The 72089-nt window shown below is 41.9% G+C and overlaps 2 protein-coding genes and 2 long non-coding RNA genes across 6 annotated transcripts in view; all 4 read right to left on the reverse strand.

Annotated features, from left to right (window-relative positions):
• Positions 1–5020: 5020 nt before the first annotated feature.
• LOC106580730 (uncharacterized) lies at positions 5021–6807 on the reverse strand. 2 transcript variants are annotated; one of them, XR_001322954.2, is made up of 3 exons: positions 6684–6807; positions 5638–6312; positions 5021–5504 (listed from the first exon to the last, which is right to left on the reverse strand). It is a non-coding gene; the product is annotated as an uncharacterized lncRNA (long non-coding RNA). The 2 variants fall into 2 exon arrangements; XR_001322953.2 differs by having other exon boundaries at positions 6680–6796.
• A 12804-nt stretch (positions 6808–19611) lies between these two features.
• Positions 19612–30230, reverse strand: LOC106580731 (protein YIF1B). Of its 2 annotated transcripts, none has more exons than XM_014162074.2 (8): positions 29930–30230; positions 22540–22766; positions 22323–22427; positions 22107–22185; positions 21951–22008; positions 21682–21837; positions 21419–21512; positions 19612–21289 (listed from the first exon to the last, which is right to left on the reverse strand). In XM_014162074.2, exons 1-8 carry the CDS (start codon positions 29970–29972, stop codon positions 21134–21136), a joined length of 918 nt encoding a protein of 305 aa, XP_014017549.2. In that variant the 5' UTR covers positions 29973–30230; the 3' UTR covers positions 19612–21133. The 2 variants fall into 2 exon arrangements, with proteins under 2 accessions (XP_014017549.2, XP_014017551.2); XM_014162076.2 differs by having other exon boundaries at positions 29901–30091.
• An 8148-nt stretch (positions 30231–38378) lies between these two features.
• LOC106580732 (HHIP-like protein 1) lies at positions 38379–51557 on the reverse strand. The gene is made up of 9 exons (XM_014162077.2): positions 51031–51557; positions 45928–46574; positions 45609–45752; positions 41688–42016; positions 41424–41550; positions 41078–41223; positions 40588–40669; positions 40085–40167; positions 38379–39961 (listed from the first exon to the last, which is right to left on the reverse strand). The coding sequence occupies exons 1-9, from the start codon at positions 51316–51318 to the stop codon at positions 38916–38918; spliced, it is 2892 nt and encodes a 963-aa protein (XP_014017552.2). The 5' UTR covers positions 51319–51557; the 3' UTR covers positions 38379–38915.
• Positions 51558–66183: 14626 nt separating this feature from the next.
• LOC106580733 (uncharacterized) overlaps positions 66184–72089 on the reverse strand; it is a 12585-nt gene continuing 6679 nt past the window's right edge. Inside the window, exons 2-3 of the long non-coding RNA XR_006760962.1 lie at positions 69874–72089; positions 66184–69078 (exon numbers count right to left, since the gene is read on the reverse strand). The exon at positions 69874–72089 is cut by the window's right edge and continues 432 nt beyond it. This is a non-coding gene — a long non-coding RNA (uncharacterized lncRNA). The remainder of the gene's footprint in view (positions 69079–69873) is intronic.

Below are 72089 nucleotides of genomic sequence, written 5' to 3' on the forward strand. Positions count from 1 at the left end.
ACCATTCTCTCACATTAAAGGTTAAACATCACATTACATAATTTCACAAATAGTTTCATCTTTACTCATTCATTTTAAACAAGAATTAAATGCAAACCCCATAATTGAGAAATGTACACATTCAGAGATATAGTTACAGTTGATGTCGGAAGTTTACATACACTTAGGTTGGAGTCATTAAAACTTGTTTTTCAACCACTCCACAAATGTCTTGTTAACAAACTATAGTTTTGGCAAGTCTGTTAGGACATCTACTTTGTGCATGACACAAGTCATTTGTCCAACAATTGTTAACAGACAGATTATTTCACTTATAATTCACTGTATCACAATTCCGGTGGGTCAGAAGTTTACATACACTAAGTTGACTGTGCTTTTAAACAGCTTGGAAAATTCCAGAAAATGATGTCATGGCTTTAGAAGCTTCTGATAGGCTAATTGATATAATTTGAGTCAATTGGAGGTGTACCTGTGGATGTATTTCAAGGCCTACCTTCAAACTCTGTGCATCTTTGCTTGACATCATGGGAAAATCAAAATAAATCATCCAAGACCTCAGGAAAAAAATCGTAGACCTCCACAAGTCTGGTTCATCCTTTGGAGCAATTTCCAAACGCCTGAAGGTACCACGTTCATCTGAACAAACAATAGTACGCAGGTATAAACACTATGGGACCACACAGCCGTCGTAGCGCTTTGGAAGGAGACGCATTGTCTCCTAGAGATGACTGTACTGTGGTGCGAAAAGTGCAAATCAATCCCAGAACAATAGCAAAGGACCTTGTGAAGATGCTGGAGGAAACGGGTACAAAAGTATCTATATCCACAGTAAAACGAGTCCTATATCGACATAGGCCGCTCAGCAAGGAAGAAGCCACTGCTCCAAAACCGCCATAAAAAAGCCAGACTACGGTTTGCAACTGCATATGGGGACAAAGATTGTACTTTTTGGAGAAATGTCCTCTGATCTGATGAAACTAAAATATAACTGTTTGGCCATAATGACCATCGTTATGTTTGGAGGAAAAAAGGGGACGCTTGCAAGCCGAAGAACACCATCCCAACCGTGAAGCACATGGGTGACAGCATCATGTTGTGGGGGTACTTTGCTGCAGGAGGGACTGGTGCACTTCACTAAATGGATGGCATCATGAGGTAGGACATTTATGTGGATATATTGAAGCAACATCGCATGACATCAGTCAGGAAGTTAAGCTTGGTCGTAAATGGGTCTTCCAAATGGACAATGACCCCAAGCATACTTTCAAAGTTGTGGCAAAATGGTTTACGGACAACAAAGTCAAGATATCGGAGTGGCCATTACAAAGCCCTGACCTCAATCCTATAGAAAATATATGGGCAGAACTGAAAAATTGTGTACGAGCAAGGAGGCCTACAAACCTGACTCTGTTACACCAGCTCTGTCAGGGGGAATGGGCCACAATTCACCCAACTTATTGTGGGAAGCTTGGGGAAAGCTACCTGAAACGTTTGACCCAAGTTAAACATTTTAAAGGCAATGCTACCAATTACTAATTGAGTGTATGTAAACTTCTGACCCATTGGGAATGTGATGAAAGATATAAAAGCTGACATAAATCATTCTCTCTACTATTATTCTGACATTTCACATTCTTAAAATAAAGTGGTGATCCTTACTGACCTAAGTCACGGACTTCTTACTAGGATTAAATGTCAGGAATTGTGAAAAACTGAGTTTAAATGTATTTGGCTAAGGTGTATGTAAACTTCTGACTTCAACTGTATGTGCGTTTCCTGTCCTTCATGAGGTCACAAAATGAAACACACTCAACATAACTTTCTCTTATGTGTCCACGGACCATTCTCACACTCTCAAAGGTGGACATATTTTTTAAAACACCTATTCTGGGGATTTAGGAGTTTGGCCAAGTGAAATCCCTTGTTCTCTCTCTGTATTCTCTCTTTCTGCATGGCCAGGGGGAGAGAGTCTCCGCAAGGGAATTTATGACCTGAGATAACAGAACCTGGGTGTAGGAGTTAGTGAGAGAGGTGGGAGCCATGATCTACACCCAGGAAGGGCCACATCATGACAGTGCACATGGTGGAAATTAAAGGTAAATATTAAGTATTTCATGGGAAAAAATACAGTTACTAAAATGACTGTGACTAAAACCGCCTTTGAACGGGGTATGGTAGTAGGTGCCAGGCGCACCAGTTTGTGTCAAATCAAATCGTATTTGTCACCGTGAAATGCTTACTTACAAGTGAAATGCTTACTTACAAGCCCTTAACAATGCAGTTCAAGAAATAGAGTTAATAAAATATTTACTAAATAAACTAAGGTAAAAAAAATCGATTCAATCAAAAAGTAACACAAGAAATGTACATAACAATAACGAGGCTATATACAGGGGGGTACAGGTTCATTGAGTACTGAGTCATTGTGCGGGGGTACAAGTTAATTGAGGTCATTTGTAAAGTGACTATGCATAGATAATAAATATAGTAGCAGCAGTGCAAATAGTCTGGGTGGCCATTTGATTAGTTTAGTTGTTCAGCAGTCTTATGACTTGGGGGTAGAAGCTTTTAAGGAGCCTTTTGGTCCTAGACTTGGCGCTGCGGTACCGCTTGCCGTGCGCTACCCTCTTTAGCGCCTTACGGTCAGATGCTGAGCAGTTGCCATACTAGGCGGTGTTGCAACAGGTCAGGATAGTATCGATGGTGCAGCTGTAGAACCTTTTGAGGATCTGGGGACCCATTCCAAATCTTTTCAGTCTCCTGAGGGGGAAAGGTGTTGTCGTGCCCTCTTCACAACTGTCTTGGTGTGTTTGGACCGTGATAGTTTGTTGGTGATGTGGACACCAAGGAACTTGACTGTCGATCCGCTCCACTTCAGCCCCGTCGATGTTCGGCCCTCCTTTTCCTATAGTCCACGATCAGCTCACATTGAAGAAGAGGTTGTTGTCCTGGCACCACACTGCCAGGTCTCTGACCTCCTCCCTATAGGCTGTCTCATTGCTGTCGGTGATCAGGCCTACCACTGTATCGTCAGCAAACTTAATGATGGTGTTGGAGTCGTGCTTGGCCACACAGTCATGGGTGAACAGGGAGTACAGGAGGGGACTAAGCACGCACCCTTGAGGGGCCCCAGTGTTGAGGATCAGCGTGGCGGACGTGTTGTTGCCTACCCTTACCACCTGTGGGCGCCTGTCAGGAAGTCCAGGATCCAGTTGCAGAGGGAGGTGTTAGTCCCAGGGTCCTAGGCTTAGTGATGAGATTTGAGTACACTATGGTGTTGAATGCTGAGCTGTAGTCAATGAATAGCATTCTCACGTAGGTGTTCCTTTTGTCCAGGTGGAAAAGGGCAGTGAGGAGTGCAAAAGAGATTGCGTCATCTGTGGATCTGTTGGGGCGGTATGCAAATTGGAGTGGGTCTAGGGTTTCTGGCATAAAAGTGTTGATGTGAGCCATGACCAGCCTTTCAAAGTACTTCATGGCTACCGACGTGAGTGCTACGAGGCAGTAATCATTTAGGCAGGTTACCTTCGCTATCTTGGGCACAGGGACTATGGTGGTCTGTTTGAAACATGTAGGTATTACAGACTCGGCCGGGAAGAGGTTCAAAATGTCAGTGAAGACACTTGCCAGTTGGTCCACGCATGCTTTGAGTACACGTCCTGGTATTCCGTCTGGCCCCGCAGCTTTGTGAATGTTGACCTATTTAACCTTTTCATACGTGAGTTCCAAATATCTATAACAGTCGCCCCAGCGTGAGTTTTTTTATGCACGTGATAGAATGTTCTCTCCATTCCAGAATGTGATTGTTACGCAACAGTACATTTAATCCGCACTGCAGCCTGTTTTTATTTATAGGCTGTTTCAACTTGTCAATTTCAAATTGTTTTCTAACAAGTTTTATTTTCTAAGAACAGTTTGAATTGAGGTGTGTTCCGCCTCCTCATTCGTTCACATAAAATTGAGTCCTTTTTACTTTTGCAGACAATACATTTTTTTAAACATTTCTGACCCGGACAAAATTCCCCAAGCACTTCCCAATTGTTTGTTCAGTTCAAGTCTGCAGACATTTGCGCATTTCCCGTCAGAACAGGATCTGTTCACATTTTCCATCTGTTGCCCGCATCGCAGTCATTGTTGTTTTCATTACTAATAACAACTTTGGAAATCTGTGCATTTCTATCAAAGTGCCTTATTACGTTATAATACTTTCTGTATGTCGTTTCTACTGTAGCTTACTGTGTGTATGGAGCATAATATATGTGTGTATATTCCTTATAACCACGGACATGCGATGTAACGTTACTCATGTCAAAACCTTTATGGTGTTATATTCAATCGTGCTTATGTAGCTAGCTACATAATTATTTTAGCTCTGTAAAACAATGCTAATTGCATCAGAGAAGTATTAGCTTGTGTTGTATTTTGAAGCTACCCTGGCCTTATGACTCCCAAGTGGCACAGCGGTCTACGGCACTGCATCTCAGTGCTATAGGCGTCACTACAGACACCCTGGTTCGAATCCAGGCTGTATCACAACCGGGCCATGATTTGGAGTCCCATAGGGCAGCGCACAATTGGCCTAGCGTCTTCCGAGTTTGGCTGGTGTAGGCCGCCATTGTAAATAATAATTTATTGTTAAATGACTTGCCTAGTTAAATAAAATAAAAAAGATATGACCATGGTTTGTTTTCATTTGGCCTATTAGCATAGCTCTGTTCTGCCCTGCCTTGCCCCCTTGTGGAGCTCAAAAGTTACTGTTTCTTACTGTTATAACTCAAATTTGTGATTTTGTCAATGCAATATAAAGTTTTTATTATGTTACTTCTTTGTAATATTGTTTTATTGCTATATCCTTATTGTATTCTAATTACTAATAATTCCTCTTTATTCTGTACTTTCAGAAACCACAAACCGTATTTGCCAATATCATAACTAGACATCTTTCGAGCTGCAGATTGAGGCCAGCTTTTGTATGCTACCGTACACTCCTTAACAGTTTTACTGGATGAAAACACATAGGTCAATATGTAAATCGTCAATTTTATTGCATAACCCGTATTTCATATTCATGCAGTGACTGAACAACTGCATTTCCAACCCCACCTCTAAAGACATAGTATCATGGAAGGTCACCTGTCAAGTCACCTTTCAGGTCAGTCAGTCACTAATTGCTGCAGATATGCTCAATATTGCTTGAGCATATGATACTCCCCAAAGCATGGTGAAATACATAAAAGGTGTATCACAAGCTAAACACATGTATTTTGTCAACTTCCTCTGCTTTCTTCTCCTGGTGCCAGACAGGCAGACTTTGCAGTGCCTCTGTGTGCGACTACCTTGAGCAGCAGTTTGAGGGACTTTGCAGGGAAAATGCCGTGCTGTGAGGCTTAGGGGATTGTCCGCAGCAGGATGACCCCCAGTGGATGGGCGCCGATGGGTGTGGTGCTCCTCCAGCAGCTCTCTCATGAGGTTCTCTCTGTACTTTTGGTAGGTAATTACTTTATCTATGAGGGAGTGGGGAGGATGATGGAAGGGAGAGGATAATGAGGCAGTGGGGAGGTGGGTGAAATATTGTCACTATCATTGCATAATGGAACTGTATGCGAATTGTACTTCCAATTACAGTAATCATCTCACCTGTTAGTTAGTCTGGTTTGATTTTTCTCTCTCCCGTCAGTTGGTCCACCTTCCCTGTGGCCGACATGGTTGCTCTATGGACAGTGGAGAGGACATGGACGTCTCATTTGTCATGCCACTTTACTGCCAGCTGTTGACCGTTCTCCTTGAACTCCACCTCCCCTCTCTGTATCTTCCTGCATCCGAATGCCGGCATCCCCTTCCTGTTCGACCTGACTGTGCTACAGGCCCCTGTGCTGGAAGAGTGTGGGACTGCTGTACCAATTGTCCACATACAAAGTGTGTCCTTTGCTGATGTAACCAACTTTACATAGCCCCCCAGAAGAAAGGCACATGGACACCCGCACTTCAGGTTGACTTGGTTTTTATCTGCAGTAAAAGATATCAAACAGCGATGACAGGCATTGACAGGACGGTCACAGCCACACGTTCACTGCTCTCAGAATATCTCTCTCAGACTCAATCTACATAGTGATTGTATAGTATACATGCGTTGTGTTCAGAAAATAACAAAAATACAGAAAAGCATACTTGCAGTAAAAGATGTCAAACAGTGATGACAGGCATTGACAGGACGGTCACAGCCACACGTTCACTGGTTAGGTAGCCCACAATATATATTTTAGATAGGAGCAACAGTAGTGATACATACCTTCAATGTGAAGTGATATTAATCTACAAATACAGAGCACAAGTACAACCCTTTTATATAAACCGTTTAAGGTAGTAAGAAAATACACATTCACTTAATATTTCAATAAGTCACCTGCTAGCAAATCACCTGATGGCAATAGCTAGCGTGACATTGTAGTGCAGTGACCAACGGTGCTAGTTAGCTCATCATGAACATGGCTAGCTAAGCCAGCAAAAACTTGGTTAACTTGCTGAAATAGGTCTTCAATACATTAACTGCAAATTAAATATATACATAGCCACATTCGCTATTGACTTCAGGATATATTAACCAGTTTTCCAAAAACACTATTATGTTATACAGTACAGTTTTAAACAGTTTTTATATACAGAGGAAGGAAACACGAACCTACTCTCAGAACATCTCTCTCAGACTGAGGAGCAGGCAGACCAACTTCCCAAATAGGGGAGAAGCACTCAAAACCCACTAGTTGTTCTTTCAAAGAAAATAATACAAAAATGGTAAGTCGGAAGACCTCTCCTTTTACCACCTTCCTACAATGGCAGCAAATATTTTTATGAATTCAGTACCACAAAATGAAAGGAAACTTTATTTACATCACCCCTTTTCCTGTATTGAATGGTTTCACCTACTACTCTACCGCGAACTGCAGCGTTCTTTGATATCTACATTGCGCGCTAAGGTCGATAAACTCTACATTTTCACTTTATGCTCACCCCTGCAGAATTCCATCAACCCATACAGACCTTAAAGACATTACTAGGGCCGGCACTTTAAACCTGTTAAAGAAATACCTGAATGGTAAACCTTAGCCATGGGCTATCCATAGGACTGTACAAAACATTGTACAAAGTAATAACGTGTCTTTTACACATCACCTTCACCCTTTCTGTCTAACCTAAACTGTCACTTGCACTCAACACTGAATACACATAGTCTACTTAATACTCTGTATCACTGATATCCAAGACTTTCAACAGGACATTTAGGAGTGTTGCTATGGGCTCTGAAATGTCAGGTTCTCTGACAAGCATTTTCATGGCTTCAATGAGTCTCTTTACTGGTCTAACAACCCTTCCGTACCTTGTACGTGTCACACTACCCACTAAATTATTCTTAGAGCTTTGTGAATTGACTGTATCGTGGGACTTGTCCATAACAATGTATTTTAGGGGAGATAGTCTGCTGCTTCGGGCCTGCTCACTTGGGCCAACTTCACAGACCCTGATACTATTCTGGGTGGTCGATTTGCTTGTATGAATTTGATCACTTGGGGCAAAGTCACTCACCCTTATACTGCTTTTGGAGGACGTTTCTATTTCATCAGCCAAGTGTTGCAATCTATCATCCTCAGAGTGGCAAGGGTCTCCTTTCTGGGTCTCTGTCACAATTGCTCTGAAATTCGGAATGCTCCTTGTGACCAGAGTCACTAGTTCTAGATTCCTGCTCGCTTTCAGAATCTCCCATTGACTCGGTTTCTCCATTACACTCTTGTCCTATCAACGAGGACCCGGAGGCGTCCATAGCCTCGTCCGAAGACCTCTCGTATTACCAACCTTACTACAATGGCAGCAAATATTTTTATGAATTCAGTACCACAAAATGAAAGGAAACTTTATTTATATCACCCCTTTTCCTGAAGTGAATGGTTTCACTTACTACTCTACTGCGAACTGCGGCGTTCTTTGATAATTTTCACAAAGTCTGCTTCCTCATGTTTGTATGATGGCAATTTAAATATACTCCATGTTATGAAGAGTGATCAGATGAATTGCACAAAAGCCCTGCCACAAAAGGACCAGCTGACATCATGTCAGTGATTCTCTCCTTAACACAGGTGTGAGTGTTGACGAGGACAAGGCTGGAGATCACTCTGTCATGCTGATTAAGTTCGAATAACAGACTGGAAGCTTCAAAAGGAGGGTGGTGCTTGGAATCATTGTTCTTCCTCTGTCAACCATGGTTACCTGCAAGGAAACATGTACCATCATCATTGCTTTGCACAAAAAGGGCTTCACAGGCAAGGATATTGCTGCCAGTAAGATTGCACCTAAATAAACAATTTATTGGATCATCAAGAACTTCAAGGAGAGCGGTTCAATTGTTGTGAAGAAGGCTTCAGGGCCCCCAAGAATGTCCAGCAAACGCCAGGACCGTCTCCTAAAGTTGATTCAGCTGCGGGATCGGGGAACCACCAGTATAGAGCTTGCTCAGGAATGGTAGCAGGCAGGTGTGAGTGCATCTGCACGCACAGTGAGGCAAAGACTTTTGGAGGATGGCCTGGTGTCAAGAAGGGCAGCAAAGAAGCCACTTCTCTCCAGAAAAAACATCAGGGACAGACTGATATTCTGCAAAAGGTACAGGGATTGGACTGCTGAGGACTGGGGTTAAGTCATTTTATTTTATTATACTTCAGTATTCCATAGTAACATCTGTCAAAAATATCGAAAGACACTGAAGCAGCAAACTTTGTGAAAATTAATATTTGTGTCATTCTCAAAACTTTTGGCCACGACTGTACATTGCGCGCGAGGTTGATGGAAACTCTACATTTTCACTTTGTTACACTGAGATGAGGAGCCAGCATTGTCATCACCACAGAACCGGACACCCCAAGCCCCTCATAATGTTGGATGTCAGTGGTGTACCGTGTGTAAACTATAATGTCCTGGACAAATCCTGTCTTCACATGACAAAGAACTTGACCTGTCACGTTTACTCCCTCTCCGGCCTTTAGGTCATCAGGCTGCTGATTATCCTGCACACCTGTCACCATCGTCTCGCGCACCTGCGCCTTATGACTCTCACCTGGACTCCATCACCTCCTTGATTATCTTCCCTATACCTTTCACTCCCCTTGGTTCTTTCCTCAGGTGTTATTGACTCTGTTTTCATGTCGGTGCGTTGTTTGTGTTACGTGTTTATTTATTTAAACACTCACTCCCTGAACTTGCTTCCCGACTCTCAGTTACATGACCCCAACCCTGTGCCTTTTGGAGGGAATATATTGACGGAACACCAGCCTACCTTTCCATAACATCAGGGACTTCTCAATGCATAGGTCGTTGTATGGCACAAAGACCCGACTAAATGCTGATGTCAGGCTCGTAAGAACATTTTTTATTTTATATAACGGGTCATTTAGGATGGCAGTAGCAATGTTGACGAAATGCAGGCATCGCAGCATTTGGGAAAAGAGGGTGGCAAAGAAGGGAGTTGCAAACATAGGATCTGTGCTCCAGTATTCTCTTAGGGAGTTCTTTACTATCCCCATGAGAAGGACTGTCACCAGGAAGGCATACAGTTCTCTAATTGTGGTTGTCACCCATTTAGCAAATTCCCCCCACTCCTGGCTCTCTCTTCTCCTGTAGCTCCAAGGCATAGCGATTGGTCTCCTCTACTATGTCTCCCACCAGCTCCTCTGTCAGAAACACCTTGAAGCACTCTGCCTCAGATGGGAATGGCAAGGGGCTTTGCACTACAGACTGGGACTCATCAAAGCAAACCGCAGGGCCAGGAGGGGTGAAATGGCTGGCAGCCTTCCAGCTACCACAGAACTCCTGTACTTCATCCACTGTCAGTCTGCCTCCATCACCACCAGCATCTTCAAAGGGACCTTGGACTTTGTCAGTAGACAAGATGTCTTACGATTCAGGGTTCTCAATGGCTACAAGGTTGGGGGGCAGCTCCTCACTGTCACTGTCAGAATATGATTTCTGACTTTCATACTCAGACTCATTGTCAGAATTTTTTTAAATCTCCAGAATTTTTGCATTTGTGATTTGTCTCATTTTGAAAGACATTGCTAATGATACAGCTTGGCTTACTAGCTACATACTTAAACAACAATACTGAATGGCTCCGTGTGGGAGTGAGCGGTTGATTGACTGCCGGCACGTGCCACTTGTATCAATAAATCACTATCAGAAAATGTTTTGTGTGGTAATTATTTAAATATTTACTGTTTTATTCACATGTTTTCAAGTGCCGGTGACAAATCACACATTCTTATTTTTTAATAAATTGTAATGGGCATATATTATGTGTGTAAAATACTTTTTTGAAGGCTGTACTGATTATGATGAGCCAAGCTAATTCCAGTTGTGTGTGTGTGTGAAGACATGTTTGTTGACATAAAATGCATTCTGGATTTAACGTAATCGTCTGTCGGACCAAAGATGTTATAACAAAATGAGGTGAGTAAGGGTTCGCTAATTTTATTGAGAACTTCAGGAAGTGAATGGTTGGATGTGAACGATGGTAGACAACACACCCCCTTCAACATGCATACTATAAACAGACCAAACTCATCTTGTCTTCTCTTGTCTTTAGTTTCTGTGGGAAGAAAAGCAAGGTAGTGCGCAGAAACGACCCATCGTCAGAGTGTTTTACTCAATTATTTTGATCAATGGTGAGCTCACCCGTGAAGTAATTCATATTGTAGTTTATGTCAGCCGAGAGTTATAAAAATGACCGCTTGTGTTACATCAATCATTCCTCAGTTAGCGCTAGGACAAATGTAGCCTACATTTTTCTAGTTTGGATGGTTGTGTTATGCTGTAGATACTTCTGTGAATGTCTGAACATTGCATCCAAAAATAAACTGCTCACTTTTTGGACATAACTTTGTAAGGACTGTGTTTGTGCAAAATGTTTGTGAAAAAACAGTGTGGCCAGCTCAAATGCTGATTGTTGCGTCATTCGAAACTGGCCGTTCTAGATAAGCGTTCTAATCACACCGGTTTGATCGTACGTTACAGGGACCGCTGTAGAATGATCACACCCATGTGTTGGTACGTGTGAAAAGGTTAAAGGTCTTGCACACATCGGCTACGGAGAGCGTGATCACACAGTCGTCTGGAACAGCTGGTGTGTCTCGCATGATTCAGTGTTGCTTGCCTCAAAGCGAGCATAGAAGTAAAAGCGAGCATAGAAGTAATTTAGCTCATCTGGTAGGCTCGTGTCACTTGGCAGCTCGCGGCTATGTTTCCCTTTGTAGTCCGTAATTGTTTTCAAGCCCTGCCACATCCAACGAGATTCAGAGCCGGTGTAGTAGGATTCAATATTAGTCCTGTATTGATGCTTTGCCTGTTTGATGGTTCGTCTGAGGGCATAGCGGGATTTATTATAAGCGTCCGGATAAGTGTCCCTTTCCTTGAAAGCGGAAGCTCTAGCCTTTAGCTCGGTGTGGGTGTTGCTTGTTATCCATGGCTTCTGGTTGGGAAATGTACGTATGGTCACTGTGGGGATGACGTTGTCGATGCACTTATTGATGAAGCCGGTGACTGAGGTGGTATACTCTTTAATGCCATTGGATGAATCCCGGAACATATACCAGTCTGTGCTAGCAAAACAGTCCTGTAGCGTAGCATCCACATCATCTGACCACTTCTGTATTTAGCGAGTCACTGGTACTTCCTGCTTTAGTTTTTGCTTGTAAGCAGGAATCAGGAGGATAGAATTATGAACAGATTGCCAAATGGAGGGCGAGGGACAACTTTGTAAGCGTCTCTGTGTGTGGAGTAAATGTGGTCTAGAGTTTTTTTTCCCTCTGGTTGCACGTGACACGCTGATAGAAATGAGGTAAAATGGTTTGAAGTTTGCCTGCATTAAAGTCCCCGGCCACTAGGAGTGCCGCTTCTGGATGAGCATTTGCTTGTTTGATTATAGTCTTATACAGCTCGTTGAGTGCAGTCTTAGTGCCAGCATCGGTTTGTGGTGGTATATAGACGGCATTAAGAACTGCAGTGCTGCTGTGTTTTTCACCCTCAACAGTCAATCGTGTGTATCAAGAATGGTCCATCACCCAAAGGACATCCAGCCAACATGACACAACTGTGGGAAGCATTGGAGTCAACATGGGCCAGCATTCCTGTGGATTGCTGTCGACACCTTGTAGAGTCCATGCCCCGACTAATTGAGGCTACTCTGAGGGCAAAATGGGGGGGTTGTAACTCAATGTTAGGTGTTCCTAATGTTTGGTATACTCAGTGTAAATGTTGCATTGAGACATTGTGGCTGCTTACACAAGACTAAACAATCTTGAATAATGAGTGTTCATGTACTTGTTTGAAACTCCTCTAACATGCATTTCGTGAACATCATTTCCCCACATTACATTTTCGTGATAAATGTCAAAGCCAGTGGTGTATCATAAAATGTTATGTTATTATGTTTCCCAGTCCTTACACCTGGTTTTTCTTTTCAGGGTAGGGGTTCGGGAGGAGTTTTGTGAAGAAGTCAGGCAGGTTCAAGATAGACAAGATAAAGTTGAGACTCCTTCTCTAAATCCCCTTCAAATCAACTGTCAACTCAACCAGGCCTGGAAGATTGACAACCACAGCCTCCCACCAACCGGTGTGCAGCTCAACAGTGAAGAAAGACCCCCTAGTGGCCATTGGCGGCACACATACATTCATGGTATAAGCATACTTTGAGTACCGAAGTGGCCAACCGGAGAAGGCAGTCTTTCAGTGCCTCTTCTGCTGCGATGGACAAAAATACAACTCATTAGCTGTTTACAGCATCCACTCTGACCACTATAAATTTGATTACGGCACAGCTGACATCATGTGCCCAGTCCCTCATAGATGCGAAGTCCCCAACCAAATAGCTCTTTCCATTCAAGACTTTCATACCAGTCTTGAACCTGAGGGCCTGGAACGAGTTCTTCCCCTATGAGTTCACTGTCTGCATCTCACCATTGTTTGACTTTGATAACGTCCTGCAGATGGTGCAGACCCTGGAGATGTGTCGACTGTTGGGCGTGCAGCGGGTGGCAATCTACAGGAACAGCTGTGGAGAGAGACTTCGTCGAGGTCATCGACTGGCCTGTGACCTCATACCTCAACCTGTCCAAGGGGTGGCAACGGTCCTATTCCCCGGGAGACCTGCACTACTATGGGCAGATCCCTGCACTGAACGACTGCATCTATCTCTACATGTACCAGAGCCGCTACGTGGCCTTACAGGACATTGATGAGCTCATCATGCCACTCAGCATGGACAGCTGGGGTGAACTCCTGCCACAGCTTGAGATGGCATACGGCAGTTTGAAAACAATGTGTTCCCCTCCACAGTAAAACAGAGTGACCAATCCACTTGGACAGACTGGCAAGGGATCCCAGGGGTCAATATTATGGGGCATGTATATCGGGAGCCCAACAACCCCAACAACTTTAAGATCATTGTGAACCCCCGAGCTGTGTTTAACGTCACAGTACACACTCTTCTGCAATCAAAGATGGGCAGTGTTTGTGTATACCGCAGCGTTGCCTGTCACAGGAGCAGCTCATTCTGGACCAACGCCTCTTGCACTATGTCGACAGTTTGGTACCTGCTGCATCTGAAGTCCTAAAAAATTGCAGAATTAGCTTGAGAGTTTTGCTGCTAATATAGCAAGCGGAGCATAATACACCACCGATAGAGAGGGAGGTAGTTGAGAGGCTATGTGAGGGGTTCTCGCTTATTGTAACACGAGGGACGTCATTGCATGGTGCTTAGCATCATCATCCACTGGTGTTTTGTCCAAATGACTGACAGACTGTGGACAGGCACTGGTAACATGTGGAGATATGATTCAATTCATAATTTTAACATATTGGAAATATACACTGACTGTACAAAACATTAGTAACATTCCATGACATTAGGCTCTTTCTATGACATAGACTGACCAGGTGAATCCAGGTGAAAGCTATTATCCTTTATTGATGTCACCTGCTAAATCCACTTCAATCAGTGTATATGAAGGGGTGGAGACAGGTTAAAGAAGGATTTTTAACCCTTGAGACAATTGAGACATTGATTGTGTAAGTGTGCCATTCAGAGGTTGAATGGGCAAGACAACATATTTAAGTGAATGGGGTATGGTAGTAGCTGCTAGGCGCACCGATTTGAGTGTGGGCTGTTGAGTGTAGGTTTTTCAAGCACAACAGTTTCCTGTGTGTATCAAGAATGGTCCACCTCCCAAAGGACATCCAGCCAACTTGACACAAATGTGGGAAGCATTGGAGTGAATAAGTGCAAGCATCCATGCACCAACGAATTGAGGCTGTTCTGACAGCAAAACAGGGTGTCTCTCTGAATATTAGGAAGGAGTTCCTAATGTTTTCTAGGCTCAGTGTATATAATTCATTTTGAAGTACAAATATAGATGTACCAAAGTCAGATTGCCTCCAAATATGTTGTTTGCATACTGCTTTCTGACCCTGGACATCAACATAGGAGTATTTGCAGGAAAATGGAGAGATGGTACGGCCATGTGTGGTCTACAGCTTTCTTCAGAGAGACCCTCATCAGACCCTCATAACCATGACAAATAATAATAATATGACATCCCTGGGTTTGACTCTGTTCACCATGTGGTGTGTGATTTTTACTACTCAGGAATGGTCTGTAGAGCAATTGTTTAGTAGGAGAGACTGGGCAACTGACACCTGCGGTCCAAATTTGAGCACTGACCTCTTCATCCCAATCCACGGGTCCAAAACATTTGTACTGAATGCTTTCTTTGAGTACCGGACCCATAACATGATCATCCGTCTCATCTCCACCATCACCATTGTCCCCATCTTAAACAAGGTACCAAGAGTGTCCGGCTTCCCTGTCAAGCCTTGACATAGAGGAGGTGTTGTGTTACTACGAAGACAACGTGGGTCTGGTGGAAGTAGTTCCCGATACCCATATCAAGGTGTCTTCCAGCTGGCTCGCCTCCGAGTCGCCCAGTAACCTGCACTAATATGGCCAGATTCTTGCGCTCAACGATTGTGTGTACAGTAACATGTACCAGACCAAGTATCTCCTCCTCCATGACTCAGATGAGATCATCGTTTGTGTGGACAACAACACCTGGGGGGAGCTCCTGAGCACACTGGAGGTGATATACGGAAACGAGGTCAACTTCTACTTTGAAAACAATGTTTTCCCCATCGAGGAGACTGATGAAAGCAGTATGTACAACCTGTCAGTGGGCCACCATACCCAACGTTAATTTCCTCCAGCATGTCCTGCGAGAGCCCATCCCCAAGTCCCACTACACAACAGGGAATCTGATCACCAACCCCAGGACTTTTTGAGATCTTAGTGCATGGCGTGGAGAGGCAGAATGTCCGGACTGTAGAGGTGACCCATCTCGGCAGGCTCTATCATATCCTCCGGTGGAAGAACGCCAAGCTGAAGATCAGCGATTTGGTCAGGAATGAGGGACTGTCTAAACTCTACATCTAATCATTGTTTCTCTTCAGTTGAGTTCTTCATTTAGGTGATTTAAGCAGAATCGTTGTTTAAAACGGATTCATTGCATGATATTTTGAGTGAGAAATAGTCCAAACCTCATTGTGGAACGTGACTGGTAGCAATTAGACATTTCTTAAGATACGCCATTCACCACAGAAAAATGTACCATCATAGGGTGTGCTTCTTATCAGGAAAGAAAAATAATGCTATTGTGAATAAGAAAATGCTTTAATCTAGTCATGAAGCTGCACAAGGCAGTTGTACTGGTGTCACATTTGTCAGATGCATGAGATGTTGAATGGAAAATATTCAGACACCTGCTGTGACTTACCTTACTCAATATTTTTGATGTGATGTTTTGTCTATCTTGTTGGTAATAAACAAGTTAGACAAAACTTGTACATTATGAGAAACTCCTTTCTGGTACTTACCTCAAATAATTTATCACAATTGCTAACTACTTGGTACCAAATGGTACATAGTGACACTTGTGTCAGTGAATCTCAAATATAACCAACGTGTAATTATTATGCAGTTCTTAGAAACAACTTGTTCAAATGGTGATTAGCTATCTAACTATGGTAAATACTGGGCTGTAAAATAATGGGTTATCAAAGGTTATCACATTTGTTTAACACAGCATTGAATGCAATGGATCACGGCGTATAACTGAAAAACAAAATCTCTGTTGTTACAGACATGATTCAGCAGATTCACAGTTTCTTCATATAAATAATCACCATCAAATTATTTTCCCAGGTGATGTTGTTCTAAATTATATATAACCATAATGAATAATTTAGACTGTATGAGTTTTTAGATCACATTTTCTCTTGTAAGAAAATTGCAGTGATGTTCTTTTAAGCTTGCATTTCATTATTAAGGAAACGGCAATATAAATATTATATGTACATGTAATATCATTCAGGGGCTTGGGAGAACATGCTCTTAACTGTGAATCTGGAGATACATTGTCTTGCAATACTTGGCACCACTTGTCGTTTTAGAAACCTATCGAGGACTCTGAAAGAAAAAACATGAATCAAAGCAGATGGATAAATTATCTTTGGTTGTCTACGGAGAGTTTCTGTAGACAGACATGTAGAGAATAATATTTTTCAGAGAAGTAAAACCACACTCTGTTTTTGTTCCATAATGTCACTACCTAATCAGACTACCTACAGCCATCTTTATGAGGCATAACTGATCTCATTTTACACCTTGAATTTAGTGGTTGAATAGCAAAGTAAACATAATACCAAATAATATTTTTATACGGAGATCCCCTGACATATGTAGATTAGTCTCTCTGAACATGGTCAAAAACCCATTTAGTTGTAGGAGTAGATTTGATTAGTTTCTCTCATTCATAGATTAATTTGTACACCAATTTGCAATCACAGATTATTATTAAATATAACACAATGCCAAAAAATACAATATATACGAAACAATAATACTCCAATGACAATGTTTGGGTCGCAGCAGAAAAGCGCAGCGCCTGACAAGTACAGTTGAAGTTGGAAGATTACGTACATGTAGGTTGGAGTCATTAAAACTTGTTTTTCAAACACTCCACAAATTTCTTGTTAACAAACTGTAGTTTTGGCAAGTCTGTTAGGACATATACTTTGTGCATGACACAAGTACTTTTTCCAACAATTGTTTCCAGACGGATTATTTCACTTATAATTCACTGTACCACAATTCCAGTGGGTCAGAAGTTCACATACACTAGGTTGACTGTGCCTTTAAACAGCTTGGAAAATTCCAGAAAATGATGTCATGGCTTTAGAAGCTTCTGATAGGCTAATTGACATAATTTGAGTCAATTGGAGGTGTACCTGTGGATGTATTTCAAGGCCTAACTCAGTGTGTCTTTGCTAGACATCATGGGAAAATCAAAAGAAATCAGCCAAGACCTCAGAAAATAAATTGAAGGTACCACGTTCATCTGTACAACAATAGTATGCAAGTATAAACACCATGGGACCACAAAGCTGTCATTCTGCTCAGGAAGGAGACGCGTTCTTTCTCCTAGAGATGAATAAACTTTGGCGCAAATCAATCCCAGAACAACAGCAAAGGGCCTTGTGAAGATGCTGGAGGAAACGGGTACAAAAGTATCTATATCCACAGTAACACGAGACCTATATCCACATAACTTGAAAAGCCGCTCAGCAAGGAAGAAGCCACTGCTCCAGAAACGCCATAAAAAAACAGACTACGGTTCGCAACTGCACATGGGGACAAAGATGGTACTTTTTGGAGAAATGTCCTCTGGTCTGATGAAAAAAAAATTGAACTGTTTGGCCATAATGAACATCGTTATGTTTGGAGGAAAAAAGGGGACGCTTGCAAGCCGAAGAACACCATCCCAACAGTGAAGCACGGGGGTGGCAGCATCATGTTGTGGGGGTGTTTTGCTGCAGGAGGGTCTGGTGCACTTCACAAAACAGATGGCATCATGAGGTAGGAAAATGATGTGGATATATTGAAGCAACATCTCAAGACATCAGTCAGGAAGTTAAAGCTTGGTCGCAAATGGGCAATGACCGGACAATGACCCCAAGCATACTTCCAAAGTTGTGGCAAAATGGACAAAGGACAACAAAGTCAAGGAGTGGCCATCACAAAGGCCTGACCGCAATCCTATAGAACATTTGTGAGCAGAACTGAAAAAGCGTGTGCGAGCAAGGAGGCCTACACACCTGACTCAGTTACTCCAGCTCTGTCAGGAGGAATGGGCCAAAATTCACACAACTTATTGTGGGAAGCTTGTGGAAGACTACCCGAAACATTTGACCCAAGTTAACCAATTTAAAGGGAATACACGCAATTAGTATTTGGTAGCATGTAAACTTCTGACCCACTGGGAATGTGATGAAAGAAATAAAAGCTGAAATAAATCATTCTCTCTACTATTATTCTGATATTTCACATTCTTAAAATAAAGTGGTGATCCTAACTGACCTGAGACAGGGAATGTTTACTTGGATTAAATGTCAGGAATTGTGAAAAACTGAGTTTAAATGTATTTGGCTAAGGTGTATGTGAACTTCTGACTTCAACTGTATATGGAAAGGTATAATCTGTAGGCCTAATTTTCCACCTGTACCTTTAAATCAAGCCAGAATGAACGGCGGGTAGGTGGTGAATAGTCTATTTCAGTTGCTATAGGCCTATCAGGTATGAAAATAATACATTGGTATTATAATGTAATCCTTTTCAATTTTATTATATTCTATCGTGTAATATTCTGTGAATCTTTGAGCATTTTCCAGCTATCAATGAAGTGCAGACGGCGCATAGCTTTCTGTAAGCGTGAACGAGGCCACTGTCCAATATAATCTAGGTTTCGATACAAAGGACTATTTATGCTACTTAGATTTACATTCTATTCCTTTATGAAGCCATTTGCTTTACATGCGTGCTCATTTTATTGATTGCCGCTTTTATCCAAGCATTTTCATAATTTGACCACCCGTCTTGCGATAGGTTATCATATTCAGGTTACGTTAGCGATTTATCACAGATCAATTATTTGGAGGAAACTCAACCATGTTTGTATTCACTTTTTTTCATTTGGTGTTGTTTACACCCATACTAAATGTGATTTACAATACAAGATTACAATAATATAAAGACAACATCCATGGTAAAAAACAACCCTGTCCGTAACTGTTTCGATAATGCGTTGTGCCATTCTGAGATGCACTTTGTAGCCTACTCTGGAACTCAACTTGTTTCAGTTTTTACTGTGTGCATTAAGGCCTACATATCATTTATATTTATACTGTGAAAGAATTGTATTTTGTACATACATCCAGATATTCAGCTCGTTTGTGCGGTAATGTTTATTTATATGGCTGTGGACAGGTCGAGGTTTTCGGGACTATAGCCTATTACGGCCTTAAATCGTTAGATAACAAAAGTAGGCTGTAAGGATGTGTGTAAAACTAAAATGGTGCGGTTTTCTGTCAATTTATACAGCTTGTGTCATAACGGAAGGTCCAAGTCAGGTTGCATTCATTTGCATACAGGGATGGACCATGGCATCTGTGCACAATGCGGACGCAGTGGCAGATAAAATACACATTTTATTACCATATGTAGACAACAAATCTTGATCAGATAGCAGTCCATGATGACAACCACATGTTAATGCAAGGTGTAAATCATGGCTTCTGTTATCTGAATGTGCCATGTGACAGAGTATGATGCATCTGGTTTGGAATGCCGACCCTCCGAGTGTTGGATCAAGATTGACAGGAACATCTGTCAAATACATCTGCTAATGTCAAGATAAGCAGGATTTATCATATCATCCTAACTTGGGGCAGAGAGGGAAAAGGGCTAAGGTGTTAATCTTACATAGATACAACCTAACCATAGACCATTATAGCTTATTTCCTGTTGGGAAAATTTGTTGGATCAATGAAAATCAAAGTTTGAGTGTGTGTTAGTGATATTGGACATGAGACATATTCAGCTTCATAACAGTTAAATATATATATATATTTTTTAAGTGTACTCCAGCTTCAGTTTATTTATCAGGTTGTAGAGCATAAGAGGATCCATGTTATTACGTTTCTGTATATCAATTATTCATAGAAGCAATTGAAGCATGGCAACGCAACACCATTTTAGCATGATATTTCTAGTAATTAAGCCTACATTTCAAATGGAAGTTAGTAATTATAACATCTAAACCTTTGTATATTTTTTCATGTTCCCTTTTCCAGTTTGAAACATGAATATCAATTAGTGTCATATGCTCATGCTTTTTTGTCAAGCTTATTTAAAAAAAGCATCAGCTGTAATTTAAGATTACTTAATGACTTTGTTACATGATAGAAAGCCTTTATTTGGGCTTCAGTTTGTCTCACCAAGACGTCAGACATGTACAACATTTTTTTTTCTATTTACAAACAACACATCCACAAATCTGTTTAAATACATCATCCTATGAATAAGGACATTGAGAGTGCTTATTTTGTGTTCACTGGACGGCGCAGGCAAATTATGCTAAAGCCTTTCAGTCAACGTAAGTGTGTAACGCAAGAACGCAATTAGTCATGCAAAATGGCTTCCCTGCGTAGTTGTGACACGTTACAAATTTTAGGCTGCAAATTCTGCAATGCAATTCTGCAGGACAGCCATTTTGCGTAGCTAATTGCGTTGCATACTTACGTAGGCTATACATTTGCCTTAACTGTGCTTCCATCCTTGGCTCAGTCAAAGCTTTTGAGATTGAGGACCCAAGCTAGATTGCTAATATACAACCATATGTTCACAAATGCTTAGAAAACATAATTGACTAAATTACAGTATACAAAACATGACAAGCCAGTCAATTATTATTTTTAGACAATTACATAAAAAACTATACAAAAAGACAAGTCAACCCTACTGTTACAGTTGTGCTGTGAGACTTGGCAATGCTGATTCCACAATGACATTTGTGTGTTTTTATTTATCTGTGCAAGTGTCCCGCACATCCGCAGCGAATGGTTGGGAGATGTGATGGTCAGTGAACAGTCTTATCTTTCCATAGAGAGGTAGTGTCTTGTCAGATGAAACACTCCTGGTCAGCCCGTGGTTTTACCCGACCAGGTGATAGGTCAACCAGTACATGAATATGGGCTGGGCGGCTGCGATGGACATGGTCAGGTACATCCTCAGCTGGTTCCTGGCCCCGTGGACCAACACGCCTTGGGCTGCTGCCTCAGACAGGAGCTTTAGTCTCAACGTGCGGATCTGAAGAGAGGACCAAGAGAGAGGGAGCAAAAACGTAGCTTGTCAACCTGAGTGCAGTAGTCAAGGCACTGGCAGGGGACATTGGGTGGAGTAAATTAGATTCTAAAGTTAGCTCTTCCTGCTACTCACCATGAAGATGAAGATGGATATACAGCACCATAGCAGCGTTAGGTAATACCCCATTCGACCAAATAGTAAACCTGCCACGACCCCTACAATCATCCTGCACACAGAAGGGAATCCTTCACAATTCATCCGAATAGTTGATGTGTCATCATGTCTATACAACTTTTTTTTTGTTTTAAATCAGATGACATCAAAGTTGAAAGACAGGAAAATCCAGAACCACAAAGTCATACTAATCATGTCAGAGAGCAAGAGACCATCCGTACCCAACATATTTGTATCCGGAGAAGGCCACAAGGTCGATGGTGGTGAGGTCTGTGTTGACTGTGACCAGGTAGAGACTGAGGAGGATAGCCAGCACCTCCATGATGAGCCACACCAGGGCCGAGCTGGCCTGCATGCCCAGGATCTCAGGGGTAAACCTAGAGACAGACGGGAGGTTGAGGTTAGGGTAGATACAAGTTTCAGGATACTATTTATACAGAAAACTGGGAAGAAAGGTGCAAAGAAGTGAGTGGAAGTGGACCACCTTTACCTGTTTTGTGTTCCAAGTGCTAACCCAGAAACCAGGATGTACGTGATGAAACCCATTGCTGCAAAAATATATAAAAAAAAATAAATAAATAGGCTAGTTGCGGGTCTTATTAGTTTAGTTCAGTCAGGGTGGTAGACCTGACCAAATCTCCTTTACCTGGAATGTACAAGTCAGGAGCGTTGATATCAAAGCGTGGAGCCACTGGGGTGTCCTGTTGGTAGCTCACTTCCCAGTTCTAAAACAAAAACATACATCTTCTTTAGTCACCCATTCAATGAGTGTCATCCTCGTGCGTAAGTTCAGTATCAGCTTGGTAGCTCGGAGTCTGGACATGGACACAAGCAATATGAACAGATGGTGACCAGATGGTACCTGGTGCATGTAGGGGAAGACTAGCAGTCCGAGTTTCTTGCCCACGTAAACTGTGTCCACAGCAAAGTAATACTTCAATTTGGAGATGGGGAGGAAACGATCCAGCTGTAGAGTAAACGGAGCAAAACCAAGACGATTTATCCCTTCTTAATGGCCCTCATGTTGCAACTTACTAACTGGTACCACAACTATTTACCATCAGTACCATGAGTCTTACATTTTTGTCTACCAAGTCTTTGCCCTGGCTGGCCAGGCTGCTTCCGTACGCCATGGCCAAGTTGGACATGGGGTCTGAGAGGAGGGTCTGGCCGGGGTAGCCCATCGCCCCAACACCCTGGCCCGGGAACCCAGCGGGCTCCACCCCTGGCGCTGCGCTGGTGTCGTCAAACAGCTGGCTGGGATCTGTCCTGTCCTTTGACGTGTTCCTCATCCTCAATTTGGGATCTATTACACAAGAGGAGGATGAAACCACATTCTGATCAGTGGAGTGGGGGATACAGACTGCAAGTACTGCGCAACACATGCATGCATCGTTAATAGCTGTGATGTTATGTGAAGTTGTAAGGTGACAAAACGTCAATCTTCCAATGCATTTGAAGGACCAACATTTTTTTGCTGCAAAAGAAGGGGCTATGCAGTGCACATTGACACATAGCAACAAATAGCGTGGCCGAATCAGACCGTGCCAATAATGGGGTCTCTTCACTCCATGTGTAAGATAAACCCTGCTCTCAGTCATCATTTCTGGGTGTGTTTTATCCCCTGAGGGCCCAGCCTCTTCCTATCAATTTATGCTTTGTCCTTCTTTCACAGACATTCATTGGCCTGCACTGTAGACTAATCGTATTATTAATACTTAACAACAAGATCCCTTGCGATTAGGAACCTCCTTCTCAAAGAGAGCTATCTGGCTCGAAGTCAGCCAGAACAAGTAGGCTCTTTCAAAATGGACCAAAATGGACCAATAAAACAATAAAACTTTCAAACAAGGACACACTAAGACACATTTATAGATCTTCACTTGTGGTCTACAGTAGAGCTGGGTGGATAAACCGAAAATTAGCGATACTTAACCAAACCAAGGATTTATCGAGGACATTTTACTGATATCGATAATAATGATAATTAGCTTTGTGACGTTTAATGAAATAAGTCTGCTAATATGGACTATTGCTAACTGGGCAAATGGTACAACATTAGAAGTAGTAGTTTCAAAGGGTCATATAAAAAAGTAACCGGTGCACACTAATGTCAAAGTTATCATTCAATTCAATATTATCTTGACAATTGAGTCAATTTATAGTGATATCGTCCAGCTCTAGTCTACTGTGTCAAAAAAAGCCTAAATACAATGTTTGTTATTCAGCAGAAGCACATCTCTTAATATCTGTATTTCTATTTCTGACCTATTTTCATGGGTAGGCCTATTGTTTCCTATCCTTTACAAAATCAGTAAGTTTACCATGGTGCTCTTAGCCCTTCTCATGACTCCAATTCCATTCCACTACAGTGTAGCCAATCCACGTCCCATTTTGCCTTGTGAGTGAAATGGCCCGGCGCTCCGACGCTGCCCAAATGCTCTGTCTAAGCTCAAATACAGCTCACTTGCGATATGGTTTTGGAAACAGTTGGAACTTAACTTTCATATAAGCGAGAAAATAATTGTTCAAATTCAAAAGATACACTTGCTGTACACAGTTTAGGAAAGGAAATGTGAACATGTGAAATGGAATTGTCGAATGGAAATGTGAGAGAATGTGTCGTAGCCGAGGCGGTGTGCGAAAACACCCGGGTGCAACTTTGCTAAACTGTGCACAGTAAGTGTATAATATTTGAAAGATTCTTTATCTCTTATATGAAAGTTAAGTTCCAAAGGTTTCCAAAACCGTATTGCTAGCAAGGATTAATAAACTTTCTAAACGTTTTTGAAATGTGTATTTATTGCAGATTTCAAAGTGCTATGTGTTCTTTTCTGCAAAATCCTCTAGAGGGCAGAATTTGAAAACTATACCGGATACCAAAATGATACCATGGCAAACAAAAAACAAAAAAAGTGGGGAGGATTGTCATTTCCCGTAGTTTATTTTTTTTTCGGTCTGAAAAAGCACACTTTTTTTTTAACAGAAAAACAACAAAATTGGATGTTCTAAGTCCACAACAATGCTTAAACACATTAGAGGACAATTGTTTAGAAAATTATATTTTTTGTGTAGTCACTTTTTAATTCAGGTGCGCGCCAGCCAGTTGTGTTTGGCTAGCCGTGTTTCTGTAGCGCACATGTGATGGGAGTTTTCAAAACAAATGGCCACTGGATTGATGCAAATATTTAGGTCTGCCAGGCATTTTTAATGACCTTTTATTTGCTTTTCCATCTATCCGAAAACGGTTAGGCTATCATAAGCATTGCTAACAGCTACACAAAGTGGTAGACATATAGGCCCTACGCGCACTGCACACAGCAGGGCTCGACATTCAGGTAAATGTGCCAGTGGCACACTGAAAAGAAAAATACTGTCCCGGGTTAAGATCTGACAGGAAAGCCAATGATGCGTGCATAATTTCACTAGAGGTTAATTTTATCTTTAATTTAGCCTATACAGGGTTCATTCAGACATTCGCAAGTCAAATTCAATGACTTTCAAGGCCTTAAATGATAATTAAGGACCTACATTTTATATTAAATTGATGTAATAGCCTATAGAAAAAAATGTATCCCTCCAAAATGTATGCATTAGGTTAACGTGGGGTTAGCGGGCTACTGACGGGGATGATTGACTGGCCCGGAGGATTTCCAAATCTCTGTATGTCGACCCTGACACACACAGACGGGCATTCCCATGCTGTTGCTGCCACTTCAGAAAGTTGGTTTATTTTTGGTCAACTGCAAATTGCCATGATGATTAAAAAAGCCAATTGTGAACCAAAAACTAACATGACCAGGTACCTTTTTATCACTGGCACCCTTGCGACCAATAAAAAAGTGTTGCACTGCTAACTCAAACGGTCGCAAATGAGACTATTTTGGTCGAAACCTGAATGTGCCAAAAAAAGGCTTCTGAATCTCCGATTTCTGAAGATGTTATCATCAATAATTGTAATATTTCATGTTCAAACATGTCAAAATGTATATGTAGGCTACATGTGAATAGTCATGGATGTGAGCTGATTAAAATGATATACAATGCTATCCTATTAACTGTTATTCATTAAACAGACTACTAGAAACTTGCTGCATAGCCTACATTACAATGTAAAATTCCATAGGAATGCCAATACATTTTCACCTATTTGTACTTGGGGGTGGCAGGTAGCCTAGTGGTTAGAGCGTTGGACTTGTTACTGAAAGGTTGCAAGATCAAATCCCTGAGCTGACAAGGTAAAAATCTGTCGTTTTGCCCCTGAACAAGGCAGTTAACCCACTGTTCCATCATTGAAAATAAGAATTTGTTCTTAACCGACTTGCCTAGTAAAATAAAAATTATGTTCCGGCCCCGACCATCCGCTCAAGAAAATCTAGATGATGATCCCTGTACTTGGATAACATTGTATATCATTTTAATCAACTCACATCCATGGCTAATTACATGTTTGAAGATGAAATATTGCAAATAACATCTTCAGAAATCAGCAATTCAGACAGCTTTTTAGGCACATTCTTACCACAATTCTGTGAATAATCGAACATCTTTATATACTGCATCTAGCACACTGGCTCATGTGGTTGTGTATTCTGCATCACTATAAATAAATAAAAATTGGGCATACTACAATTATATTTCATGCGAAGTTGTCCAATATGACCTCATTGAGTTGTTTGGCGGTCATATTGGAAAAAGGCTTCTGTGGGTTTAATGCGTGAATTCTGTGATGGACCTGTATCTACAAATATTGTTAAACCCATGTTCTAGCTGTGTGTGTGCAATTTGGTGCCTTTATCACCAAAGTTACAATCGAAAAACGCAGCTGCCCCATTATGTGGAATGTTATGTCTATGCTTCCAACATTCTAATGCCAATGGCACAATATACAAAACTAGTTATAGCTGGTGCTTTTAAAAAGGTTGGTTATATTGTATATAATTTGAAAGGTAATTTCATGACCTTTCAGAACCACTTGTCAAACAAAGTTTAAACTGTATGAGGGTTTCCTTTTTAAAGCCATTTATTTATACAGACAATTCTAAAATGTACCCTAGAGGTCAAAGTTATGTTGGCCTGAACATTCCCGAAAATATGTCTGATGGATAGCTGTGAATCTATGCTTTCCAATGATATATGATTAAAGGGTATAAGTGAACAACAACTTACTGTATATGGGAAAATTGAATGGAGTGATGAAAGAGAGTGATAACACACAGAAGGCTACCATTGCTGCGCTGCTCTCACACATTTTCCAACTATAGAGACATAGAACTTAAAAATAAATAATCACTGAGTGTCGGCCCAAGTGAGCCTGACCGACCCCCCTGGCTCATGGCTACCTTGGATTTTTGAGAGATTGGGGGCTCTATCATAGAGCATAGTCTATGCCAATTCATTTCCATTGCATCAAACAACTTCCTATATATACTATTATTGAGCAGAATGAATCACCAACTCAGTCAATAGTACTACCTAGGCTTATTATGGAGCCGTCCAGGAAGTCAGCCACCAGGTCCTACAAATCCCAAGTTCAATTGCACAAGATGCTGCCAAATTGGGACACCCAGTAGTAGGCCATTGTTGGGCTTACCACAGTGGTGCCAGTTATTTTAGCAAGTACATTGCCTTCAGAAAGTATCCACACCCCTTTACTTTTCCCACATTTTGGTTGTGTTACAGCCTGAATAAAACATTTATTAAATAGTGATTTTGTGTCACTGATCTACACACATTACCTAATAATGTCAAAGTGAAATTTAGTTTGTAGACATTTATAAAAAAGCTGAAATGCCTAGAGTCAATAAGCATTCAACACCTTCATTATGGCAAGCCTAAATAAGTCCAGGAGTAAAATGTGCTTAACAAATCACATAAAATGCATGGACCACTAATAGTGGTTAACATGATTTTTTTGAATAACTATCCCATCTCTGTACCCAACACATATATCAGGTTCCTTAATCTAGTAGTGAATTTCAAGCACAGATATAACCACAAAGACCAGGGAGGTTTTCAATGCCTCGTAAAAAAATGGGCACTAATTGGTAGATGTGTAAAAATAACAAAAGCAGATGCTGAATATCCATTTGATCATGGTGAAGTCATGAATTAGGCTTCGGATGGTGTATCAATACACCCAGTCACTACAAAGATAAAGGCGTCCTTCCTAACTCAGTTGCCGGAGAGGAAGGAAACTGCTCAGGGATTTCACCATGAGGCCGATGGTGATTTTAAAACAGTTATAGGGCTTAATGGGTATGATATGAGAAAACTGAGGATGGACCAAAAACAATGTATTTAATCCACAATACTAATCTAAATGACAGTGTAAAAGGAAGCCTGTACAGAATAAAATATTTCAAAACATGCATCCTGTTGACAACAAGCCACTTAAGTAATACTACAAAAAAATGTTGCAAAGAAAAATGAGCTTTTTGGCCTGAATACAAGATGTTATGTTTGGGGCAAATCCAACACAACACATAACTGAGTACCATTCTTCATATTTTCAAGCATGGTGGTGGCTGCATCATGTTATTGGTATGCTTGTCATCGGCAAGAACTAGGGAGTTTTTGGGGATTAAAAGCAATGGAATATGGGGCCTCCCGAGTGGAGCAGCGGTCTAAGGCACTGTATCACAGTGCTAGAGGTGTTATTACAGACCCGGGTTCATTTCTGGGAAGTGCCACAACCGGCCGTGGCCAGGAGTCCCATAGGACGCCGCACAATTGTCCCAGCGGCGTCTGGGTTAGGGGAGGGTTTGGCCGTGGGGGCTTTACTTGGCTAATCGTGCCCTAGCGACTCCTTGTGGCGGGCCGGGTGCCTGCAAGCTGACACCAGTCACCGGTTGAACGGTGTTTCCTCCAACACATTGGTGCGACTGGCTTCCGGGTTAAGCTGGCGGGTGTTACGGAGCGCGGTTAGGTGGGTAATATTTCGAAGGACGCATGACTCCACCTTTGCCTCTCCTGAGACCGTTGGGGAGTTGCAGCGATGAGACAAGATGGAAATTGGGGAGAAAAAAGCAGGGTAAAAAATGAAGGAAAAAAATATTAAAAAGTAACAGAATATAGCTATAAGCACAGTCAAAATCCCAGAGGAAAACCTGGTTTAGTCTGCTTTCCAACAAACACTTGGAGACAAATTCACCTTTCAGCAGGACAATAACCTAAAACACAAGGCCAAACCTACACTGGAGATGCTTACCAAGACAACATTGAATGTTCCTGAGTGGCCTAGTTACAGTTTTGACTTAAATCGACTTGAAAATCTATGGCAAGACTTGAAAATGTCTGTCTAGCTATAATCAACAAGCAACTTGACAGAGCTTGAAGAATTTAAAAAACAATAATGGGCAAATATTGTACAATCCATATGTGAAAAGCTCTTAAAGATTTACCCCATAAGACTCATAGCTGTAATCACCGACAAAGGTGCTTTTACAAAGTATTGACTCAGGGGTGTGAATACTTAATGTAAATGAAATATTTCTGTATTTCATTTCCGGAGTGGCGCAGCTTTCTAAGGCACTGTATCTCAGTGCAATATATATACAGTACCGGTCAAATGTTTTAGAACACCTACTCATTCAAGGGTTTGTCTTTATTTTTACTATTTTCTACATTGTAGAATAATAGTGAAGACATAAAAACTATGAAATAACACATATGGAATCATGTAGTGACCCAAAAAAGTGTTAAACAAATCAAAATATAAATAGCCACCCTTTGCCTTCATGAAAACCTTTGACCGGTAGAGTGGTAGAGAGTGAGATATATATATATATATATATAGATAGATAATTCAGGATGTAACACAAAATGTGGAAGAAGTCAAAGGGTGCTAAATTACTAAAAATGTAATGTATGAATACTTTCTGAAGGTGGCTACTGTAGCTGTCTTGGGAACAAATTCTGATTGGACACTGGGCGGAGACCAACAAGAACCTAACGTTAGCTAACATAACCAGAGGCACAGTCCCATGACCAAATTTAGAAGCAATGCGGGCAGTACGTAAAGGCTTGATAAAAGAAAACGTAAATCTAGAGAGCGAATAGCGCGACCTTCTAACGTAAACCTGAATAATGTAGCCCGAAACTGATCAGACATGTTTCAGGTTCTCTGTCTTCATAGAATATGAAAACCTATCTGGTGATATTATCTAATGTGGCTAACCACGAGCAAGCTAGCTAACTTAGTCTTGTGCAATATGGTGTCAGCTAGCTATATTAGCAATACGTTTGCTGTTATGATTGATAAGACACAAGATATGACAAAAAAACTAGTTGGCTAGCTACATTTGCCAGGTAGTTAGGTTAGTTTTGGTTTGAAGAGCAGACATGGAGTGGGTTAGCTTACTAGCTAGCTATTAGCATGCCGGTTAACTAGCTAGCATACGTTAGCTAGATTTCTAGGTCAAAAAGCAAGACATCTTACCAATACTTTGATCAACATACGTAACTTACACTGTGTGAACCCACTTTGGGTTGCTGTGTAATCCATGTCCATCAATTATTACAGGTAATTTGGGATATCGTCTATAAAAACGCTGATATGAAACCATTCAATACACTTCTACAAAATTAGTACACAGCCACACCCATGTGTCAACTGGCCAATGATAGTATCATAAAACTCCAAAAAAGACAAAGGCGTTCCTGGTAAAATGTGGACCAATCGAAAAAATCCACTATAATTCTTTACTTACGCAGGGAGGGCAACTTCATGAAATCTTTTTCGGTTTGAGATCCTGTACGTAACACTATGTTAACTTTAGTACTTTACACCACTGATTTTCACCTATATTTTTGACACATTACATCTCCTGCACAGTAATGTGCAGCTCTATTGCATCCTTAGCAGGGATATTTGGATTCCAATCAGGTTCTCATATACAGTGGGAAAGTGAATCTGTTTATCTAATGAGCCATGGTGGTCTAGTCTCTTGCTGCGTTCATATGAGGTTCAAATGAGGTATCCTGCATGTTTTCAATTTAAGTCAACATCTTCTATTACTTCACATTTAGGTAGCTAATGTAATGGTTTGTTTGCCAGTGCAAGTCTAGATAGCACTAGCTGAATTATGCCTACAACAATGAAGTTTCAGTCCGCTAGGTGCATCTCTACATCATGGACATATCTCTGGGTGACGTGGACATCCCCATGCATGCGCCTTATCAAAATATGACATTCAATATTGCACCATCCCATTCTCTGGGCTCTGTCTGCAATCATAACCAGTAGTATCTACCAGGAATAATAAAACATAGAATAATAATAGATGTTTGGTGAGTATTTGAATTACGTATGACCACTGGAGTCTTTGCCACTCAAAATATATTTTTATAGAATACTTTCAGATTTATTTCGTCACTCAAAATCTGCCAAAGCATATTCTGTGGGAGGGGTTAATATGAATTCAAAATAATTGTACATGATTTATATGAATTGGGTCATGAACATATGAACTTTGAAATGAACAAGGGAGAGGTTAAACATAGGCTAAGTCTGGCATAAATTTATTCCCAAACTTTACAATAACTCTGTTGCAGTGGTTGTAGGTAGTCTCAGTATAAGCTATTCCCTCCATCGCGACACTGCTGCCCAGTTGAAGAGCTTGTGATCTCCATGCAGCACCACAGCACCATTCGCCTTTGGAAAAGCACCCCTCAGCTTCAGAAAATGCCCTTCTAGAGGCATGCAACCATAGTAAGTATACCCTAATGTAGGCCTTTTTGCCTACTAGCCAAATAAAGTGCAGAGCATGCATGATGCTTGCAACGTATCATTCCAACATATTTGTACGTTTAATTCCTTGTTCAGTTAGTATGTCATCCATTGTCATTTGTCTGAGTTACAACAGGAACTAAATCAAAGAGAATAGAACAGTCTTAACCATTTGTTTATGGAAATCTAAATTCTCCAAAGTTCTTTAGCCTACCATTTTAATAATTCAATGTTTAATTTAGGCCTATCCAAATAAATAAAAATAGGCCTTCAACTTGTAGGAATTGCAATTTAGGCTTTCATTTTGGGTACTGGTGTCTTGCCGAATACTTTTAGAACTCTATTTGTGTTTTCTAACTGTTGTGAACGGATCTGCTTGTCCGAAGCACCCTAACACAGGCGTGAGGCATAAAATGAATTGACCAGAGGCAGTGGTTGTGGTTCCTTTTCTTTTGTATCGTTTACTACACGGGTCTTTTTTCACCCGACAAAATAACTCCAGTACAGGGAACATCCAACGCTGAAAACACCAGTGTAACGAAACAAATAAAAATAAACTAAGCCGTTGACCAAAAGGCCAGTGGCCAAAAAGGGAACGCATAACAACAAATGGCTACTCCTGTCTTAGACTATCGTCTACACATAAGTTACAGGAGGAACGCTTCTCTCTACCTAAAGCCTGCCTAGGTTAACAGAGAGACAGGGTGCCCAGTTACAGAAGCTTTCTCTGAGGTAGGCAATTTTATTTTTTATTATTTTATTTTTATTATTATTATTATTAATAATAATAATAATAATAATAATAATAATAAATAAATAAACAACATCCCCATCTCTACTCCCAATCTTTTCCCCCAGCTCTTCTCCTGGCACACCTATATAGAGGAAAACACAAAGCAATTAGTGGGCCCAGCTGTGTACGAATTGGCTTTACAATAAGTACCTATCCCCTGAGGAGGGTGCTGTCGTGTCATCTTCCGCCGTCTGGTCACTGAACTCTCACACTGTTTTTACTATAGGATCCCCTTAAAAAGAGACCCTAGCTCAAAGGCCTCTAAATCTAGCTTCTAAATACATTTTAAACAAAATAGTTGATGAAGGACGTGCAGTGGCTGATAGGGAAAACATATCTTGCAATAAGAATAGGCTATCTGGCAGAGTTACTCCACATCAAGAATTCCATTTGGCGAAAGGCTCGGCACGCGCATACTCAGCCTGACTGGCTCTCGTTCAGGCAAATTAGAAATAAGTGCACTCAGGCTATCCGGAGGCAAAAGTGAGTTACTTTAAGGAGCAGCTCACACTCTCTGGGTCTAACCCCAAGAAGTTCTGGAAAACGCTGTATGACCTGGAGAATAAACCCTCCTCCTCACAGCTGCCATATGTCCCTTAATGTTGATGATGTGGTTGTTACTGACAAGGAGCGCATGGCTGAGCTCTTTAATCACCACTTAATTAAGTCAGGATTCCTATTTGAGTCAACCATGCCTCCTTGCCCATCCAACATTTCCTAATCTCCCAGCCCTTCTAATGCAACTTGCCCCAATGCTCCTCTCTTTTCCCCCTGCCCCACTACAAAGTTTCTCCCTGCAGACGGTCACTGAGTCTGAGGTGCTGAAGGAGCTTAAACTTGACCCCCAAAAAACATCTGGGTCAGATGGTTTAGATCCTTTCTTCTTTAAGGTTGCAGCCCCTATCATTACCGAGCTTATCTCTGACCTTTTTAACCTGTCTCTCTTATCTGGGGAGGTTCCCATTGCTTGGAAGGCAGCCACGGTTCATCCTATATTTAAAGGAGGAGATCAAGCTGATCCTAAATGTTAGAAGCTCATTTTATATTTTGCCCTGTTTACCAAAAGTGTTGGAAAAACGTGTCAATTCTCAACTGACTGGCTTTCTTGATGTCTGTAGTATTCTCTCCGGTATGCAATCTAGTTTCCGCTCAGGTTATGGATGTGTCACTGAAACCTTAAAGGTCCTAAATGATGTCACCATTGCCCTTGATTCTAAGCAATGTTGTGCTGCTATTTTTATTGACTTGGCAAAAAGCTTTTATACGGTAGACCATTGCATTCTTGTGGGCCTGCTAAGGAGTATTGGTGTCTCTGAGGGGTCTTCGGCCTGATTTGCTAACTACCTCTCTCAAAAAGTGCAGTGTATAAAGTCAGAACATCTGCTGTCTCAACCACTGCCTGTTACCAAGGGAGTACCCCAAGACTCGGTCCTAGGACCCACTCTCTTTTCAATTTACATCAACAACATAGCTCAGGCAGAAGAAAGCTCTCTCATCCATTTAGATGCAGATGATACAGTCTTATACTCAGCTCACCCCTCCCTGGATGTTGTGTTAAACACTCTACAACAAAGCTTTATTAGTGTCCAACAAGCTTTCTTTGCCCTTTACCTTGTTCTGAACACCTTCAAAACAAAGGTCATGTGGTTTGGTAAGAAGAATGCCCCTCTCCCCACCGGTGTGTTTACTCCCTCTGAAGGTTTAGAGCTTGAGGAAGTCACCTCATACAAGCACTTGGGAGTATGGCTAGACGATCCACTGTCCTTCTCTCAGCACATATCCAAGCTGCAGGCTAAGGTTAAATCTAGACTTGGTTTCCTCTATCGTAATCGTGCCTCTTTTATCCCAGCTGCCAAACGAACCCTGATTCAGATGACCATCCTGCCTATGCTAGATTATGGAGACGTAATTTATAGCTCGGCTGGTAAGTGTGCTCTCGAGCGTCTAGATGTTCTTTACCATTCGGCCATCAGGTTTGCCACCAATGCTCCTTATAGGACACATCACTGCACTCTATACTCCTCTGTAAACTGGTCATCTGTGTATACCCGTCGCAAGACCCACTGGTTGATGCTTATTTATAAAAACCCTCTTAGGCCTCACTCCCCCCTATCTGAGATACATGCTGCAGCCGTCATCCTCCACATGCAACATCGTTCTGCCAGTCACATTCTGTTAAAAGTCCCCAAAGCACACACATTCCTGGGTTGCACCTCTTTTCAGTTTGCTTCAGCTAGCGATTGGAACGAGCTGCAAAAAACACTCAAACTGGGCAGTTTTATCTCCATCTCTTCATTGAAAGACTCAATCATGGACACTCTTACTGACACTTGTGGCTGCTTTGCGTGGTGTATTGTTGTCTCTACCTTCTTGCCTTTTGTGCTGTTGTCTCTTCCCAATAATGTTTGTACAATGTTTTGTGCTGCTGCCAGGTTGTGTTGCTACCGTGTTGTTGTCATGTGTTGCTACCATGCTGTATTGTCATGTCTTGCTGCCATGCTGTGTTGTTGTCTTAGGTCTCTCTTTATGTAGTGTTGTGGGGTCTTTCTTGTCGTGATGTGTGTTTTGTCCTATATATTTTTATCCCAGCCCCCGTCCCGAAAGGAGGCCTTTTGCCTTTTGGTAATCCGTCATTATAAATAAGAATTTGTTATTAACTGACTTGTCTAGTTAAATAAAGGTTAAAAAAATTAAATAAAGTCTTCATTCTTCTCACACAAGTAATTTGCAGAAGGCCCAAGACTATACTATACGCCATCTACTGGTATAACGTCGCTATTGAATGCAGTTCTAAAACGAGCTCTAGACTTTTATTTTGGAAATGAAACTGGAAGCTGCAGAGCAACTCTAACGTCTGGACTAGAATTGCTTGATTTACTAACTAACTTTGACTAGCTACGTTCGGTTAATGTCCTTTGCAGATGCCACATTACTGACGAGTGTTTGTACATATAAAAAATATCTGTAACCGAGTAAAGGGAGAAGTAAAAAAAGAATTGTGTAAATGTTAATTCATGGTCGTAACATATGTTTACAGATCTAATTTAAAGTTTACGTTTCATGTATGGCTTTTCTTACGATCCTAACCATTTACGTATGGATTTTCTTACGATCCTAATGATAGCTGCCTAAAGGTTGAGGTATCTCCTTCCATACTCATAGTTCCCAGTGGGAAATGTTACTTGAATGACCCTCCAAATAGGAATTACAAGCAGTTGTGGAAAAAGTACCCAATTGTCATACTTGAGTACAAGAGCAGCTTGTGACTGAAGTAAAAGTGAAAGTCACCCGGTAAAACACTACTTGAGTAAAAATCTGAAAGTATTTGGTTTTAAATATACTTAAGTATCAAAAGTAAATGTAATTGCTAAAAAATACTTAAGGGAGTTATTCATAATAAGGGTTACATGGAGAAAATCGGACCTCGCTGAAACGAAAATGGATGGCCCTCCCTTATTTACCTAAACCCTCCCTGAACGCTTGAAAAAAAACAAGTGACCCTCCCCTATACCCAAAATAATAATTAAAACATGTGGATAGGAGAGGACATGTCTACCATTTACCATAACTTCTTGGGCAGACCAGAGCCTTGGATATGCAGTTTTAGAAACTGTTCTTTGTCCTGTAAGCATGACATGGGAATTTTGATAGTGCACAAAACTCCAGGCCAAATGGTTGTGTATCTGCAGACCACTATGGACAAGAGTAGGGGTGGAAAGATCTCCTATATAGTAAAAGAAAAAAATAGCCTTTTATAAACATTTCATGCAATTCTACGTAATTTTACATATTAGCAGAATCTTTTTTTAATAACACAAGTTACTGAATTTGCAGGCTAAGAATGGACAGAGAGATAGGCATGTGTTCATCTTATCATATGTCTCCAATGACATATCAATGTGTCTTGTTTGCAACTAACCTGTTTGCAAATAATAAAATCTGAAACATCATTAGGAATCTGAGCACGGTACTGTACTTTCAAATATTAGGCCTACCTTTCCACCCCAGACAGAGTAGGCCTACCAACGCAGAAAAATGTAAGCTTTAACTGCTGGCTACTCTTCTTCTGTGGCTTAACCCAACGAGAGAAGGTCACAAGTGTTTCCCTAAATGCTGTCCGGTTTTAAACATCTATTGTACGGAAAGTGAATAGCTTAATCAATTGATAGTGACAGAATTCGATTATTTCCCAAGCAAAGTACATTTCTTGTCTCCTCGGGTATAGAAGGTTGTAGCTCAGCCTCTGTATAACAACGATATCCCCATATGCATCGGAGTCATGTCTTTTACAGGTATTTTACAGCTTGTTCCTAGCATAAAGCATTGCGGACCAAATGCGCTGTTATAGATCACTTTATATAATCGGCCTCAGGTTGGAATATCCATTGCAGCGTGTAATGCAGCCTAGTTTTATTTACACCATCCCAGCAGCCATCTTAGAAATATAACTTTACTCTGTGCTTCTCCAAGCATGGACTTCGTAGCTTATAGGCTATGGATAATTTGATTGAGACCACACTAAATAGCCTATAGGGACACTTGATATTGCGCGCCAAGCAGACAATCAGAGATGAGGGGCGGCATCGGGCACACATCAATATATAGCCATATAAGCAACTCATTCTAAAACAGTGAGAAATATAGACATTTAGTCAATTACAAATTACATGACCCTCCCCTGGACTAGATTTAAAAAATAAAAAATAAACCCCTTGACTGAAATTGATAAAGCATGACCCTCCACCATTTTCATTCAGCTACCCATTATGTAAATTCCGATCCATCCCTAAGTATCAAAAGTAAAAGTTTAAATCATTTCTAATTCCTTATTTTAAGCAAAACAGGCAGCACCATTTTCTTGTTATTTTTTATTTAAGGATAGCCAGAAGCACACCTCAACCCTTTAAATCATTTCTAATTCCTTATTTTAAGCAAAACAGGCAGCACCATTTTCTTGTTATTTTTTATTTAAGGATAGCCAGAAGCACACCTCAACCCTCAGACATAATTTACAAATGAAGCATGTGTGTTTAGTGAGTCTGCAAGATCAGAGGCAGTAGGGATGACCATGGATGTTCTCTTAATAAGTGCTTGAATTAGATTTTTTTTCTGTGCTGCTAAGCATTATAAATATTAATGTCAAGTGCAGATAGACAAAAATAAATAAACATCAGTCTCAACATCAACAGTGAAGAGGCGACTTCGGGATGCTGGCCTTCTAGGCAGAGTTGCAAAGAAAAAGCCATATCTCAGACTGGCCAATAAAAATAAAAGATTAATATGGGAAAAAGAACACAGACACTGGACAGTGGAACTCTGCCTAGAAGGCCAGCATCCCGGAGTCGCCTCTTCACTGTTGACGTTGAGACTGGTGTTTTGCGGGTACTATTTAATGAAGCTGCCAGTTGAGAACTTGTGAAGCATTTGTTTCTCAAACTATACACTCTAATGTACTTGTCCTCTTGCTCAGTTGTGCACCGGGGCCTCCCACTCCTCTTTCTATTCGGGTTAGAGACAGTTTGCGCAGTTCTTCGAAGGGAGTAGTACACAGCGTTGTACGAGATCTTCAGTTTCTTGGCAATTTCTCACATGGAATAGACTTCATTTCTGACTAGTTTCAGAAGAAAGTTCTTTGTTGTCAGCTGTGCTAACATAATTGCGAAAGGGTTTTCTAATGATCAATTAGCCTTTAAAATGATAAACTTGGATTAGCTAACACAACGTGCCATTGGAACACAGGAGTGATGGTTGCTGATAATGGGCCTCTGTACGCCTATGTAGATATTCCATAAAAAATGTGCCGTTTCCAGCTACAATAGTCATTTACAACATTAACAATGTCTACACTGTATTTCTGATCAATTTGATGTTATTTTAAAGGACAAAAAAATGGCTTTTCTTTCAAAAACAAGGATATTTCTAAGTGACCCCAAACTTTTGAACGGTAGTATAGCTAGTTTGACCACGTGTCAATGTTAAGCAAGCTAGCTAACTTTACTATTAGCAATGTTAGCTAGATTATCAAGCTAGCTAGCATCTCATTGGTTGAATAATTGTTCAGACTTCAAAGACACTTGAACACATTCATGTTGTATTTACGACTTCCCAATTTCCCATGAGCACATGAAACCCCCCTCTCCCTTAGGGTCCAGCATTATGCCGCGTTCACAGGCTAGTCGGAACTAGGAAACTCGGAAATCCCCAACTTGCTAAATGGTTGAACGCAGCTCGACTCGTGTATAACTACAACCTATTGGCAAGTCGGACATTTTTGAGGTTCCTAGTTCTGACTAGCACGTGAACGCAGCATTAGTCCTCTGGATAACAGTGTAGTTTTATCTGGTTCTCCATGGGTGATGCAGTATGCTTGCTTGAGTAGAAATGAGGAGCAAGAATGAAATTGAAATCTCAGTTTATTCATCTCAAAGGCACCCTGTACCTTGAAAACAGTTTACAAATATAATCTGTCAAATTATACAATAATAAAGCACACAATGTCCAGCATTTTTCTCATTATTATTATTTTGACTGATATCACTTTTTTTGTATTAAAAAGAAAAAGAAAACATATTTATATATAGATGTGATTATCAATTCATACAATGTAAAAAATAACAAGGTTTTCAACAAAATGTATGCCTTTTTTTCCCAGCAGAGGGCAATATTGTAAAGTGATATACATTTTTCTGGCAGGGAGGCAAGTGAAGGGAAGGAAAGGGTTGCTGCCTCTGAAGTGAACTATCAGAAAGTCTAGTCTACAATCAACAATTGTTGTTAATCATCATGAATTCATGTGTGTGTTTACATGAGTATGTGTGGGGGAGTAGAGGGATGAGATGTGTCTGACCACAGTTGAAGTACAGTACATAGAGGACGTTTCTGTTCAAGCACAGGAGAGTAGTAATGATCCTTTGAGGATATGCTTTGGCTCATTATTTATCCTCGTCATGGTGGTAGCCACACACCACCCCCACATCCTCATCGTGTGCACAATTGTGCTTGCCCACCTTTGCCCGTTTGCAGTCCAGTAACGTTCTCTCTGTGCCCTCACACTCCACATCATCTAGCAGGATACTGCCACTGCCACCCCCCAGCTCTGCCCGCTTAGCCACACGCAGGGCTACAGGGAAGCCTAGTTGCTGGCAGACCACCGTAGCCGCTTTACTACTAAACAAGTCATCACACACTGTGCCCCACTCCCCCCGTATGAAAATCTCCACCCGCCCACGGTCCGACAGCTGCTCTGCACTGATCAGCCGCACTGACCCAACCCGATGCTTCCGGCGCCGCTGCTTCCCAGGTTTGGAACCCCGGTTCTTCTTGTTGACCCGGTTTCCTGTGGAATGTTCTACCTTGTCACTCTGGCCTTTCAGGAACTTGTCCTGGGCCTTTGAGAGAGTGAAGTTAGGCCTCTGGGTGGTGGGCTTTGTTGCAGCTGTCCAGTACGTGGGCCTTGGTGTGGTCTGGGGACGATTGGTCGTAACTCCTAGTGGAAAGGGTCTGACTGTGGCGTGTGGTTGTGGTCGGGTCAAGGGTCGTGCTGTTGGTGGAGAGGGCCTTCTGGCTCCAGTTGTCAACAGTGATCGGGGCTTCGGGGTAACAGTGGGCCTGGTGTAGGACAACGATGGTCTCTGCCGGGAAGGAGTGGTGGCATGACCTGGCCTGACCGTCATTACCTGCCTCCATGAGATGGTCATTGCAGGTGTAGCGGTACCAGTAGTCCTCTGCTGCATTGAGGTGGGGTTGGAAGGTGTTGTTACAGGTTTGACAGTAGCCCGGGTTGTTAGAGGTTCAACTGTAGCCCTTATCGTTGCAGGTTTAGCAGTAGCCTTCAGGGTTGCAGTTGGAGGTGTGTAGGTAGGTCTCGTCGTCGTGGAGCGCATGGTGGTCGGAGGAGTACGGAGCGTGGTGGTAGCTGTTGTTCTAGCCGTAGTAGTGGGCGCAGCGGTGGTCGTTGGCTTCTTGTCAATGACAAACTCTGTAGAGAGGAAGTCAAGCGAAAGAAACAGCCCTTTAGAGCACTCCAACTGACTGAGATGTGTTGCGCTGTGACTCATGATAGCCTGCAAAGGAACGCGTGTTTGTTTGTGGTGTCACTTACCCTCCTTCGGGTGGAAGTGAATCAGCTTGCCTTTAATCTTGACAAGAGTTGGCTTGAAGCTGCACTTGCCTGGAGGTGCTCTCCTAGATGGTGAGAGAAATCCATCAAACAATCCATTTATTTTCATGCTGCCCATGACAACTCTATCTCCTACTAATACAGTATAGATTAACTTGAATCATACATTATCATAACCACATGAAGAACAGTTATATCATTGATAAGCACATTATATTCAGTAAATTGCCGTTAGGGTAGAAGATTTAGCAGATATTCCCTTAGCGTGACACAGAGCGATTACGTTAGCTGATTACATAGTTAAAGTAAGAGATGTACTAAACAAACACAGGGGGATTGAAGACCACATCAATAATTGGATGGACAAAAAACATTAGCATATCTGGCAAAGGTATGTCTGTTTTGGGAATCTGCCATTAATCCGAGATAGGGATGAATTCCCAGAGCCCCCTGGCTGTTGGGACACTGAGACCCTTGTTTAATACCTGGATGGATCCACTATCTTATAGATCACCCCCGCTCTGGCAGACGCACTGGGAGCTCCCGTTGCCAGGAAGTACAGCTCCCCTAGAAACAAGAGGAAAAAAGGATCTAAGACCCAGCACAAAGATCTGCAACACCTTCAAAGCGAAATCAAGATAGCCCGTTTCTTTTGAACCCCTTCCCACTCTACTCAAATCAGCTTTGAAGTCAAGTATTCTGAAAAAGTTGCTTGTTGAGACTTATCTGAAGCTAAAGAGCATGCACTAAGTGGTACACCACTGGGTTTGAACTGCGTGTGTTATTTCTTTATGTTCAAAAGCAGCAGAGGCTCATCACGAAATAGCTCAGAGAAGCAGACAATTTTCCATGGTTGTCTTGGGTGACTGAATTCACAAGCAGTGTGCATCCCCTAATGGCCTTTTCATGTATGGATCAGTACGAACAAAACACAAAAAAGACAGAAAAACATGCAAAGCTAGTTGTCAAGGTTACCTGCCTCATCTTCAGCAAAGGAAATGATGTATTTGTAATAGCTGTTGATAAGTTTGGGGAATCGGCACGTCTGGTCTTTTCCCATACAGATCTCCTTGTACTCCCACTTCCCAGTGCTTTGGTTCTCCTTCAGTGACATCAGGCGCCTAGGCAGACAAGGAGTCTCTCAGATTGTGCATGTGTCAAGTGAGTTTTAGGGCATTTGAAACATTTGTCAATGATCTTTCAATTTTAAGAACATTTGTGTATCAACTCTTTTTCGAGGCATGACAATCTATGAAACATTTTTTGCATTTTAATCAGTGTAACATTGGATAAATGTTGGTTATGTTGTATAAACACACACCCACTCATGAAATCCCCGAATATGTAGAGGCCATTGAGATTAGGCATCTGGCAGCCGCGGTATATGTAGCCTCCAGTGACCGACTTCCCCAGTTTGTGGGGGTAAGCAAAAATAGGCAGGATGTCATCTGAGGAGAAAATATTTTTACACTGCTTAAGGGATTTAATACATATCTGAATCTCTTCACCAAATAATGAATTGATTCTTCATATAGAATCAGCCTGCCACCTCTACCAAATTCTGTTGGAGCAATAGCCTACTCACCAAGAGAGGAGTTGCGACACAGCCTGTTGTCATAGCAAGAGAAGCCCTCCTTGGCTCTCCAGCCATAGTTGCCACCCTTGACGATGAGGTCCACCTCTTCAAACTTGTTCTGTCCCACGTCCCCGCAGAACAGTCGGCCACGGCCCTGCCCGGTGATGAGGTCGCCCCGGTCGATGGAGCAGCGCCACATGTTACGCACCCCATAGGCGTAGATCTCAGGCAGCGAGCCCTTCTCCCCCAGGAAAGGATTGTCCGACGGGATGCTGTAGGGTTCCACGTCATCGTTGTTGTCCACATCGAGACGCAGCACCTTGCCCAACAGAGTGGACCTACGCACACATGGGTTTAACTGAGTTCTAGTCATAGGAAAATGTGTCAGAATTTTAGTGTGGGCTTCTGTCATTGTTTTTCATTTGTGTATGTGTATCCAACCTTGTCTCAGAGCGTTTTGTATTATTCTGTACGTAAATCTGAACACTACTTTTAGTATGATATGTTCCAAATTACAATTGGTATTATATGTTATGACTTTGCAAAACGTACAATATGTTATGAATTTGCAAAATGTACAATTATGTTAGGAATTAGCTAAATGTACGACATACGAATTCTAGCTAGGTGGCTAGGTGGCTAACGTTATATAGGCTAGGGGTTAGGGTTAAGTTTAGGAGTTAGGTTAATGGGTTAAGGTTAGGGTTAGCTAACGTGCTAAGTAGTTGCAAAGCAGCAAAGTAGTAAGTCGTTGAAAAGTTGCTAATTAGCCAAAATGCTAAAGTTATCCGTGATGAGATTCGAACTTGCAACGTATGGGTTGCTAAACATTACAGTCATACCAACTGTAACGTGTCATACTAATTTGAGTGTCCCGGATTTACGTTTAGTATGTTACGAGGCCAGGCTGGTGTGTCACAACAGTCATCAAAGACATTTAGGATTAATGAAAGTTATAGATGCACAAAGATCATGCCCCCAAAGCATTTTTAGGGGGAATGATATTTATGCCTCTGTGACTTTCTCACTCATCATTATTCACGATTCATTCATGATTATCTGTAATCATGGTAACGTCCACATTAATGTAGAAGCGTTCAGAAACATATTCTATTCTTATTTACAATAAAACTGACTCCAATGACGTAATACATTATTTACCATTAATTTCTACTAGGCACAATGCATCCAACAAGTTTGTAGGGTCACAAGCTTGATGCAGTCATTGTGTGCTAAAATATGGGACCAAATACTAAACTTTTGACTAAATGTAATACACTATAGGTGAATTTGTCCAAATACTTATGACACCTTCAAATGGGGGATTAGATACACAAAGTGTTTTCACTTCTAAATGATAAAACAGATATGTATGAAAATACCCTCAAATAAAAGGTGACATTCTGTACTGTCACCTCATATAAAACATTTGATCTCAAATCCAAAATGCTGAAGTATAGAGCCAAATGAATTGTTTTAGCTTCACTGTCCAAATAAATACATAGGGGATTTTCTCACTCACTCACTCACTCACTCACTCACTCACTCACTCACTCACTCACTCACTCACTCACTCACTCACTCACTCACTCACTCACTCACTCACTCACTCACTCACTCACCATACTATTATGCGGCCCACAACGTCTTGTGTAAATATTAGCCTTGGCAGGTCCCTAAACCTCATATCCCTGGCCTTTCACTCATTGGCTGTCAAGAAACCCTCTGCTCATCTTTCTTCTCCTGGGATGAGCTGAATGGGATGTTTCCACCCAATGCAACTCAATACAATGCCTTTACCGTAAGTACCGCCCTCGAGATAAAGCTGTGATTACATTTACATCATTACATTTTGTGATGTAAAGAACCCTTTATTTCGGCATGCATAAATTCTGCTATCCACTAGAGCTACCCAACTATGAACTAGACATAACCCTCTTCTGAGAATAACACATAACAAAGTTGATTTAGAGCACCTGCTCTTACTCATGCCACTGTTGAAGTTAGGAGGATGGGCTCATTGTTATGGCTGGAATAGAATGAATGGAACAGAATCCATCATGTGTTTTCCATATTTTTTGTGATTCGTTTGATACCATTCCATTTATTCCATTCCAGCCATTACAATGAGCCCGTCTTCCTATAGGTTCTCCCACCAGCCTCCTTTTACATCTACGTTGTAATATTCTGAACAGAATAGCAGGTATTCTACCTCCATTCAGGTCTTTAAAAGGAGTGGTAAACGTCCCTTCAAGCTCAACTATGCAAGACTGTAGTGATTATCACATGGTAAGAAAATGCCGGATATCGCCCGACAACATTCTCCATAAATATTTAGCCTGGCACAGCAGGTCCAGACTCTGGCCATTGACCAAAGTGCTGTGGGGGTGGCACTCACAACCTGACTGGTACTGCTATGCCCTGTCCTTGCCCATGGTTCAAAATAAAATGCATTCTAAGACAGACTGTACAGAGCTCAGTGATGGTTTTCCTCAAAGAAGGGTTTAGAGTTTCTCATAATATCACTGTGTGTACAATTCTGTCATGGTGTTATAACTATAGAGGCAGGTCACTTTCAGCAAAATGTTTTGGGCTGCCTTTGAGTCCTTTCTGAATGGCCCTGTGACACTATGTAGATTCTGGGCACTGCCAACCCCTGCCCTGGCCCCTGCCAGGAGAAAGCTAAACATACAGTGCCAAGGCTAATATTGTGAACAACTGTACTGTCTGTCTGCATGAATGTACACGTAGCCTTGAGCTGAGTGTTTGTCATGTCAAATGCTCAGGGGTTGAGGTCATAGATGGCGATTCTCTCCCAATGTTACCAAAGCGTTGGTGCCATTGACAAGGTCATAAAATCGCACTTTCATGAATAGAGTGGCATTGCTGAAGGTCCTGTATAAAGTTAATTGCGCTTCCATCCATACATTTGTCACTCTCTCAATGTCTAGAGCTTGTCAATTTCTAGTCAAAGTTTTTAGTAAAAGATTCTTCTACCCTCCGGAGTCAATTCATCTTCTGGAATATTAAACTTGTTTATGACAAGTTGACAACAACTCAGACACAAATTTCATCTAAACGACGTGTATAAGTCAACCATGAATATGATAATTACTAGACATTTACCAGGGCAACAGGATTTTCCATTCTTTAAAAATAGAATCATGTACCACTATGTTATCATATGAGAACGTCACATAATTTGGCAATTGAGTAATACAGTTTACAAACACACTAAAATACTAATTGTGCCCTGTGGTCCCTTTACTGTAGCTTATATTTACATCAACAAAGATGTCACACTATAGGTTAAACTTTTTGAACTCCTATTTTTCAAGATTTTTTTATGTTAAATGACTGTAAATAAGTATACTATGAAGAGCCAGATGTATCACATTAAGCATTTCACTCCACTACTAACTATAATTGTCACTTCTACTCCCTCTCCGGTGCTCGAGGTCGCCAGTCTGCTGATTATTACGCACACCTGTCACCATTGTTAAGCGCACCAGCGCCTCATCAGACTCACCCGGACTCCATCACCTTCCTAATTACCTTCCCAATATCTGTCACTCCCTTTGGTTCTTTCCCTAGGTGCTATTGTTTCTGTTCCAGTGTTCATTTTTGTACGCTACCTGTGTTTCTTGGTTTGTTCTATGTTCATTTAGTTATTAAATACACTCCTTGAAATTGCTTCCCGAATCCCAGCATACACATTGCAATAATACTCCAACACCACTGTTTAGGTGTCCTTTGTTGAACTAGATCTTCAACTTTAAAAATGTAGGTCTCTGAAGCAAACATATCATTCTGACCTTCAAAAAACATCAACATGGGGTGAAGGCTAGATATACACTAAATTACTAAATGTCACCCTTTAATTTGTTTCCCCTGAATTAGTTTTGAAATGTAAAGAGCATGGTGACTCACTTATTCTGGGAGTTCCCAAACTTGCCAAAGGGGTCCCCTGCTCTTCCCCCATCACCAATGAAGATATAGAGGTAGCCATCGTGCCCGAAGAGAAGCTGGCCCCCGTTGTGGTTCGAAGCAGGTTCCACCACTTCCAAAATAGTTCTATAAAGAAAACCACACATGACTAAATTCTAAATCTGATAGGATGATTGTAGTTTCAGATCTTTATTTCTGCTGATTTGTATTGTTTCAATATGTCAAATACATGCATGTGAATGGAGCCGATGACATCACAGGTTCTGATTCAGTCCATGTCATTTGGTGATACTTCTCTTACCTCTCTGAGGAGTGGTCTAGTTGGTTCATATCATCAGCGGACAGTGTGAACTCACTAATGCGGATCCTCTCCTCCTTCTTCACAGACACAGAGTAGTAGACGTAGGCTTTCCGCACCAGCGTGAAGCGAGGGTGGAGGGCCATGCAGAGGAAGCCCCTCTCATCCCCTGCCCAGGGAGAGGTGAGCACTGCCTTGGTCAGGTTGAGGAAGGGCCGGTCAATACGGGAGCCGTTGGACAGGTATGTCCACACGTAGCCCAGCTGCTCGGCCACAAAGAAGCGGTGGGTCCCGTCGGCGGCGTGGACCATGGCCACCGGGTTCCTCAGGCCGTTGGCCACCTCCTGCAGGCACAGCTGGAGACAGCCCTCGGGGTCCGCCCGAACATCTCCCAGGTTGGCGTTGAGCTTGTCGTCGGAGAGCACGTTGGGGTAACAGTACTCCCTGTCTTTGAGCTCCAGGAAGTTACAGAACTTATTGCGGTCCTCCTCTATGCCCAGCGTGGCGTTGTTGTCGGTGAGCAGACTAATGGTGTAGCGGCACTGGTGCCAGAACTGAGAGCAGTAGTCTCCGCACAGGCCTGGCAGCTCCCTCATGGGCGTGTTGGCATCCTCAGCATCGTACAGGTGGGCAGAGTAGGGAGAGCACTCCTGCAAGGATGAGGAAAGCTTGTTTGAAAAGTGGCAGAGCTATTGGGGCTCGGACTACACACGCTTATGAGCAAAACTCAGTAGATCTACCTTGTCGGCTGCTAACTTTCATAATGAGCTACTACTTAAACTGTAGGCTATAGCCACTTTGTGTAATCTCATATTGAAACTTCAAAAGCATAGTCTACAGGTTAATACTATGTCATGTCTGTTCATGATGCTGTGCAGCTATCTTCATGATGAACTCTCTCTAGGCTTGTAAACATTTGAAATTCAGCATGTCCTCTACTCCTCCCAGTACTCACCAGACCAGCTGGTAATGACTATTCTGGCTATAAATATGGCCTGTTTAAATGCATCTTGGAACATCCAATCCCTTATTAAGTCAAAGCCACACAATTACACCCATTTTGACACTGGTAAACCGTTGGGACAATGATGCAAAACATTTAAACCACTGTAACAGCTGGTACTGAAAGAAACAATTCTGTTACAAAAACTCTGATTAATAATATAATGATTCCAAGTCTTAAGCAAAGGGGGCATAATGTGTTCTGGAGTTCTCCTGAGTAATATTTAATTTCTTTCCATTTAAATCTGGGATATGCTCTCTCAAAGGTGCCATCAAACAATGCTCAAAAACTCTACATCAAAGCGTTTAACATCAACAACACTTGGCCAACTCAGGGTTTAAATCTGTTGCTGACCATAAATTGCAGGTTGGATTATGCAAATCACATGATGCCCAGGCAATGACGTAAAAACAAAAAGGGGACAATCTGGAGGTGGTATGTGTTACGCACAGCCACTTGTCTGAGTTGGGGGTACAGTATAAAACTAGTAGGTAAGAACTGACATATGTGGGCATATAGCTCCTAAAAGGAACATAAACCAAAGCATGTATGAAATGCCTTAATTTCAAACAAAATGTAAGATATGTCACGTCATGGCACATTGTGAGGCCCATTTTTTTAAGGTACTGTATCTGTGACCAACAGATGCATGTCTGTAGTTCAAGTCATGTGAAATGCATAGATTAGGGCCTAATGAATTTATTTCAATTGACTGATTTCCTCATATGAACTGTAACTGTAAAATATTAGAAATTCTTGCATGGGAGAGGTGAGCAAAGGGCCAAGTTTTTCAAAAGTTATCTATCTGGATTTTCCCTATCCGATAGGATTAAATGCATAGAAATAGATTGAATAGAACGGGTTTCCCCTTTACAGTCAATAATTTGACCGTTCTATTAATTCTATTTCTATGCATTTAATCCTAAACCAGATCACTTTTGAAAAACTGGGCCCTGGTCATTGTTTTTTGTCACATGGGTGTTGACTCCTCTGGCCTCTACTGCAGGCAGCCCTGATTATGCAGTCACTTAGACAACTATAACGTTCTGTTTAAATTCTTTGTAAATACTGTGTTGGATGGGATGGGGAGCTCTGACAACAGCAATCCGTCAAACTTAACTTCACATGCCTTTTGTTTACAGAGATGGCAACCAGATTTGACAGTACCTTGCAAAAGTATGCATCCCCCTTGGCGTTTTTCTTTTTTTGTTGCATTACAACCTGTAATTTAAATAGATTTTTATTTGGATTTCATGTAATGGACATACAAAAAAATTGTCCAAATTGGTGAAGTGAAATGAAAGAAAATAACTTGTTTAAAAAAATTATATTAAAAAAAATGGAAAAGTGGTGCGTGCATATATATTCACCTCCTTTGCTATGAAGTCGCTAAATAAGATCTGATGCAACCAATTACCTTTAGAAGTCACATAATTAGTCACATAAATTCCACCTGTGTGCAATCTAAGTGTCACATGATCTGTCACATGATCTCAGTATATATACACCTGTTCTGAAAGGCCCCAGAGTCTGCAACAGCACTAAGCAAGCGGCACTAAGCAAGCGGCACCACGAAGACCAAGGAGCTCTCCAAACAGGTCAGCGACAAAGTTGTGGAGAAGTATAGATCAGGGTTGGGTTATAAAAATATATATGAAACTTTGAACATCCCACGGAGCATCATTAAATCCATTATTTTAAAAATTGAAAGAATATGGCACCACAACAAACCTGCCAAGAGAGGGCCGCCCACCAAAACTCAGGGACCAGGCAAGGAGGGCATTAATCAAAGAGACCAGAGATAAACCTGTAGGAGCTGCAAAGCTCCACAGTGGAGATTGGAGTATCTGTCCATAGGACCACTTTAAGCCATACACTCCACAGAGCTGGGCTTTACTGAAGAGTGGCCAGAAAAAAGCCATTGCTTAAAGAAAAAAAATAAGCAAACACATTTGGTGTTCGCCAAAAGGTAAGTGGGAGACTTCCCAAAAATATGGAAGAAGGCACTCGGATCAGATGAGACTAAAATTGAGCTTTTTGGCCATCAAGGAAATGCTATGTCTGGTGCAAACCCAACACCTCTCATCACCCCAAGAACAGCATCCCCACAGTGAAGCATGGTGGTGGAAGCATCATGCTGTGGGTATGTCTTTCGTCGGCAGGGACTGGGAAACTGGTCAGAATTGAAGGAATGATGGATGGTGCTAAATACAGGGAAATTCTTGAGCAAAACCTGTTTCAGTCTTCCAGAGATTTGAGACTTGGACGGAAGTTCACCTTCCAGCAGGACATGACCCTAAGCATACTGCTAAAGCAACACTCGAGTGGTTTAAGGGGAAACATTTAAATGTCTTGGAATGGCCTAGTCAAAGCCCAGTACTCAATCCAATTGAGAATCTGTGGTGTGACTTAAATATTGCTGTACACCAGCGGAACCCATCCAACTTGAAGGAGCTGGAGCAGTTGTGCCTTGAAGAATGTGCAAAAATCCCAGTGGCTAAATGTGTCAAGCTTATAGAGACATACCCCAAGATACTTGCAGCTATAATTGCTGCAAAAGGTGGCTCTACAAAGTATTGACTTTGGGTGGGTGAATAGTTATGCACGCTTAAGTTGTCTTTTTTTTCTTATTTCTTGTTTGTTTCACAATGAAAAATATTTTGCATTTTCAAAGTGTTGTGTAAATCAAATGGCACAACCCCCCCCAAAAAATGAATTTTAATTCCAGGTTGTAAGGCAACAAAATAGGAAAAATGCCAAGGGGGTGAATACTTTCGCAAGCCACTGTATGTTACAAATTGTACATTTTATCGTGGAAACAACCCTAGACTAGCACTACCACATGCACACACACAAACACTGTGAGATTAAAGAAGGACAGTAGTAAAATTGTTATTTACGCGGTGCAGGGTGAGCTGGTAGGGTTAAAGCTGTGTGTGTTGGTTTCCTTTCCTCCATGAGTCACCAAAGTCAACATAAATACACTCAAAGAAACCTCTAAAACGGCCCTCCTTCCAAAAGGGGTGGGCAGTAATGAGAGAGTGCACATGTGCCACATCGTATAGGACAACCCTTCAACATTCCACATTGCCACGATCACTGTAAATGTGAGACTTCTCAGCTTCCAACGTTGGGAAGGAGGTATAGGATAGGCTGTATTTAGTTAAATGGTTGACGTCAATGTTACTAATTGTTTTGTAACCCAATAGTCAGCCTTAATCCTACCACAAGTAAACGGTACAGTTCCTTCAACTACTTCAGCTGGATTCAACTCCTCACCTCCCTCTCCCTCCTGCCCTCCCTATCCCAGTGGAAATATGATACTGTATATCCTGTTCAGTGACCAGAGAGGAAATCGATGTTTGGCTGGTGGTCAGTGGGCCTCTTGACAGATCACAAGCAGCCCCCTGTATCTATGATAACTGTCTGGACAAAGGGCATGATTGAGCAGAGTTTACCCTGGATAAGTGGCCTTGGGCATTGGGTCTCCAGCCACTGACCACACTGCCTATACCTTAGCATGGCTGATCGGAGAGCTGAGAGCTGAGCACAATAGCTAATCTCAACTGGATCCAAAAGCAAACAAAGCTGAGGACACGTTCACATGGTCTGCAATTCTCTTCATTGGAGAGGAGAACAAATATATTCAATCCAGTAGTGATGTTGTGGTACTGTGGTTCAGGCCCCAAAATCCATCATTGGTAACAGTACTGTCGTATCTCATGGTTGAACAGACAAGTCAAGGCCTTACATAATCCCTCCAACTGTAATTTGTTCCAATCGACAGCGTGCACATTTGGAAAGGCCTGGGGTATGTAATTATCATGATGTTCACATACATTTCAGTAATGAAGGGGGTGTCAATGTGTAAAAATTTGAATGAAATATAGTTTCATGAAATATGATAGATTAATCTGTATAAAATGTTTTATATCCTGTGATGAAATAGAATTTTATTACAAGTGAAAATGTTTTAAAAACATGCGTGAAGATAATCCATTCTACAAATGCACTCTTAGAAAAAAAATGTTTTCTCTTTTTGTGGAAAGTTTTAGATAAGGAGGCATTAGCTAACATCTGACTACTGACAGACTTCAATTTACCTGACAGAGGATGGTGCGTATGTATTTCGCACAGGTCATGTAACCCGAGTAGTCAAAATAGTCCATGATCTTGTAGAAGTTTTGGGAGATCTTGTCATCTTTCTCCAGGTCACAGCAACCAAACTTGGCGTACTCCTTACAGAAGACCAGAGGCTCCCGTGGCTGGAAGGGGGGCTTGTAATCCAGGCACTGGGGATGGGTGTTCCCATGTCGGGGTGCGTGTAGGACCAGTAGGACCAGCAGCCAACGGGACAGCAGCTCAACTCCCTTTACACTTACCCTGGTCATTGCAATAGTAGTTTACCCTGCCACCTGTAGGGCTAAGTAATGGAGAGACCCAAAATTCCAAAAGGTCTGTGTGTAGTGGTGATTCTGTCCCTTCCCCCTGGTGCCTGACTGTTGGAGAGCCTTCCTATGTTTGCTCTGGACATGTGCTCTTTCGCGGGACAAAAACGAACGGTGGCGGAGAGCAACAGGCCCTTTCATTCAGCAGTCCGCCCTGGCCAGCCACGATGCTTCCACTCTCCACTCAGAACCTATTCCCTCCCTCCTTCTGCTCCCTCCTCCCCTTACTCTCCCTCTCTCCTCCTCTCCCTCGCTCTCTGTCTGTCCTCCACAGACACATGGCATTCTTTCCCATTGCGGCCTGTCTATATCACCCTGCTGTAGCTCTCCTCCCCCTCTACATACTCAGCCTTTTCTCTACTTCACACACACCTCCCTACCCTGCCTCAGACAGATTCACTGAATGACTCAGGACGTGTGCTGAAAGAAGAGAGCAATGGATCCTCCACACACCACAAACAATGGCATAGTCTACAAGAAACTGTATGTATATGATGGAGTACACATGGATAATGCTCATGTGTTTAATACAGGCTACTGCCGTTATTCAACAGGCATTTGTAAACCACTTGGTGATATGAAATTGGTCTAAAACCAGTAGACATCAACTGAAAATCTGTCCTAAAGTGAATTGAGTCTAACGATAAAAGGCGAGATAGCCTTTCAATTGGCTTGCTGCTGAATGTTGTGTCCTAGACCTACAGGGTATACAAATACCAAAGACATATGTCTTTCATTTAGACTCAGCCACCTCCCTCCCATGTACTTGGCTTCAGATCTGACATATTTGCACAGCATATCTTAATTTCTCTGGTAACATCATAGGAACTGTTTATATTTCCTCTTGCAATGACATATTTTGAACCTCTGGATATTGAACCATCTGCCTCCGAATAAATAATTACAGCCCGCTATTATTAGAGGAAAGGCTGGATAAGAAGCCCATTAATCAAATATTGGTTATTCGAACCGGTATCATCTTTTTAAATGTATTTTCCACTCAGACCTTTTCAGACCTTGCATTGCTGTTCGTGTTTAGTGCTTTATTGAGGTGAAACGGCTGTGAGTCATAGAGAGTTCATCTGCTTTCTGGGAATTGTACTGCCTCATATCAGTAAGCCAAGTCTCTTAAACACTCCAGATAGACAGAATTAAGACGTAGATTGGGTCATGACTTTTTGGAAAGGCTATCAAATTATTATTTTTTCAGAAGAATTCTGATAGGCTAGTAGTCTGCAGGGTGTAGTTTGTCTTACTGTACCATTTGGAAATACTTCTGCCATTGGCAAGTGGTGCAGTCTATTCCTGCATGTACAATGATAAAACTGAATTTCAAAGAAAGTGTTAAATAATACAGAATGCTATACTTAGGGAGAGAGAGAGAAAAAAAGCAATTTCTCATCTGAATGAAGGAAGCCTGGTGTTTGAAGGTCTGGACCTGGAGACAAGGACAGTAAATCAAATCAAGAGTGTGCAAAGCCTGTCATCAAGACAAAGGGTGGCTACTTTGAAGAATCTCAAATATAAAAAATATTTTGATTTGTTTAACACTTTTTTTTGTTACTACATGATTCCATATGTGTTATTTCATAGTTTTGATGTCTTCACTATTATTCTACAATAAAGGAAAAACCCTTGAATGAGTAGGTGTGTCCATACTTTTGACTGGTACTGTATATACACACACATATATACACACACATATATAATTTTATGACCATTTTGTGCAGAAATCCAGGTAATTCTTTAGAATTACCTGGATTTCTGCACAAAATGGTCATAAAATTTGATCTGATCTTCATCTAAATCACAACAATAGACAAACACAGTCTATAAACATTCCCAGTGTAGGGTGCAAAAGTATGTGAACCCTTGGATTTAATAACTGGTTGACACTCCTTTGGCAGCAATAACCTCAACCAAACGTTTTTGGTAGTTGCAGATCAGACCTGCACAATCGTCAGGAGGAATTTTGGACCATTCCTCTTTAAAAACTGTTGCAGTTCAGCAATATTCTGGTGTGAACCGCTCTCGAGGTCATGCCACAGCATCTCAATTGTGTTGAGGTCAGGACTCTGACTGGGCCACTCCAGAAGGTGTATTTTCTTCTGTTGAAGACATTCAGTTGTTGATTTACTACTATGTTTTGGGTCGTTGTCCTGTTGCATCACCCAACTTCTGTTGAGTTTCAATTGGCGGACAGATAGCCTTACATTCTCCTGCAAAAGGTCTTCATCAACATGGGAATTCATTTTTTCGTCAATGATTAGATTAGATTCAAATGTATTGTCATTGAACAAGTACAAGTACAGGACAACGAAATCTAACCAGAAGTGCAAATAAGAGTACAACTAATTTATAAGTGAAACAATTAAGTACAATGTATATTATTAAGTGGGATGTACAAATGTGCAATGAAGGCAAATGGCAAGTACAAATGGCAAGTCTAAATGTGCAATGAAGGCAAATTGAAAGTGCAAGGAGGCATGCAACTGAAATACAGGGATAGCAGCAATGAGGTTACCGAGGTAGACATCTACATGTACAACTGAATCATGTCTTTAATCAGACTTTGCAAAGCAATTTCAGAGTCCAGTAGTACCGTGAAGAGTGCAAAGTGAGTAATGCAACAAGGCCCCTGAGAGGCAGTACTAAGCGGTGGGCAGGTGGATATGGCTAGTGCCGTGTCACAGAGTTCAGCAGGGTTACAGAAGCTGGAAAGAAACTGTTCTTGAGCCTGCTAGTGCGGGAACATAGAGACCTGTTCCGCCTGCCTGATGGTAGGAGGGCAAACAGTTTGTGGCATGGATGTGAAGGGTCCCTGATGATGCCGCATGCACTACGCAGACACCGCTTGCGCTGGAGGTCTACGATGGCAGGGAGCTGTGCACCAGTGATGTGCTGGGCGGTTTTCACCACCCGTTGCAGGGCCTTCCGGTCGGCCATGGAGCATCTGCCAAACCACACTGTGGCGCAGTTAGTCAAAATGCTCTCGACCGTGCAGCGGTAAAAGTTCACCTGGATCTTGGGAGACAGGTGGGCCTTCTTCAGCGTCCTCAAAAAGTACAGGCACTGCTGTGCCTTTTTGACCAGGGTTGAGGGTCCAGGAGAGGTCCTCGGAGATGTAGACACCCAGAAAATTGAAGCTGGGCACACGCTCCACCTCAATGCCATCAATGAGAACTGGGGCGTGGCTGCAGCTTTTAGACTTCCTGTTATCCACAATGAGCTCCTTGGTTTTCTTTGCATTGAAGACCAGGTTGTTGTCAGCGCACCATGCAGCCAGGTGTTTGACCTGCTCCCTGTAGGCTGTCCAGGCCCTGAGGCAGCAAAGCAGCCCAAACCATGATGCTCCCTTCACCATACTTTACAGTTGGTATGAGGTTTTGATGTTGGTGTGCTGTGCCTTTTTTTCTCCACACATAGTGTTGTGTGTTCCTTCTAAACAACTCAACTTTAGTTTAATCTGTCCACAGAATATTTTGACATTAAAGCTGTGGAACATCCAGGTGCTCTTTTGGGAACTTCAGACAGCAGTGGCATCTACCATGGTGTCCTCCCATGAACACCATTCTTGTTTAGTGTTTTACGTAACGTAGACTCGTCAACAGAGATCTTAGCATGTGACTCGTCTCATTGATTGGACTCCAGGTTAGCTGACTCCTGACTCCAATTATCTTGTGGAGAAGTCATTAGCCTTGGGGTTCACATACTTTTTCCAACCTACACTGTGAATATTTAAATTATGTATTCAATGTAGACAAGAAAAATACAATAATTTTTGTGTTATTAGTTTAAGCACACTGTGTCTATTGTAGTGACTTAGAGGAAGATCAGACCACATAGTTTGACCAATTTATGCAGAAATTCAGATAATTCCAAAGGGTTCACATACTTTTTCTTGCAACTGTGTGTGTTTATTTTTACTATTTTCTACATTGTAGAATAATAGTGAAGACATCAAAACCATGAAATAACACATATGGAATCATGTACTAACCAAAAAAGTGTTAAATCAAAATATATTTCATACTTGAGATTCTTCAAATAGCCACCCTTTGCTTTGATGACAGCTTTGCACACCCTTGGCATTCTCTCAACCAGCTTCACTTGGAATGTTTTTCCAACAGTCTTGAAGGAGTTCCCACATATGCTGAGCACTTGTTGGCTGCTTTTCTTTCACTCTGCAGTCTGACTCATCCTAAACCATCTGAATTTGGATGAGGTCAGGGATTGTGGAGGCCAGGTCATCTGATGCAGCACTCCATCACTCTCCTTCTTGGTAAAATAGCCCTTACACAGCCTGGAGGTGTGTTGGGTCATTGTCCTGTCCCACTAAGCCCAAACCAGATGGGATGGTGTATCGCTGCAGAATGTTGTGGTAGCCATGCTGGTTAAGTGTGCCTTGAATTCTAAATGAATCACAGACAGTGTCACCAGCAAAGCACCCCCACACCATAACACTTCCTCCTCCATTCTTTACGGTGGGAAATACACATGCAGAGATCATCAGTTCACCCACAACACATCTCACAAAGACATGCTGGTTGGAACAAAAAATCTCCAATTGGGACTCCAGAACAAAGGACAAATTTAAATCAAATCAAAGTTTATTTGTCCCGTGCGCCGAATACAATGCTTACCTACAGGCTCTAACGAAAAGTGCAAAAAATGTAAGTAAAGAAATAAAAACACCAGTAAAATACAGCGAAAAATACCAGTAGCGAGGCTATATACAGTAGCGAGGCTATAAAAGTAGCGAGGCTACATACAGACACCGGTTAGTCAGGCTGATTGAGGTAGTATGTACATGTAGATATGGTTAAAGTGACTATGCACATATGATGGACAGAGAGTAGCAGTAGCGTAAAAGAGGGGTTGGTGGGTGTTGGGTGGCAGGACACAATGCAGATAGCCCGGTTAGCCAATGTGCGGGAGCACTAGTTGGTCGGGCCAATTGAGGTAGTATGTACATGAATATACTGTATAGTTAAAGTGACTATGCATATGTGATAAACAGAGAGTAGCAGCAGCGTAAAAGAGGGGTTGGGGGGCACACAATGCAAATAGTTCGGGCAGCCATTTGATTACCTGTTCAGGAGTCTTATGGCTTGGGGGTAAAAACTGTTGAGAAGCCTTTTTGTCCTAGACTTGGCACTCCGGTACTGCTTGCCATGCGGTAGTAGAGAGAACAGTCTATGACTGGGGTGGCTGGGGTCTTTGACAATTTTTGGGCCTTCCTCTGACATCGCCTAGTGTAGAGGTCCTGGATGGCAGGCAGCTTAGCCTCAGTGATGTACCCTCTCTAGTGCCTTGCGGTCGGAGGCCGAGCAATTGCCGTACCAGGCAGTGATGCAACCAGTCAGGATGCACTCGATGTTGCAGCTGTAGAACCTTTTGTGGATCTCAGGACCCATGCCAAATCTTTTTAGTTTCCTGAGGGGGATAGGCTTTGTCGTGCCCTGTTCATGACCGTCTTGGTGTGTTTGGACCATTCTAGTTTGTTGTTGATGTGGACACCAAGGAACTTGAAGCTCTCAACCTGCTCCACTACAGCCCCGTCGATGAGAATGGGGGCATGCTCGGTCCTCTTTTTCGTGTAGTCCACAATCATCTCCTTACTCTTGGTTACGTTGAGGGATAGGTTGTTATTCTGGTACCACCCGGCCAGGTCTCTGACCTCCTCCCTATAGGCTGTTGTGTCGTCTGCAAACTTAATGATGGTGTTGGAGTCGTGCCTGGTCATGCAGTCATGGGTCAACAGGGAGTATAGGAGGGAACTGAGCACGCACCCCTGAGGGGCTCCAGTGTTGAGGATCAGCATGGCAGATGTGTTGCTACCTACCATCACCACCTGGGGGCGGCCCGTCAGGAAGTCCAGGATCCAGTTGCAGAGGGAAGTGTTTAGTCCCAGGATCCTTAGCTTAGTGATCAGCTTTGAGGGTACTATGGTGTTGAACACTGAGCTCTAGTCAATGAATAGCATTCTCACATAAGTGGTCATTTTGTCCAGGTAGGAAAGGGCAGTGTGGAGTGCAATAGAGATTGCATCATCTGTGGATCTGTTTGGGCGGTATGCAAATTGGAGTGGGTGTAGGGTTTCTGGGATAATGGTGTTGATGTGAGCCATTACCAGCCTTTCAAAGCACTTCATGGCTACAGACGTGAGTGCTATGGGTCTGTAGTCATTTAGGCAGGTTGCCTTTGTGTTCTTGGGCACAGGGACTATGGTGGTCTGCTTGAAACATTTTGGTATTACAGACTCAATCAGGGACATGTTGAAAATGTCAGTGAAGACACCTGCCAGTTGGTCAGCACATGCCCGGAGCACACGTCCTGGTAATCCGTCTGGCCCCGCAGCCTTGTGTATGTTGACCTGTTTAAAGGTCTTACTCACGTCGGCTACGGACAGTGTGATCACATAGCTGATGCTCTCATGCATGCCTCAGTATTCCTTGCCTCAAAGCGAGCATAGAAGTGATTTAGCTCGTCTGGTAGGCTTGTGTTACTGGGCAGCTCGCGGCTGTGCTTCCCTTTGTAGTCTGTAATAGTTTGCAAGCCCTGCCACATAAGACAAGCGTCGGAGCCGGTGTAGTATGATTCAATCTTAGCCCTGTATTAACACTTTGCCTGTTTCATGGTTCGTCGCAGGGCATAGCAGGATTTCTTGTAAGCTTCCGGGTTAGAGTCTCGCACCTTGAAAGTGGCAGCTCAGTGCGAATGTTACCTGTAATCCATGGCTTCTGGTTGGGGTAAGTATGTACGGTCACTGTGGGGACGATGTCCTCGATGCACTTATATATAAAGCCAGTGACTGATGTGGTGTACTCCTCAATGCCATCGGAAGAATCCCAGAACATGTTCCAGTCTGTGATAGCAAAACAGTCCTGTAGTTTAGCATCTGCTTCATCTGACCATTTTTTTATAGACCGAGTCACTGGTGCTTCCTGCTTAAATTTTTGCTTGTAAGCAGCAATCAGGAGGATAGAGTTGTGGTCAGATTTACCAAATGGAGGGCAAGGGAGAGCTTTGTACGCATCTCTGTGTGTGGAGTACAGGTGACCTAGAATTTTTTTCCCTCTGGTTGCACATTTAACATGTTGATAGAAATTTGGTAGAACTGATTTAAGTTTCCCTGCGTTATTAAAGTCTCCGGCCACTAGGAGCGCCTCTGGGTGAGTGGTTTTCTGTTTGCTTATTTCCTTATACAGCTGACTGAGTGCGGTCTTAGTGCCAGCATCTGTCTGTGGTGGTAAATAAACAGCCACGAAAAGTATAGCTGAAAACTCTCTAGGCAAGTAGTGTGGCCTGCAATTTATCACAATATACTCTACTTCAGGCGAGCAAAATCTAGCGACTTTCTTAGATTTCGTGCACCAGCTGTTGTTTACAAATATGCACAGACCGCCCCCTCTCGTCTTACCGGAGTGTGCTGTTCTATCTTGCTGGTGCAGCCTATATCCCGCTAGCTGAATATCCATGTCGTCATTCAGGCACGATTCTGTGAAACATAAGATATTACAGTTTTTGATGTCCCGTTGGTAGGATATTCATGATCGTACCACGGCTAATTTCTTGTCCAATGATTGCACGTTGGCGAGTAACATTGACGGTAACGGCAGCTTTCCTACTCACCTTCTGCGGGTCCTCACGAGGCATCCCGCTCTGTGTCCTCTATACCTGCGTCTCCTCCTCTTGTAAATAACGGGGATGTTGGCCCTGTCGGGTGTTTGGAGAATGTCCTGTGCTTCCTGCTTGTTGAAGAAAAAATCTTTGTCTAATCCGAGGTGAGTGATCGCTGTCCTGATATCCAGAAGCTCTTTTTTGCCGTACGATACGGTGGCAGAAACATTATGTACAAAATAAGTTACAAATAACGCAAAAAAACCCACATAATAGCACAATTGGTTGGGTGCCCGTAAAATTGCTGCCATTTCTTCCTGCTCCATTTTAAGGTGTAGACCTTAAAGTGAAATGCTTACTTACAGTCCCTAACCAACAGTGCAATTTTTAAGTAAAAAATTGGTATTAGGTGAACAATAGATATGTAAAGAAATAAAAACAACAGTCAAAAGACAGTGAAAATAACAGTAGCGAGGCTATAACAGTAGCGAGGCTATATACAGGCACAGGTTAGTCAGGCTAATCTAGGCAATATGTACATGTAGGTATAGTTAAAGTGACTTTGCATATATGATAAACAGAGAGTAGCAGCAGCATAAAAGAGGGGTTGGCGGGTGGGGGGTGGCAGGACACAATGCAGATAGTCCAGGTAGCCAATGTGCGGGGGCACCGGTTCGTCAGGCTAATTGGGGTAATATGTATATGAATGTATAGTTAAAGTGACTATGCATAGATGATAAACAGATAGTAGCAGCAGCGGAAAAGAGTGGTTGGCCAGTCTGAAATATGGCTTTTTCTTTGCAACTCTGCCTAGAAGGCCAGCATCCGTGGTCGCTTCTTCACTGTTGACGTTGAGACTGGTGTTTTGCGGCTACAACTTAATGAAGCTGCCAGTTGAGGACTTCTGAGGCGTCTGTTTCTCAAAATAGATATTGTAATGTACTTGTCCTCTTGCTCAGTTGTGCACCGGGGCCTCCCACTCCTCTTTCTATTCGGGTTAGAGCCAGTTTGCGCTGTTCTGTGAAGGGAGTAGTACACAGCGTTGTACGAGATCTTCAGTTTCTTGGCGATTTCCCACATGGAATAGTCTTCATTTCTCAGAAAAAGAAAGAAAGTTCTTTGTTTCTGGCCATTATGAGCCTGTAACCAAACCCACAAATGCTGATGTTCCAGATACTCAACTAGTATAAAGAAGGTCAGTTTTATTGCTTCCTTAGTCACACAACAGTTTTCAGCTACGCTAACATAAGTGCGAAAGGGTTTTTAATTATCAATTAGCCTTTTAAAATGATCAACTTGGATTAGCTCACACAACGTGCCATTGGAACACAGGAGTGATGGTTGCTGATAATGGGCCTCTGTATGCCTATGTAGATATTCCATAAAAGATCAGCCGTTTCCAGCTACAATAGTCATTAAAACATAAACAATGTCTACACTATATTTCTGATCAATTTGATGTTATTGTAATAGACAAAAAAGTTGCTTTTCTTTCAAAAACAAGGACATTTCTAAGTGACCCCAAATTTTTGAACGGTAGTGTGTGTATATACAGTATATACAGTTGGATGGGGAGCATCGCAGCAAGGCTATTTTCAGGTCTCTCCAGAGATGTTCGATCGGGTTCAAGTCCAGGCTCTGACTGAACCACTCAAGGACATTCAAAGACTTGTCCTGAAGCCACTCCTGCATTTTCTAGCTGTGTGCTAAGGGTTGTTGTCCTGTTGGAAGGTGAACCTTCACCACAGTTTGAGGTCCTGAGCACTCTGGAACAGGTTTTCATCAAGGATCTCTCTGTACTTTGCTCCGTTCATCTTTCCCTCGATCCTGACTAGTCTCCCAGTCCCTACTGCTGAAAAACATCCCCACATCATGATGTTGCCACCACCATGCTTCACCATAGTGATGGTGCCAGGTTTCCTCCAGACGTGACGCTTGGCTTTCAGGCCAAAGAGTTTAATCTTGGTTTGCCTTTTGGCAAACTCCAAGCAGGCTGTCATGTGCCTTTTACTGAAGAGTGACTTCAGTCTGGCCACTCTATTATAAAGGCCTGTTTGGTGAAGTGCTGCAGAGATGGTTGTCCTTCTGGAAGGTTCTCCCATCTCCACAGAGGAACTCTGGCGCTCTGTCAGCGTGACCACTGGGTTCTTGGTCACCTCCCTGACCAAGGCTCTTCTCCCCCGATTGCTCAGTTTGCAGCTCTGGGAAGAGTCTGGTGGTTCCAAACTTCTTTCATTTTAGAACGATGGAGGCCACTGTGTTCTTAGGGACCTTCAATGCTGCATAATTTTTTGGGTACCCTTCCGCAGATCTGTGCCTCGACATATTCCTTTCTCGGAGCTCTACAGACAATGTGGCAAAGCAATTTACTTTTTGTTCTGAATACAAAGCATTATGTTTGGGCCAAATCCACTACAACATATTACTGAGTACCACTCTCCATATTTTCAATCATAGTGGTGGCTGCATCATGTTATTGGTGTGCTTGTAATCGTTAAGGCCTGGGGAATTTTTCAGGATAAAAAATAAATGGAATGGAGCTAAGCACAGGCAAAATCCTATAGGAAAACCTGGTTCAGTTTGCTTTCCACCAGACACTGGGAGATTCATTCACCTTTTAGCAGGACAGTAACCTAAAACGCAATGCCATATTTAGACTGGAGTTGCTTACCAAGTAGACAGTGATTGTTCCTGAGTGGCAGAGTTACAGTTTTGACTTAAATCTGCTTGAAAATATATGGCAAGACCTGAAAATTGTTGTCTAGCAATTATCAACAACCAATTTAACAGAGCTTGAAGAATTCTTTAACAAATAAGGGGCAAATGTTTTTAAACAAATAAGGGGAAAATGTTGCACCATCTAGGTGTGGAAAGCTCTTAGAGACTTACCCAGAAAGACTCACAGCTGTAATCGCTGCCAATAAATTCGCTAACATTTCTGAAAACATGTTTTCACTTTGTCATTATGAGGTATGTGCGTGTAGATGGATGAGTAAAAAAATCTAGGGAATCAATTTTGAATTTTCTGAAGGCAGCAGTCTCTAAGGTGCAGGGTAGAAGAACCGGGTGATAGCCAGTTAATAGGTCCTTGATGACCTTCTTGACTTCCTGTGACACTGGGTGTTGTAGATGTCCTGGAGGGCAGGTACAACTACAGTCAATGTATGTTATGTGATAACCTGTGACTCCAATCTAAGGATGATAGCTTATAAACACATCTTGGATCTAAGGTTACCCCGTAGTAATTCAACATAAACTTGCTATACTTCTTTCTCAGGAAACTGTGGTATTGTGTATGTGTTTTGTGTAGTGGAAGTGTTTTGTACTGAGTGTACAAAACATTAAAAACAGTTGCTCTTTCCATGACATAGACCAGGTGAATGCTATGATCCATTTTTGATGTCACTTGTTAAATCCATTTCAATCAGTGTAGATGAAGGGGAGGAGACAGTTTTAAGAAGGATTTTTAAGCCTTGAGACAGTTGGGACATGGATTGTGTGTGTGCCATTGAGGGTGAATGGGCAAGACAAAATATTTAAGTGCCTTTGAACGCGATATGGTAGTAGATGCCAGGCGCACCAGTTTGTGTCAAGAACTGCAACACTGCTGGGTTTTTTACGCTCAACAGTTTCCTGTGTGTATCAAGAATGGTCCACCAGCCAAAGGACATCCAACTTGACACAACTGTGGGAAGCATTGGAGTCAACATGGGCCAGCATCCCTGTGGAACGCTTTTGACACCTTGTAGAGTCCATGCCCTGACGAACTGAGGCTGTTCTGAGGGCAAAAGGCGGTACAACTCAATATTAGGAAGGTGCTCCTAATGTTTTGTACACTCAGTGTATATCTTGCTAACGCCAGTTCCCACTCGCCCTCTTTCTCTCCTTGCCTGCCTGCCTCAGATTACCATCTCAGGGTTGAGTATCCATTAACTCCGGAGACAACGCTGGAGCAGTGCATTTCATGCTCTGACGCTTCCCTCTATTTCCAACCTAAGAGCCAGACAGGGTGAGTCAAGGAGTGGGAGAGGGTGCATTCGGATCGCCCAGAAAAGTGATGAGCGTCTGGGGTCGTTCAGGGGTAACCAGGTAACCATGCTGCTCTTTCAGAATGATACACAGCCAAATTCACCATTTAGCTTAGCATCACTAAGCATAATTTCTTATGTGATATGTTGGTTTTATAAACAGTGACTGCTTGATTGTTATACAATTCCAACATTTGAAAAAAGTGGTGAAAAAAGGTATGAGATGACTGTATTATGCTTTAGAGTCCCCACGCTTCTCTATACCAAGTCCCTCTCGTGAACACGCCTCTCCGATGGCCTCCCAGGCACCATCCCACTTCTGGCATCAATGTAGTGAATTCGGGGGTACCTCCGACAGGGATTCAAACATGGCTCTAGCGATTGTACTTTCAGCCACATATGGTTTTACTGTGTTTGTGTAGCATTCCAGATACTCTGACCTGAAAATCAAGGCATATTTCGGTGTTAAAATCAATAAAGGATTGATATTTCATTGTGGACCAGAGGAGACTGTATTGAGAAAGTGGAGGATAGCACTCTACTCTACAGTAAATTGCTGTGACATCATTGGGATGGCAGCAAATGAACATGTTTTGTTAAGCTTTAGAATGCCCAGTGGGCTAACAGAGAGGGGTATTCCCAATGTGTGTGTATTCTCTCCCCAAAGACACATATGTGGCATGACTACAAATGGCTTATTATGGATTGCCTGGAGCCCAAACATCCTAAACTGTACAAAACACACCCAGTGTGTCTTACGTATACACATCAACTGCTTACCGTACTATAAAACTATCCAAGCATGTATTTAAAATGTAATATACACTCTGTACTTTCTTACCACCTATCAAAACGTTGACAAATATTAGCCTTTATCCTAAAGATTTACTGGTTTTCCACAGCGACTGACAGTCAGGCTGACACCAATACTTTTGGTATTAATATTCCTAATTCCTGTGTAAGCCAATTTCCTGACATACTATGTAACACATCAGCCAAGTAAAGTTAGTTCCCACAATCCAAGGTTGTTCCAGCTCTAAAACGTCAGGTGGATAAGTGCTTTTACCTCGTGGTTCACCCCAGTTCCTCTCAGAGAAAAAAAACATTAAAAGAAATGCTTAAATGGCCCTGAAAAAGCCCAGGATTTAAGCTTCAGTAAAATTGCTACTGACACTAATTGATTCTCATTTTAATTGTATATATGAGAGATAGAAGAGCCACATACAGCTGAAGTTGGAAGTATACATACACTTAGGTTGGAGCCATTAAAACTAGTTTTTCAACGACTCCACAAATTTCTTGTTAACAAACTACAGTTTTGACAAGTTGGTTAGTAATTTTTCCAACAATTGTTTACAGACAGATTATTTCACTTATAATTCACTGTATCACAATTCCAGAGGGTCAGAAGTTTACTAAGTTGACTTTGAAGTTGACTTTAAACAGCTTGGAAAATTCCAGAAAATGTCATGGCTTTAGAAGCTTCTGATAGGCTAATTGACATCATTTGGTCAATTGGAGGTGTACCTGTGGATGTACTGTATTTCAAGGCCTACCTTCAAACTCAGTGCTTGCTTGACATCATGGGAAAATCAAAAGAAATCAGCCAAGACCTCAGAAAACAAATGGTAGACCTCCACAAGTCTGGTTCATCCTTGGGAGCAATTTCCAAATGCCTGAAGGTATCACGTTCATCTGTACAAACAATAGTACACAAGTATAAACCCCATGGGACCAAGCAGCCGTCATTCCGCTCAGGAAGGAGGAGCCTTCTGTCTCCTAGAGATGAACGTACTTTGGTGCAAAAAGTTCAAATCAATCCCAGAACAACAGCAAAGGACCTCGTGAAGATGCTGGAGGAAACAGGTACAAAGTATCTATATCCACAGTAAAACGAGTCCTATATCGACATAACCTGAAAGGCCGCTCAGCAATGAAGAAGCCACTGCTCCAAAACCGCCATAAAAAAGCCAGAGTACGGTTTACAACTGAACTTGGGGACAAAGATCGTACTTTTTGGAGAAATGTCCTCTGGTCTGATGAAACACAAATAGAACTGTTTGGCCATAATGACCATCGTTATGTTTGAAGGAAAAAGGGGGAGGTTTGCAAGCTGAAGAGCACCATCCCAACCGTTAAGCACGGGGGTGGCAGCATCATGTTGTGGGGGTGCTTTGCTGCACCTCACAAAATATATGGCATCACGAGGTAGGATAATTATGTGGATATATTGAAGCAACATCTCAAGACATCAGTGAGGAAGTAAAAATAATTGGTTGCGAATGGGTCTTCCAAATGGACAATGACCCCAAGCATACTTCCAAAGTTGTGGCAAAATGGCTTAAGGACAACAAAGTCAAGGTATTGGAGTGGCCATCACAAAGCCCTGACCTCAATCCTATACAACATTTGTGGGCAGAACTGAAGAAGCGTGTGCGAGCAAGGAGGCCTACAAACCTGACTCAGTTACACCAGCTCTGTCAGGAGGAATGGGCCAAAATTCATCCAACTTATTGTGGGAAGCTTGTGGAAGGCTACCCGAAACGTTTGACCAAGTTAAACAATTTAAATGCAATGCTACCAAATACTAATTGAGTGTATGCAAACTTCTGACCCACTGGGAATGTGATGAAAGATATAAAAGCTGAAATACATCATTCTCTCTACTATTATTCTGACGTTTCACATTCTTCAAATAAAGTGGTGATCCTAACTGACCTAAGACGGAATTTTTACGAGGATTAAATGTCAGGAATTGTGAAAAACTGAGTTTAAATGTACTTGGCTAACGTTTATGTAAACTTCCGACTTAAACTGTAAATGTTGTATTACAGTATAATAGTCCAATTTGAGTCTATCTCCTTGCAAGGGGCATTATCTCTAGAAGGCCACTTGAGTGTGGCTGTGCCAGAACGAATAAGCTGATTTCAATTTTGAACTGGAGTTGCCATTTCAGAGCCAATGCTAATTCTGAAAGAACAAGAGAATCTTCTCTCTTTAAACCCATCACTATGATTTGGGGGGAAAACATTTGTTCAAAGGATGAAATTAGTCCACTGCGGATTCAACCCCATATGAGTAGGACATTGACAGATTTGTGATAGCACAATATTATTCATTCACATGCAAATGAAGAATAACCTGACAGGACAACCCATCATTTTCACATTCTTATCAATTTAATTGAATTAAACAGGATGGTAAATCATGAGGTTAACACACAATATAGATTTTTTTATTATGCAGGTAAAAACATGTTTACTTCTAAGCTTTTCTGTTCACTTGCAAGAGTGTGTAAAAAAAACACATCATGACTATAGCAGCAATTTTTCTGCACTGACAATTGCTAAAACATTGGAAAAATGTACATGATCAATAAAAAGTTTACAAAAAATATTCCACATTAGTTCTACATGTACAAAGTAATGAATCATCCAATCAATATTCCATAAGATCATGATTATTACATTATTTATCCCTTACTGGAACGCAGCTTGCAGAGATGTCGACGAACAACATTTTGGGACGGAAGTAACACAATACATGCAAACACGCTAAGTAAGCTCATACTAAATCAAAATATCACAAAAGAAATTGAAAACACAAGAAAATGATCATGGTTGAACTGTCATGTGGTCTCGCACCAGCTGCATTTAAGTGTTTTCCATATTAAGATGTCTTTGCGATGAGCATGTACACATGGCTTGGATGTTGGGACTACTGGTATTGAGGAGCATATGAACAACAGAGCTGGCCTAATTTACTGACGTGTACACATCCATTATCCTTATAAAGGTACACATATTGAATCCTGGCTCATGTAATGCAAGCCACGTTTCACAACGCGTGTGTGCGCATGTTTTGGTTAATCTAGCATGGGAACAAAATAATAATGAGCCTGAAATATCATGTTAAAAATAAAAATGAATAACCCCCATAGTGTTTATACTGTACATTGCAATCATGCTTTTACACATACTGAAATGAAAAGAAAACCCCCAAATGTTAGATTTCCTTCTCTTTTTTTTTACAAGATATCTTTTCAAAGTAGGTCATACATTTATGGAAAGTCAAGACAGTAAGTGTTCCCCTCCCCCTCTAGAAATGTAATTTAAAACAATTGCAGTGACATGACTCTGTGCAGTATTTTGTAGGAAGTAAATTGTTATAGAATGCTTTTGTGAATGAACATTGTGAATTAATTGAACTAATACAGCTCCTGTATTTAGCCAACAGCCTTTCTGTTAATCAGTATTTCATAGCGGTAACCCTGACACCTACAGGGAGCTTTCAGAACTTACAACACTGCAACTGGATGCACAGAAATGTAGAATCCAAGGCTTCAGAGTCAACGAAGTCGATAAATATCCATTCATTCATTGCAATGAATATGTGAATCGCTGTCAGAAAATCAATTTCAAAACAAGACATACAAGACATACTTTCTAGGTCCTTTGAGTGTCATGAGTCACAGCACATTCCAAATAAAGTTAACTACAAGTAACCTTGAATAAGATATGGTATTATTTGTTGAAGTCATAAATATGATGTCTGTTACTGTCACCTCTCAAGTCCCACCTATCCACAATATTCCTCCCAGCCTCCATGTAGTCTTTATGGGTTTCCTCTGGGTGCTTTTATAAAGTCACAGTCCCTAGTCAACCATACTGTTTCTGCTGTACTCAAGATATAGGAAGTCAGCTTTAATTAGCATATATATTCCTGGAGGCCCGAGGAAGGATGGAAAATTCCTGGGAGTCTGCAGAGACAAACACAAACAAGCCATTGGGTTAGGGGAGCCGCTGTGAATCAGCAGGGAAGGGATATGATGTCCGGCAGCATTAAAGTCAAGAAGCATTCTCATATCTCCGACTTAACAAACATGCAGCGAAGCCTCGTTGGGTAATGCAACACTCTGCAGAGGAAGAGAGCTGGGATGCTTAGCGTCTGACGAGGACCCAGAGCCAGAAAACACCACAAAAGTAAGGTGATCTATGGAGGGTGTTCCCATGGCAACAACATATAGAAACACCCACTTGAAGTCTGACTATATTTTCATTACCCCGCTAGGTTATTGGTCAATTTATACATGTGTATATCATGATATGTGTAATGTTGGATTCAAAACCGTTTAAATATTTACAAATTGTTATGGATTCTTATGAATTATAGAGCTCCCAAGTTAGTTTGGGGGAGCATATTCACGCAACATAGTCTTGGGCTATACCTACAGCGGTAAGCATGTTTGAGTGTGTGTGAATAACTACAGTATGACATTCAGCAATACAGTGCTTATTCATTCAAGCTAAATTATAACTAGTATAATTGGATCGAATATTAGCTTCAGGCCTATATTGAATCTTTATTGCAGAAGTGCAGCGTTACATCGGGATTGACATGTAAAGGCAATGTTCCCGCGTTAGTGGAGACCGCATTCTTGGTAAACTCTGCATTATGTCAGCTCAATTACCTTTACATTTCTATCACACAATCTGTAATGCTTCAGCGATACAGACTGAATTGATGAAGCGATAGACTGAACAGAATCCAAAATTGAAGCTTACCTAATCTAGCTCAACTTTAAATGGCCCCTATAAATGTTATCATTTGCTAATTATAACTATGATGAGAAAATGGTATGAAACATTTACAATGTATTGAAAGATGAGGGAAAAAAATACAAACCCTGAGAGCACATAACGACATCATAGCATTGTCATTACAACCATGTTATAGAAAGGTACATTTACATTGTGTGTGTGTGTGTGTGTGTGTTCGCTTATATACCCAGCTGCTCCTTGCTCCTACAATTCTCCTCTCGTAGGAGTGACTTGTCCATTTCCCCAGCAATGACCGGACTATTTCTTGTTGCCTGGGAAGGAATAGGCATGTGGGCATGAGGTGCCCTGCCTCGGGTCAGAGGCCAGTGCCAATGCAGAAAGCACGGTCTAGTGCTCTGCATGGATGGAAGGAGAGAGAACAGAGGGGAAAGGAGACGGAGGATGGAATGCTCTATGGGGTGTGATTAAGCAGACTTCAGTCCCCTCTGGGCCTAGGGAGGGAGGAAGTCAAACGTGGTGAAATGCATCTGTTGGTGGAGGGAGCACTCCATGGCCACGTCTCCCCCATTTAACAGCTGTAACTGGCAGGGTAGGGTCTACATGAGTATTTTCATAGTAGTGTTTCTTTATGAATGTGACATTTATCATATAACACAGTAGAGGATACATGATCACAAGTCTACACACGCTCTCAGTTAACACCATAAAGAGATTCATCCATTAGTACAAATAAGGAAATGGCATGCTTAATGGAATGTTTAAATTCAATATATAGTGTAGTGTGACTGAAGTAATGTTGACTTATAGAAATAAAGAAACACAGTACATCAAACAAATATGATTATGAATGAAGCATCACTCCAAGTTACCCAATACTAAAAAATAACTATTCCCTTTAACAGGCATAACGTATAGCGCAACAATTCACTTTTTACATGGAGGCTGTAATTAAAAACAAATCTTAAACAGCAAGGGGCAGTTTCCCGGACACAGATTAAGCCTAGTCTTGGAATAAATAGTAAGGGGCAGTTTCCCGAACACAGATTAAGCCTAGTCCTGGAATAAACAGTAAGGGGCAGTTTCCCGGACACAGATTAAACCTAGTCCTGGAATAAACAGTAAGGGGCAGTTTCCCGGACACAGATTAAGTTTAGCCTGGAATAAACAGTAAACTCAATAGAGAATCTCCATATACATTTTTTTTGTTGTTGCCAGGATTAGCTTTATTAATCTGTGTCCGGTGAACCGTGCGCCTAAGTGACATTGCAAACTGGTTCACACGGTACCTGGACTTGAGGCTGTGATGACGTTTTGTGGTGTTTAGGAGGACCATCATCCATGGTGGTCAAGGGGCGTCCATGGTCAATAAGAAGTTGACGGGTAGGAGTTGTGTTAGTCAGTTCAGGCACATAATTTGAGCCGTAGACAGTGGGCACCTGAGCCTTAACCAGTCCCATGTCAAAGCACACAGCCGATACAAGGGTAGAAGAAATTCCTATTATAGCTACCTGGGATTCCTCACCTAGTTCATATGAATTTTGCTTCAGAATAGTTACAGTATTAAAGCAACTACATATAGTGGGGATGTATAATACTAACTTGTTAGCATCATATTGAGGTATTGCCAGCAGATACTTATGAAGACCCCATTCAGTGCGATTGTTGTTGTTTATTGTAACAGACAACGGATTAATGTTCCCGCAGGTTTCTGGCTAAACTCTCTAAGGACCCTGAAAAGGACCGCTCAGAGATGCCATGATGAATCGGTCTCTTGTTTTCATTAACTCTACTGTACAGTGAGATCAGGGCAATTAGCTGTGTGAAGTGATGGCTCAGACAGACCTTTGATCCTAAATCTCTCCATTTTCAAACTTTTTATTCCACTTCGTTGGTTTCAATAAAAATAATGGAATTTTCCATTCAACTTCAAAAAAAGTTTTGTATTTCAAAGAGATGACATGGAAGTTGGCTGTTATAAATCAATTCCCATGCAGTCACTCCTCTCGTCTACTCCTCTCTCCTTCCCCCTTCTCTCTATCAACTAGTGCTGATTAAATGAGGAAGTCACACTCTAAAAATGCACTTGAAGCACTATCTTTGTTCAGAGCAGCTGAGTGCAGCAGGGATCAGCTCTGTTCTGATCACCACAGCGCAACGGGAGGTCAGTGTTCGCTTTAGGAAAGAGAGAGAGAGGCATTACATCTCATTAAAGCCCTGCCGTTTGACAAGTCTGTGGCCCGGCTCCACTGGGTGCATGGGAGACAGCACAGCACGGAACTACTGGGGCTGCTGCCACCTACACACACACACTAGTCTACTGAGAGACATTCTGAGGAGAATGTGAGATTCTGCCTGCCTGGCACAGCAACTAAAAAACTAACGTTAACAGCAATGGGGTTTCTTATGACGAGAGAAATCATTTGATTGCTAGCTCAACAGCTTGAGGTTGTTGTAGCAGTGGTCTGGTAATGGTGGGCGGCTCAATGATTTAGTGTGATGTAATTGGTGGTTCCGTAATTTCAGAATGTCAGCAGGGGTGGTATAACATCTGATTTGTGCTGACAACTTCATTCACTCATTTGGCTTGTGGGTGATACTGTGTTTCTACACATTTGTCTCACTCATAAACATTAGCCACTGCTATCCCACTGACGGCACAGACGGCAATTCGACATCTATTCCATGTTGGCTCAACGTCGTTTCATTGAAATGACGTGGAAACAACATTGATTCAACCAGTGTGTGCCCAATAGGATGCCTTTACTGCATAGTTAAACTGGCACAGGTCTACAGCCACTGCAGAACAATGCAGTTAAAATGAAAGAAAACTCCCCACTTTATTGCGTTTTATAAAGTGCTTGGGGAGATTTCTATCACTGACAGGCTGATGAGGACAGGACAGAGCAGTAATGGTGAATGGTAGTGCAGGGGTGCAGCAGTCACAGGAAATAACACCAGGTACTGGGGGCCCTGCCAAGCCTGCCCTGGGCCCCTCCGCTGTCCCCTCTGCCCCACTACCAGCCACCATCTGTCACATATCTCTCCACTGGTCTCCGAGACGATGGCCAGCCACAACGAGAGATGCTGATTATTTATTTCACCCTTATTTAACCAGGTTAGTCTTGTTGAGATAAAAATCTATTTTTCAAGAGGGAACTGGACCAAGACAGCAGCATCAACACATCCATTCCAGACAAACAGTCACATGACATCAACCAGACAAAGATATATGATGTGGTGTTCTGTTCAGGTTCATAGGCAGAGGGGATCTCACAGCTGTACACTTCCCTAATCCTTTAGGCTGACCTCTGGTGAACCCTTCAATTGGAAAGCAGAAGGGAGGCTCACTCAACTGCTTTATATATTGCACACTTCCTTAAATAATTTACCATGTTCATTATAAAAAGGCACAGCCCACATCAGCTCACTTCACCATTTCTCATTAAAAAAAAAAACAGTGTGAGACATAGGCTTAAGTTAAGATACAGTATGGTAACTACGG

Source organism: Salmo salar, chromosome ssa20 (genome assembly GCF_905237065.1).
Source record: "Salmo salar chromosome ssa20, Ssal_v3.1, whole genome shotgun sequence".
Lineage (NCBI taxonomy): Eukaryota > Metazoa > Chordata > Actinopteri > Salmoniformes > Salmonidae > Salmo > Salmo salar.

Excerpts from the sequence above, each read along its gene's own strand:
- LOC106580732 (XM_014162077.2), bottom strand. The coding sequence starts at position 51,318 with ATGACCAGGGTAAGTGTAAAGGGAGTTGAGCTGCTGTCCCGTTGGCTG. Across the intron at positions 45,753-45,927 it reads CTAGACCACTCCTCAGAGAG|AACTATTTTGGAAGTGGTGG; the intron begins GTAAGAGAAGTA and ends TTTTCTTTATAG. Across the intron at positions 41,224-41,423 it reads TTCGGGGATTTCATGAGTGG|GCGCCTGATGTCACTGAAGG; the intron begins GTGTGTGTTTAT and ends TTGTCTGCCTAG.
- LOC106580731 (XM_014162074.2), bottom strand. The coding sequence starts at position 29,972 with ATGGACATGGATTACACAGCAACCCAAAGTGGGTTCACACAGT. Across the intron at positions 22,767-29,929 it reads CCAAAGTGGGTTCACACAGT|ATCCCAAATTGAGGATGAGG; the intron begins GTAAGTTACGTA and ends CTTGTGTAATAG. Across the intron at positions 21,290-21,418 it reads TATCCATCTTCATCTTCATG|ATCCGCACGTTGAGACTAAA; the intron begins GTGAGTAGCAGG and ends TCCTCTCTTCAG.